General features: G+C 36.3%; 6 protein-coding genes across 7 annotated transcripts; 5 read left to right on the forward strand and 1 right to left on the reverse strand.

Moving 5' to 3' along the window:
• Positions 1–21869: 21869 nt before the first annotated feature.
• LOC113704340 (probable xyloglucan galactosyltransferase GT19) lies at positions 21870–23833 on the reverse strand. The gene has a single exon (XM_027226191.2). The coding sequence runs from the start codon at positions 23669–23671 to the stop codon at positions 22337–22339; it is 1335 nt and encodes a 444-aa protein (XP_027081992.2). The 5' UTR covers positions 23672–23833; the 3' UTR covers positions 21870–22336.
• A 1075-nt stretch (positions 23834–24908) lies between these two features.
• On the forward strand, positions 24909–26413 carry LOC140013292 (protein INAPERTURATE POLLEN1-like). The gene is made up of 2 exons (XM_072062513.1): positions 24909–25128; positions 25247–26413. Exons 1-2 carry the CDS (start codon positions 25071–25073, stop codon positions 26104–26106), a joined length of 918 nt encoding a protein of 305 aa, XP_071918614.1. The 5' UTR covers positions 24909–25070; the 3' UTR covers positions 26107–26413.
• Positions 26414–42001: 15588 nt separating this feature from the next.
• On the forward strand, positions 42002–48315 carry LOC140013676 (probable trehalose-phosphate phosphatase F). Its single transcript, XM_072063354.1, has 14 exons — positions 42002–42211; positions 42358–42388; positions 45290–45402; positions 45505–45966; positions 46053–46193; positions 46286–46357; positions 46540–46662; positions 46764–46820; positions 46914–47015; positions 47111–47188; positions 47300–47369; positions 47461–47531; positions 47753–47845; positions 47935–48315. The coding sequence occupies exons 4-14, from the start codon at positions 45679–45681 to the stop codon at positions 47986–47988; spliced, it is 1149 nt and encodes a 382-aa protein (XP_071919455.1). The 5' UTR covers positions 42002–42211; positions 42358–42388; positions 45290–45402; positions 45505–45678; the 3' UTR covers positions 47989–48315.
• A 2392-nt stretch (positions 48316–50707) lies between these two features.
• Positions 50708–56262, forward strand: LOC140013675 (uncharacterized). 2 transcript variants are annotated; one of them, XM_072063352.1, is made up of 13 exons: positions 50708–50851; positions 50955–51069; positions 51180–51258; positions 51399–51474; positions 51965–52048; positions 52133–52237; positions 53069–53149; positions 53263–53327; positions 54383–54452; positions 54527–54604; positions 54979–55076; positions 55179–55314; positions 55813–56262. In XM_072063352.1, the coding sequence occupies exons 1-13, from the start codon at positions 50786–50788 to the stop codon at positions 55957–55959; spliced, it is 1200 nt and encodes a 399-aa protein (XP_071919453.1). In that variant the 5' UTR covers positions 50708–50785; the 3' UTR covers positions 55960–56262. The 2 variants fall into 2 exon arrangements, with proteins under 2 accessions (XP_071919453.1, XP_071919454.1); XM_072063353.1 differs by lacking the exon at positions 50708–50851 and having other exon boundaries at positions 51167–51258.
• A 3300-nt stretch (positions 56263–59562) lies between these two features.
• Positions 59563–60455, forward strand: LOC140013591 (acid beta-fructofuranosidase-like). Its single transcript, XM_072062936.1, has 3 exons — positions 59563–59983; positions 60295–60303; positions 60397–60455. The coding sequence occupies exons 1-3, from the start codon at positions 59563–59565 to the stop codon at positions 60453–60455; spliced, it is 489 nt and encodes a 162-aa protein (XP_071919037.1).
• Positions 60456–61611: 1156 nt separating this feature from the next.
• On the forward strand, positions 61612–64068 carry LOC140013294 (acid beta-fructofuranosidase 2, vacuolar-like). Its single transcript, XM_072062516.1, has 5 exons — positions 61612–62463; positions 62752–62913; positions 63017–63252; positions 63381–63468; positions 63624–64068. The coding sequence occupies exons 1-5, from the start codon at positions 61738–61740 to the stop codon at positions 63894–63896; spliced, it is 1485 nt and encodes a 494-aa protein (XP_071918617.1). The 5' UTR covers positions 61612–61737; the 3' UTR covers positions 63897–64068.
• The last annotated feature ends 3159 nt before the right edge of the window (positions 64069–67227 follow it).

Below are 67227 nucleotides of genomic sequence, written 5' to 3' on the forward strand. Positions count from 1 at the left end.
CACCACGCGCGCAGACGGCAGAACTACATGCCGGAAAATTTACCTCTAGCATCCAGACTCAAAGGAAAAAAACTCACAAACTATTCAAATTATGCATCTATGGTTTGACTTTAACATGTCGACAGAAATTGATCCATTAATCCTCTCCATGATGCGTCTGAAATTGCAAAACAAAGGAGTAAGCAAAGCGTCCTGCAATTTTCCTTCCTGAAATTTGGCATCTAATCAGTTTGCTGGTCAATTTATGGAAAGCTAGATGACATAGACTTTATATTCAGATTCACAAGGTCAATTTCTCACATTATTTCCATTACTCCATTAGAAATAATTGCTCCTTACCGGCTGTGAATCTAAAACTGGTCAAATTGTTGCTCAAACTTAGAGGTGGCAATATGGATAAATGGTTCATAATTGGTTTTGACTTAATAGATGGTGGATAAAATTTATCCAATCCATTTAGATCCATTTAATAAATGGATCTAAATGGATGGATTTAAATGGATTAAATAAAAACCAATTATCCATTTATAATCCATTTAAATATTTTTGTTACTTTTTGTTTGTATTACCATTTCTTGTAAATTCAAGCCACAAAATACCACGGATGTAAATTCAAGCAAAATGAACATTCATTTCACTAAAAAACTATCTGAAATTATTATTATTATTATTATTATATATGTATATATATATATTACATATTACAGAGTAGCCATATATTGCAAACTAGCCCAAACAATAGAAGTTCTGCATAGACCGTACGTAGGGTATTTACAAAAATACCAACACTAGCTTGTATTCGTACTCACACAACACTTGCAATGTCTACTACTAAAGCCACGGATGACTTTTGAGCTCAACATCTAGTAATCAGGTGCATGGGTGTACCAAGCAGGGAGGCTGAACCGCAAATTCTGAAGCGCCAGGCTTGCACTCTAATCCTCCACAAGGAATCGTTGGGAAAAAGTAATGGGTTTGCTTCAAAGATCAACCGAATCTCACTTGTTTCCTGACCTCTTCAGCAGTAAACCCCAACATTCAGTTTCAGCTTTTTCACGTCCCAATTGCAATTTTAGGATGGCTCCTTTTTTAGTCATTTCCTTTCCCTCTCTTTTATTTGGTTTTTAAGTAAATGGATATATATGGTTTTAGTGGATAATCCATATAAATCCATTTAATTTAATGATTTTACTTTGATCAACCATTTAAAACCAATACTATAAATGGATAATCCATTATCCATTTAATTATGAATTATATGGATGGATAAATGGATTTCAATCCAAATTGCCGCTTCTACTCAAACTGATTGTTACGTCGTTACAAGCACATTAGGGCAGGAAATGTAAAGCAAAATTGAAACAAAGACTAATAAAACCCCATTTGGACTATAAACCACAAAGCGAACACCAACCAGATTAAAAGTAGCAACAAACTGCCCAGAACAGAGTTGGTGGACGTAAATATATCAATTAAGGATTTTTTTTCTAATTAGATATTTGCTAGCACACTTAAATTATTTTTAATTTATCATGTCAATACATATATACCATCACAATTATTACACGTCCTATATTTATGCACATTTTTAAAAAAAAATTAATTACACTTTTCAAAAAATAAACAGCTAACATCCTTCTTAATAAGTGGAGTATTTTATTAGACACCAAAGCGGTTAAATAAATATGTGTATCCTCCACCACAAATTTGGCTTTTCGTCCTTCGTGTGACTCCATAAGTCAATAATTTGCGCTACACACGAAGCATTTAATTGGGCTTTGGTCATAGTTTACTAACTTGACAGAAGACATTCTATTGAAAGTGTTCGAGGCTGTTGGAAAAGATTCCTGGCTCCACAAGTGACTAATTAGCTCTTTCAAAGAAAGAAAAAAGAAAAAAAAAAAAAAAAAAAAAAAAAAGAAGAGAGAAAGAGAGAGAGACCTGTGCCGTATATAGGCGCGTGTTTTGACTTCATCAACCGACTTACAGGCTATAGAAGCAGCGAGCCCGGACCAACCAGCAATTGCTTGGCTGCTTAGTGCTTTCAGGGGTACTATAAAGCATCAAGACATTTAACTCTGCCATATTTCGCCAACCCACCACTCAACCTCTCTCAGTCCCTCTGCTGGTCTCCTCCCTCAGGCAAGTAAATTTTTTCCGAAGACCTTTTGATACAATACATTTGTCCTCCACAGACTCCATTTCAAATCTGTCCCTTGGCGAAATTCCTGACTCCCAGTATTATTGCCCATTTTGCAGGTTTAGCCACTGTCTCAGTTTCCATACCCAGGTATTTCCATGATTGCTTTGATCGGGTACCTTATTTTCCTAATCCAAGTTCTTCATTTCTTTAATGATTTTCTCAAGTTTGTATTGCATGGGGACTTCAATTCATTTTGCTTGCTTTCTTCATTACGTGATCGTTTTAAAAATTTTCTTGTGCCTTCCACTCTGAACACATACATATACATATATATACACATAGACAGAGAGAGAGAGAGAGAGAGAGAGAGAGAGAGATGGAACATCCACTGGCAATTGCCAAGGTCAGATATTCTCACTTGGCAATGCCTAGTGCTGATCATCAGTTTTCACCATCTCCAACCAAAAATGAAACAAAAGATGAACAAAAGTCACTTGTCTTTGATGCATCTTTTCTCCAAAACCAATCCCATATACCCCAGGAGTTCATATGGCCGGACCATGAAAAGCCTTGTCCTGAACCTCCTCCCATGCTTCATGTGCCTTGTATAGATTTGAATGGCTTCCTCTCAGCGGACCCTCTCGCTGTCTCCACCACAACTCAGCTACTAAGGCAGGCATGTCTTGAATGGCTTCCTCTCTTCGGAGGACAATTGGCCTCCATTCCACAGACTAAGAATATAGACGGCGTGTGCGCACTCTCTTCTCCCCAAGGCCTCCAACCGACCTACTATACAAGTCGCAACCAACTACCAACAGAAAGAAATTTTTTTTTTTTTAAATGAAGAAAGAAAAGATAAGAAGAGAAATGAAACTGTAGTAGGTTGATTAAATTCCTTTGAAAAGCCTTTTCCTCCCTTTCTTCCTTTTGTCTATATAAGCATCACTGGGGGAGCTCTGATGCTCTAACTCCAAGCAATTCAAGATCTCTATACTCTCTCCCTCAGCCCAGTAATTTTCCAATATATTTTCATACAATACATTTCTGATTTCTCCGCCATCAATCCTTACTCCTAACTTCAATTTTTCTCGTGCATTTGCAGGTTTTCGTACTCCGTTGCTGAATTCACTTCCACGCTTGCTTTGTCCAGGTAATCTCGTATTCCTCATCCAAGTTTCAACCAATATTTTTTCAAGTTTGCCTTAAAAGTGCTCCTCTCAGTTGGAGATGGACAAAAGGCCATGTCTTGCCTCTCCCAACAAACACTATACCTGTATTAGGCTTCCGGGCACCATGGGTAACTAAAAAGGGCCAAATGGTGTACCTGTATTGCCTCTCTTCATTTTTTTTAATGATTTCTCAAATTTGTATTGGTTGTGAGCTTCAATTCATTTGGTACAACTTGGAGACTGCAAGACTTAAGAATTGTTTTTCTTCTTCTTACATTTTATGTTGCTCTTACAAGTTCTTCTGTCCTTCAACCGTTTCATCAAGTTGTCTCAAAACTACTGCTCCTCCCGGTTGGTATCTAGTAAGGGACCTAGTAGACAGTGAGTGCACATATGATAACGGCAATGTTTGGCTCCCCCAACACCCCCCCTCCTCTTCTTCATTTCTTGAATGATTGCCGCAAGTTTGTATTGCTTGGGACCTTCAATTCATTTTGTCCTCATTGAGGCCTGCAAAAAGGATTGCTTTTCTTCTTCTTACCTTTTATTTTGAGCTTAAATGTTCTTCTGTCCTTCAATCATTTCATCAAGTTTCTCTCAAAAGTACTGCTTCCTCCGGGCTGGTTTCCAGGAAACCATTTTTGATCTAAGACTAATCAAACACTACCTCAAAATCTCTAAATTTTCCTCCCCATATTTTTCGATCACCTTGAGTCATTACGCATTCAATTTAATCAAGATCTTCTTATGTATCAAGACATAATTTAGACCGCAGGAGTAAGCGGCTATACTGACTTGATCTCATTATCCGCTCTTTGCTCAAAGGTGGGAAGACCCGTCTGGCTGAGGCGTAAAAATAGTTGATGACTGAGCCTAACATAGTATAGTATCAAAAAGAGTAGGATAACAGCGGCCTGAAATTTCCATGTTTCTGGGATTTGCCTGATATTTCCATGTCTTTGGTATTTCCTGAGACACAAAACTTTTGGTATCCTTATTCTTCGGCTTATACGTCAATTTTTGCTTATACGTTAATCAGTTGTCATCGTTATGCATTATGAGGTGCTTAGCTGCTGAAATATTTCTGAAATTATGTGGTCATTTTGTATAGAAAGAAAGCTAAAAAAGCCCTAGTTTTGATGCCATGACAATGAATCTTAAACTTTCAATTTTGCTGTAGGATGGTTTCTCATAGAAGGCCAACGGAGGGTCCTCGGAGCTCTGTTGTTCTTCAATACCGAAAAGCGGTACCCTATGAGGGTAGAACAACATTCAAGGCAAAAGAGATAGATATCGGTAAGTTCAGCAATTATGTAGAGCTGGAGCTGTATCTGATCAAAAAATGTGGTGGGGGGCACCGCGTGTACCCCGGCGGCGCCGACCGCCCAGTCATAACCTACACCAAATATCAGGAAGATGACAATGAGCGTCAGCTGAGGACCGAGCCATGGAGGAGGTTTGCTGCATCCGTCTCTTATATACTCATCAAAAGAGAAAAGTGTTGAAGGACTTCATGATTTCCATATCTCAAGGCTTCCAATTTTGGCACTGAGATCATAGAAACACTGTTTTGATTTGTGTTCATTATTACAAGTGATCGTGTGGAACTCTTTTGTCAAAGTCTGAATTTGATCTCAGTTGCTGAGGACTTGTCCTTTCTCTTTTCGTTGGTTTGAAAATCCATGGATATGGTAATCTTATTTTTATAAATATATTTTGTTTTTTGGTATGATCTTATTCATATTTTGACCACCTTTTGAAGCCCAAGGCAAGGACTAAGCAGTTATAGGGTCGGAAAAGGCAAAATCTTGGAGTTGTATTGGAGACTAGAAACAAGCATGTTGATGATGATGAAGATAACGAAAGTGGTGAGAAAAAGAATGACGTCACTGCCTAGGAGTAGTAACTAATACCCGATCAATGTGCCTAACGGGATATCCATTTGATATATTAACCGAGTATCTTTGTTCAAGTACTCCAGTATATCTAAGTATAATAACTAGGCATTTCAGACCGCTGGCCTCGTTTAATCAAAACTCAAATCATATTCATCGTTATTACTGTCGAATTCTTGCCAAACACTACTGCTTCTGGTCCACGGTGGTCCCTCTAAAGTTCAAGTAGGTCAAGTCAACCCCTGAAAGTATTTCATGGTTATACTATTTGAAAAGAATACGGTCTGGAAGGCAATAACCTAACTGTTGGACTTCAAACGCAAAATTATGATAGTAGTAAAAGATAAGACTTTGTGTACAAACTTTCTTGGTGGTTTTAATAAAGTCTCTTATCATTTTGCCCCAAAAAAGAGAAAAGTTTATACATTTGATAGGTCAAATGATAGACTGCATGTGATTACAAAAATTCTTATGGTGTGTAGTGTAGAAAATGGTGGACTACATTTTATCAAAAGAATTGCTGCTGTACTGTAGTTTCCAATCTGAAGTACAAGCAAAAATATTTAGACCAGAAGCAACACGTGGATGGCAATGTTTGCTTGATGTTATTGTTTTCAACCATCGACATTCCTCGTCCCGCATGCAATGTCGTGCGATCTTGAATTTTTAATGCCAAGTTACACGTGCACTCTCGCCCTCGTGTATGCATTTTCTATTTAAAGTTTCTTTTTTGTTGGGTTGGGGGGGGGGGGGTGGGTGGGTTTATTGAGTAAACAATCCTTGTGGTTCTGTATCATTCGTGGTGATGGAAGAAAATAGCACATTGTATTAATTACGGAGTCTCAATTTTCAAGTCATATTCAGAAACAGGCCGCTTAAAAAACCATCCGAAGTTGCAAGGAAGGTGGGGATGTTCTTCTTCTTCATTTCGACAAATGCTATTGAACGTTCCTACCTACTTTTGGCACACAAAATCCTAAAAGCAGTTAAAATGTATTCGGGTTTCCTAGATTGGGGGAATGATGTCATGATAAATTGATAATGAGGTCAGGATTGAATTGGGAATCCGCATATCAGGATGGCGGGATTTAATTTTGTAAAGCAGTCGCCACGCGCTTTCTCTTGCTTAACGCTCTAACAGTATTGGAAACTTCTGGATTTACATTTTGGTCCCTCGGAATTCTCAGTTATTCCATTTGGATCGGTCACTTCTTTTCCGGTTTTCCCATCCCTCCCTCGACCGAAACATTAATCCAACAATATTCATTTTTTTTCCAAGTCAAAATGTAAGCCACTACTTCCAGAAGAAAAGAACCGTGGGAGACTCGTCCTCCTTGCTTTCTAGCTCTGACTCTTTGGTCTTTAGATTGTGGACGTATTTAAATTGCTTCCCGTTTAAGGTAGCGGTGACAACATATTAGTAATTAGAATCACAGATTTGGAAAGTAAATTCCATTTGGTTATTCTGTTTGGGCTCATTAGATACTTAAATTTGACTTAACCAACCATGCATGCATACATATTAAAAATTATTACTTTCCTTTGCATTTATTAATAATCATTTATACACTTTTCTTAATTAATCTCGCACCTAAATTTCACCCAAAGTAACGTGTACATATACATACCAACATTATTGCCCTCCCTTATGTTTAAAATACACTCACCTTCTCTAATTAATCTTACCTTTCTATAAATATAAATATCCATTTTTTTGGACTATTTTTACGCTTTCACTGGGCAACCGCATTCTTCATAACACCACGGACATTTAGACACCAAAAGATTTCCTCCGTGGCAGAATTTCGGATTGAGCCTTCTTTTTTGTTTTTCTTTTGTGACAAATATTGGAGTCTGGAGATCTATAACCAGTAGACCAATTCGATTTCCAATGTTAGAAGCCCACTACCGGTCCAAACAACAAACCCACATGATTCTGCCGCTAAGCATGAATTTCTTGAATTGGTCCTGTTCTCTACAAAGCCCAAGAGCAACAGCCTTTGGAAAATCCACGTGCCACGCGCCCCTGCCGGGTTACCTGCTGCGAGCCCGAATCTTAACTCCTTTTTTTTTTTTTTTCCTTTCTTTATTTGTTACCTTCTTTTGGAATTCCGTACCTATAACTAGGACTGCAAACGAATCGAGCCGCTAGCGAATCAAGCTTGAGTCGAACTCGAGCTCAAGATATTAAGCTCGTTAGCTCGCGAACTCGAGTATATATATATATATAATATTTTTTATTTTAAGTATATATATATATTTATTTTAAGTATATATATATTTTTATTTTCTTATTTTAATAGTAAAATTACATATATATTCTTAATATTTTATTATTTATTAAGAAAAAAATATTATTTTATTTATTTTTTTAAAAATAAAATAATTATTTTTTATTTTTTTTGAGCTCGAGCTCAAGCTTTAAATTGCCGGCTCGTCGAGCTCAAACTCGAGTTCGAGTTTGATAAAATTTAGTCGAGACTCGGCTCGATTAACCTAAAATTCGACTCGACTCGTTTGCAGTCCTACCAATAACCCTGCTACTGGCTTCCAGCATTGTGAAGGAAAAAATTCAATGGACTTTTACTCGGCAGAAATCTCTAGTATGTGGTCTGGGCTGCCGTCATAGGATAGGTTGATTTGCAACAACCAACCAAGATGAAAATGCTTCTTTCCGTTGCCAAGAGCCCAAGAATGAGACCCATACCATTGCTAATATATTGCAAGCTCTCCTCCGATAATTGTGACAAGCAATCCACAGCTGGATGGTGCAATTTGACCACTCAGGGTCGTTAACGTTTTGATCGATTTGGACTAAGCTTCATAACAGACGCACACCTCAGGACTCAAAATTCTTGACCGTCGGATCCTCCCGATGTGAACATCTGAATACGAAAGTCTAAGAGTGTGTTTGAATTACATTTTTCATGAATTTTTCATTGAAAAATTACTGTAGCGATTTGATGTATGTGAGGTAAAAAAATGATAGGAAAATGTGTTCACGGAAAACAAGGCCATTTTTTGGTGAAAAATGGCTATCCAAACAAGCCCTAATAAATAATCTCCATATATACTTTTATCATCTGTGGATACGCGTATGCAAAATCTTTTTTTTCCTTCAATCTTTTTAATAAATAACACAAGATTTCTGTGATCATAAACACATTGATCTTCATGTCAATTCCATTCTCTTATAAATTCCTCAATCTCTTCCCACAATTGATTTCATTGATTTTGGGAAGGTTTGTTATATCGATGGATAAACGAATGACGCACATCCGCCAAGGATTATTTGATAAAATTGGTAGCCATCATTTTGGTTGAATACTGCATCAATCATGTTGTATATGTGATTTTTATAGGCAGGAAAAAATTAAACTAGCTAGTCTATTGTAATTATTAATTAGTTCGGGGGATTTCAGTAATGTAACTCTGATTTTTTTCTTTTCTTTTTAACCATTCCTTTTTTACACCCAATAATAAGTAAACTTATCCGTTATAAGTAGCATTGAACTATTTAGCAAACCTTTTTTTCTTATTTTTTGGTTAAAAAGAAGTGAACAATGATTATAAGATAATTAACTGGATCTTCAGAAAGTATAGACTCATTAAATAACCGGATCCTAACGATAGATCCTCTTCCTATTTCTGGTGGAAACAAACTTGAAGTCATTAATTTGTCTCTTAGGTTCACTAAATTTCATTAGCCTTGTTGAAGAACATCTTTTCTTGGCACATAAATAAAGGCAAGGCTTTGTTTGGACCATTTTCAGCTCATGAATGTCTTAACATTGTTTAACCTTGCGGTTGCGGAGAGCCTCTCACTGTAAGGTCTATTTTTCCATATCAATAAATAATTTAAATAATAAAAAAAAAAGGAAGGAGTGGAGGCTTCATACCCTGTACCCTTCTTATACATGAGCAGTATACTTGAGGCTAAGGTAGAGTTTCAAATAAAGTCAAGGTTTTAGCCTACTGAAATAAATCAGGTGGTATACGCATGCTTTGGCATCTTCATACTTAAAACTGACTGACGCTGAAATATATGCTTGAGCCAGAATTCTACAAAAAAAAAAAATACTCCCTTCATCCCACTTTGATAGTCCTGTTTTTTTTTCACACAGTTTAAAAAAAAAGTAGTTAACTTTGTTGAAAAAGTAAATTTAGATTACTATTTTTCTAAAATACCCTTACATTAAATATGGTACAACTTTATGGGAACTTGAATTGATGGTAAAAAAAGAATAAACTCTCATTAAATGGGGTAGGTTTATAGTAATAACTACTTACATTGAATAAAGGTATTTTAGAAAAAATAAAATACAACTACATTCTTCAATTGGAAAGTGGACTACAATTTGGGACAGATAAAAAAGGAATACAGGACTATTAAAGTGGGACGGAGGGAGTAATTTGTACCAAACCCACTTTTGCTTTGACTCTCCTAAGAAATTAGAAATAAATGGTAACTCTAAACTTTATGTTTTGGTAAAAGCAAGAATAGAAATCACAGATCATTGAAATGGTCCCACAAAATCTGGTTTTCTTCCTTGTGTGAATGCGAATTGTGACTATCCGTGACACAGCAAATAGTGGAGTGAAGTGGAGTGAAGCAACTTACGCTAGCTGGTCCAGTTTGGATTTGAAGGGGTCAAGATTTAAGACCCTAAGAGAAAAAGTAGCATGTCGTGAAGATTGACCAAGTGGTATACTTAAAGTTGTGGGACTCATGTGTGAATGGTTAAATTTAATCTATCTCTGATTACGTCTTTAGTCTTATCTTATGTTGAAAAAAAATTATTAAGAAAAGAAAAAAAGGGTTATGCTACGCGTGCAATATTCCTATTTCTACTCTGGTTGTAAAAATGTTGAGATTCAAAACAGAGCATACAAAACCAATTCGATCTTTTGGAAGGCGTTGACATGTAACAATTTTACCGTATCAAAAACAAGTCACCGAAACCATGCAATTAATAATACAATTTGTGAAAAACTACTATTCGTTCTCTGAGCTTACGGCAGGCATGAATTGATAGCAGTTTAGAGAATAACAAAGATATGTCACTGTGTCATTACAATAAAGTATGCAAATTCTAATATGGAAAAGGTGACGCTGACTTTGGTTTAATTAGTACTAGTAAGTTTTGTGGTATCGTGGACAACAAGATTCAAATAGGAATGGTTTTGTCGGTAAACTTGTGGTGTGGGAGAGTGGAGCACAGTAGAAAAGTTTACTTACTTCAGTTGGTACACCAATAGAAACCAGAGCAAATAGAATTATTTTCTCAGTTTGTACTACTAATAATAATGAGTTTTGCGAGATGAGAAATAATAATTTCCAGTTGCTTCACAGTTTTAGATCAAATATTCGTTCCAATATTAATGTCTTCAAATTGGTAATTTTAACTATTCGTTCCACTTTTAATGTCATAGGAATAACCACGAGATGACTAGAATAGGACATTTTGCAGAAGGATATCGTATGAATTAAACGTTTGATACTTATGTTTCATTGATTGCTTCTTCTTTTTAAAAAAAAAAAAAAAAATCAAGGGAGGGTGAAATTAAAAAGCAAGGAGTGAGATTGAGAATTTGAACACAGGATTTATTAAATTAAGGCATCCTTTACTACTAATCTTTTTTTTTTTTTTGGTCAAATCCTTAACTACTAATTCGGCACCTTAACTTTTGATGATAGCAGTAAAAGGACATTAAGGGTCGGTCGAACCGAGGAAGGTGTTAGTTATACTGCTTAATCAGTGACAGCACTTGGTTACATCCTTTGAATTGTACCCTCTTGGTTATACCACCTATAGTTTTCTATCACAAGTGATAGATACATGTCACTTACAATACATTTTGTTGACCGGAATTAGAATTTACAGAAGAGAATAGTTGTGTTTCGTCATGTATCATCTCCTCACAATGGTCCAAATTTATCTGAGAAACTGATTAGTTTTCTAAAAGAATGGGAAATTGAGAAAAAGGTTTTTGCCATCACTCTATATAATACAAGATACAATGATAGAGTAACTAGATTGTTGCAAAATTATTTCCTGTTTGATGGTTCTTTCATTTGTGAAAGGGAATTTTTTCACGTTCGTTGTAGTCCACATGTGTTGAATTTAACTGTAAAGATTGAATTGGATGTGATTGGCAAAACAATTTATAAAATTAAAGAAAGTGTAAAGTATACGAAAGGATTTGAAAATAAGATCATAAAATTTGCCGAACCGGTGAAGCAACTCTCATTGGAGACACATAAAAAATTGATAGATGCATGGAAACCAATTCTTTGGAAGGCATTCTCAGGTCACAATTTACCTATGTGAAAATGAGTCACCGAAACCAGGGTTTCCTTTCAATTAATAATTCAAGTTGTGTAAAAGTATTCGTTCGGTTCTCTGAGATCATGGAAATGCAACCAAGAATTAATAATGTTCTAGCTGTTACATTCTCTGACGTTTTATACCTTTTGATTTGCTCTTTACTTCAAATTTTTTATTTTGGGGGCTGTAGAACAAGTAGTAATTTATCCCATGATACTTGCAGTGACAATTTTAAATCAGCAAATTCTTTGTGCACGCGAGAGAAGTGGTCTATTCTATTGAACACAAAATTCTAAAAATGTGGGAATTAAAGGCGATGCAGACGTTTCGGACAAGTGAGTTTTTGTGTTATCGTGGGCAATAATCGAATTCAAATTGGAATGGCTAATTAATTAGTTGGTAATTAAACTTGTGGTGCTGCAAATTAAGTGGAGGCCGGCCGGTAATAAAAATGACGATGTTATCGCCTCCATTTAGTTCTGGTATGCAGTGACACGACAAGCCTACCTGTATTATTATTATTGTAACAAAAACAAAAGATACTTTTGTGTGATTTTTGTCTGAAACCAGAGAGGAATATATTTTATAATTGATGGGGATAGAACGGATGATGTGCATAGTGAGTGTGTGTGTGTATTTCTTTTAGTACTTCTTCTTCGTGCACCTTAGCTTTAATTTGATGAGAAGAACAAGAGGACAATATATATCAAAGGTGGAAGCCAGGAAGGTGTTAAACTTAATTATATTACTACTTAATTGTTGACATGAATTGGTTAAAGAAGAAGATCCAAGGTGGAAGCCCGTGAGCATGTCGTTGAAAATTTGATTTTGGTCTTGGTCAATATACATATATATACATATACATATATATATATATATATATATATATATATATATATACACATACATATACATGACACGAACAGAAAGGAACAGCTTTTTTTGTATCCCTTGTTGGCTTTGCAACTTAAATTTTAATTTTAAACATTTTATCTTCTAAATTCTTCATTTAGACATTTTTTTTTTTTTTTGCATTCTCAATCCTTAAATTTGTCTCATTTTAAGTCCATGAATAGTAATAATGTAAGCAACATTGACGGAATGAATTATAATAAAAATCAACAATAACGTGCTTAAAGTGGTCAAAGGAAGCAAAGAATTCGCGATTAGAATAAAATGATACATTGTCATTAATTTGAATCGTCTTTTATCTCGTTTATTTTGTTAACAACATTAGTTATTAATTGGGACAAACTTTTAAGTAGCTTGTTCCGGCTACTATCCCTCTGCTCATTTTTAGCATATTATCATTGATTTGTGTGATCCTTTACTCCTTCATTTTGATAATGTTGTTATTAATTAGAATAAATTTGAGTGTTTAGGATGCAGAGTTTAAAATTTTCACAATTTAAAATGCAAAGTGTTCAAGATCAAAATTTAGAATGCAAAGTGAAATAAGTTTGAGGGTACAAAGTAGAGTTACTCCATAGTAAGAGGGACAAGCGAAAATTTTGCAGCGGTGGTACCTACTAAGTACCACGTAACGACCATGCATGTACTTGGTGGTTGGTTCTTTTACTTCATATTTTACCAGGCCCAAACCAGATGCTTCTTTTACTTCATATTTTACCAGGCGAATTTCTAATACCAGCATTATGCCTTGCTAAACTTAAATGACCAACAACAGAGAGAGAGAGAGAGAGAGAGAGAGATCCTAATTTACCAAATCATGCCAATTTAATTAGAAAAATCCTAATTCAGTTAGTCGAATGGTTTATAAAACTTGGCAAAGAATCAAGTTGAAACTAAAAAAACTTTGGAGGCAATTTATGTCAATGATCCGGACTCTCAACAAAACAAAGAAGAATATTGAGGGTAGTGCAGGCAGTGACCCGCCATGCATGCAGGAGTACCTCTATTACTCCCATAATCTTGTCTTCATATATAATACTACCACAAAGCCAAACCATTCAGCAATTGGATTTGTCTTGTCTGTATCAGTTAAGCTCGCACTTGCATCTCAAATTAATAGTAGTTAGAAGATATGGATAACAACAATAGTTGGGATCGATGATGTTTAAATATATTTGAACCTTGCTTAATTTCGTCCAACATGGATATTTTTCTCCTCTTTTGGGTTAAATGAAACCTTTTTTTTTTTTTTTCTCTCTCTCTTTTCGTGCTGCCAGATATAAACTTTGCCGTTTTGTTCACATTCCTGGAAGAAACAAAAGAGCTAGCACTTAAATAACATCAACTTTGTATGTCAAAGCCCTCGATATGCCATATATAGTTTCATCCCACCAAAGTTAGGGGCCACTTTCTTAGTTGAGTATTTTCTTTCTTTTTTTTTTTTTGGATGGAAATCCCAGTAGACAATAATGAAACAAAGCTACAGACTACAGTGTATATTCTACCATTCTTCTTGAAAAGGCATACTAGCTAGAGAAAAGCCAAGTTTCTTGTTTTAATTAAAGCAAACAGGTGACTTTAATTAGGGTTTTGATTGCTGCGAATTTCCATCCACTAGCTGCCTGCATTCGCAGGATAGTAGAATTTTTACATGTACTGTAACAAACTGCATAAATGGCGTCCGTCAGATTTGTCCCACGATCGAGACAGCCTTGCGAGCTGAGGTATTTGGGAAAAAAATTTTCTGTTTGTGAAAAATCTAGCTAGCTCAAATTCAAAATAGATAAATGAATGAAGACATGGAGGATAATCAGAATAAACTGCTGAGTGCTGACTCTATATATCCTCTCTTCATGCCTAAACACATCCGGCAATGGCAATTGAGGACTGGCTTCCCATATGTTCCATTGAGAATTAGAAGAAACTAAGGATATATTATTGGCAAAAATTTTCTGCTAAAATTGTTTGTTATTCGTTACACGTAAATTAGAGTAGTGAATCTAAACCAACATGAAAACAACAATAATAGAACCCCCCATATTCCAATCTATGACAACCTTAAGAAAAGCAATATAAATTCTAAAGCAAGGATCAACTAGATTAAGAGTAGCATATTAAAAAATGATTACGTCTCATTCACCTGACGTTTCATTTCACGTTTCTCCAAGAATTAAAAATACCTTAACAACAAAAGCAATTCAAGACCTATTGTCGATATAAGCATCACTGGGGGAGCTCTGATGCTCTAACTCCAAGCAATTCAAGACCTCTATACTCTCTCCGTCAACCCAGTAAGTTCCCAATATCTTTTCATACAATACATTTCTGATTTCTCCGCCATCAATCCTTATTCCTAACTTCGATTTTTCTCGTGCATTTGCAGGGTTTCGTACTCCGTTACTGAATTCACTTCCACGCTTGCTTTGTCCAGGTAATCTCGTATTCCTCATCCAAGTTTCAACCAATATTTTTTCAAGTTTGTCTTAAAAGTGCTCCTCTCAGTTGGAGATGGACAAAAGGTTGCCTCTCCCAACAAACACTATACCTGTATTAGGCTTCTGGGCATGACCACCATGGTTAACTACAAAAGGGAGGAATGAGGATAAGCAAAAGGCCGTGTCTTCCCCTTCCAGCAAACACTATACCTTCAGGCTTCTGGGCATGACCACCATAGCTAGCAACAAAAGTGCAGATGAACAAACTTTCCCTTCCAACAAGCACAATACCCTTAGGCATGTCTTCCCCTTCCAGCAAACACTATAACTTAGGCCATGTTTGTTGCCTCTCCCAACAAACACTATACCCTTCTGGGCATGACCCCTGTCATTTCTTCCCCTTCCACCAAACACTATACGTTTAGGCTTCTGGGCATGACCACCATAGCTAGCAACAAAAGTGCAGATGAACAAACTTTCCCTCCCAGCAAGCACAAAACCCTTATTAGGCTTCTGGGTATAGACATAATCAACATGAGCAGCAATGGTTCTCCTAATCAAGCAATTTTCCTCAATTTTGCAAGTGCTTCCCATCCTCTTCTGACCCTTCAGAAATCTCCATCACCATTAGGCATGTCTTCCCCTTCCAGCAAACACTATAACTTAGGCCATGTTTGTTGCCTCTCCCAACAAACACTATACCCTTCTGGGCATGACCCCTGTCATTTCTTCCCTTCCACCAAACACTATACGTTTAGGCTTCTGGGCATGACCACCATAGCTAGCAACAAAAGTGCAGATGAACAAACTTTCCCTCCCAGCAAGCACAAAACCCTTATTAGGCTTCTGGGTATAGACATAATCAACATGAGCAGCAATGGTTCTCCTAATCAAGCAATTTTCCTCAATTTTGCAAGTGCTTCCCATCCTCTTCTGACCCTTCAGAAATCTCCATCACCAGTTCACCAATTAGCACATTCTATTTAGGTGGCATCTTCTTAACTATCAAGAAGAAGTTTATGCTAAATGACTAAGTGCCAGTGCACAACTCAATGGCTGTACTAACTTGATCTCATCATAATAGTTTGAGATGGACAAACTAGTTGATGACCAAGCCTAACAAAGTTATGATACATAGGCGGACTAGGATAACAAAGGGCTTAAATTTCCATGGCAAAATTTAAAGTTTATCAATCTCCTTTTAGTCTTTCTTATTCTTCCAGCTTAAAGTTATACACTTCAATGGGTCTTATTAGGACTTTCAAATAAAGTTGTCATCATTATGCACTATGAGGCCCTTAGAGGACAGGAAATTCTCCAAATATGTCACCATTCGGTAGACATAGAAACCTGAAAAAAAAAACCAGTTTTGATGCTTCTATTTGAATGTCTGTTTGTTGAGTAATGAAATCACGGTGATTTGGCTATTTCCTGCTTGATGGATGTAAAAGTGAGGAAAATTGAAAATCCAAATCTAACTGTGAGTGACTTTATGCTTCTGGGAAGAATTTGCCCCGGAGTAGTCTCTTGTTCTCACATACATGGTTGTTTGGGATCTCCTAAGTCTAAGAAGAAGAAGAAAGAAACTTTAAGGGGCACACATCTGAGAGTAGACGTGGAAATCAAATCTGCATAAAAAAATAGCTTCTTTTAAGTGCTCTTTCCATTCTTTAGGGGAAATTTCTCCTTTCAAAACACCCTCACAAGCATTAACTTCCCTTGATTCTATCTATAGTAGAAGGGAACTTAATTAAGGGATTTGTGAACAAATTACAATACCATGACCTATACTCCTGCCCTTGGATTGAATTGACAATGCAAAGGGTTTCATTAAATACTCATTTGAAGCTTTGCTTGAAAAGGTCAATATCTTGAAGTAATTGCAATATCTCCAATCCCTTATGGTGCAAGATCTTACTTGGCTAACTCCACACTATAAGGGGTCAACTTTTGGGGTAAGTCTGTGTAATCATCAATGTCTTTGTGATTGATGTGCCTAAATGGTCAAGTGCTGCTTCATACAAAAGGCGGCAAGCACGCGAGTTGGTCACTGTTGTATATTGTTGTATGCTTATACACGTCTTGAAAATGAATGGGAAGGGTACAATTGTTCGTTTAGCGATGAATCTTACACTTTCGTTTTTCTGTAGGATGGCTGATCGAAGAAGGCCAAAAAAAGGTCCTCGAAGTTATGTTGTTCTTCAATATCACAAAGCAAAACCCTTTGAACGTGGATCAACGTTCAAGGTCGAAAAGATAGATCTTAGCATGTTCAGCAATTACACACTGCTGGAGATGCATCTGATCCAAAAGTCTGGCGGGGGCCACCGTACTTACCCCGGGGGAGCAGATTACCCGGTCATCAAGTACACCAAACATAAGGAGGACGATAATGAGCGTGACCTGTTTAGCGAACCATGGGAGAGCTTCACAGCAGCTGTCTCTTATATCCTCATCAACAGGAAAAAGGCTTAAATTACTTCCTGATCAAGTCGCAAAAGATGAGGATTAAAGCATTTCTTTTGCGTTCCTATTTGAATTAAAAAGACTGTGGAATATTTAGTAAAGATTCCAATTCTGCGCTGAAAACCTAGAAGAAAGTTTGAATCAATCATTATAATTAATATCCATCTCGTTGTCAAACTTTGAATTTGATGTAAGTTAAGGCCCTTAATTTAAAGACAGGTATTCCGGCTTGTTCCCTCTTGTTCTTGGTTTGAAAATCAAATGATATGACAACCAAATTCATATTTTGATCTCAGAAAAAAGGGAAAAAAATATTCTTCGACGATCTCTTTTGCAGTCTAAGTACTAAGAATTTGTAGTCGTATGCATAGTAAAGGAACTAAAATATGCCAATAAGACACAGGTAGCCTATTTCATACTCAAAGGACGCTAGCGTTAGACACAGGTAGCCTATTGCATATCAGAAAATAGAAACAAACATGTAGTAACTAATACTCAGTCAATTAATGTGCCGGCCATGCTAACCATGCAGTTCCTTCTTTCACATTGACAGTGAAAGTTCATTTGTTTTTATGTACACTAAATGGATTTTGACTATAAGTCCTATTTCTTTTAGTATTTGTTTGGTACAAACGTCTCACTCTATCTCTTCCCTTTTATCACTGCCACTCTCACCCTCTTTATGGCAGGACATCATCTTAAGCCTCTAGGCAAGTTTTGTTACAATATTAACGGAACATATTTGTTTAAATACTTATGTCTATCAAGTTTGATTTTATACTTAGGTCGTTGCGAGGAAGTTTGAGGCCCTCAGTAACGTATCTTGAGATTTTTGACTACCCTCATTAATCAACTATATATATTGATTATTATTGCAATTTGCACTGTTCACCAAACTTTGTCTTTCTTTTGGCTTTGACACAAACACCTTTTTAATGTTTTCTTTTTTGGCTGTAATTGAACATTCTTCTCTGTAGTTCCAGTTGGTCAGCTCAGCCCAGAGTCTACTTTTTTGAAAGTGGAATCATGGTTATAAGCTGATGCTCCATGATTAAGAAAGCATATCTATTAACTATTAAGAAAGGCACATTTCTTTTATTTGACACTTCCAACTGAGATAAGTAAGACAGAACTGTGGTCATAGTATCCAGTGTGAATTGATAAAGTATTAGAACCATCAAGGGTGATGAGTCTGATGACTGATGATGATGAGAATATGAAATCAGTGCAGCTTTATAAGCGATCGATGCTAACCATGTGGGTTCACTTTGAGATATTTTGTTTCTTCTTTCACGTTCATATATAAGACGATAATACTCTATATCTTTTCTTATAAAAACGAAATGTTAATCATCTGACACCTATAAAATTAGATCGACATCGTAGATCCTCCTCCTTTTTCTTGGCACTGATTCAAGAATCTTAATTAATGAATTCCTTTATGTCATTTACTCATTAGTCTTGTAGAGGCAAGGTTTGTCATAATGGACCATATCCAACTCTTGAACGGCAATATTAACACGAAAGAATCTTTGTAACCCATCCAATTTCTAAATTTCATATATATTGGTATCTTTATACTAATATTGAGTTTTTAATGCGAGAGAGACCAGCTCCTTTTTTTTTTTTTAAGAGAGAGAGGGGGGGTGTGTGTGTGTGTGCATGGGTGCTCATGTATGCATGGGGGAGGGGTACGTAACTGATTGAGTTTTAGTGGGTGTTATAGATTAAACACTACTATTTGTGGGCTTATAATTCATTGTGGTGGAAAAATAATTCGTTGAGTACAAAGTCGCAATGCCTTATGGAAAAATAGGAGCATACATATAATTTTGTGGGGCTAGCAAATCAACTTAGAATTCATTTTCATCGAAAATTTCCATCACCAAAACCAAGATTCTTGCAGAATGGGGTTAGTATATATACCATGCATAATAAGCAGAACTATCTTTTCTCCACCCTCCCCTTTTTAGTTTTCTTGTTCTACCTTTTAAGAAGCCGGAATATTTCCCCTTCTTTTGTTGCTTATCTACCTTTGATTCTTTTGTAGCAGTCTCATGTCCACGCAAAGTGGCACATGTTAAGGTGGAGCCCTTGATCTCTATTACCCAAGAAATCAAACGAAGAATCAAATCCCACAACGCTAGCACTTTTCTCACAGCAAATTTTGTTTCTTCCAAAACCTAAACATGAGAATTCATAAATTTTCCCGAGTCCTAGAGTTTGGATCGTTCACTTTTCGCTGTAGATCGACTTTCTTGATCAAAGCAATAAGGACTTCGTAAAGTGATACAGCCAAAAGTTTACGTGGTGGACAATTGAATTATTGGGAGAATATTTGGCTCACATGAAATGTGTATATGCAAGTAATATTAGGGCTAGCTCAAAAGACATTTAGTGAAGAGGAGATTAAAAAAAAAAAAAAAAAATCTATGAGGCTCCAAGAGAACTAAGGCTCATTTTACTGACTTGTCTTCTTTGCATTGGAACATCTCCTCTCTTAAATTGTTTCTGTTTCGACTTTTAAGATGGTAGGTCGTGAAACCATATGAAATTGTCAAGTAAATTTCGTGTATTTATCTCGTTACATATGGCCTAATTAGATGTTTCATGCTAGTATCTCCAGCATCACTGAGGAGAATTTTATGTAGGCTTATGTACGTAGTCATTCATATAGTGTTTCATCGATTTGAACAAATCTCCTCAATATGGCTTCCTTCATGGCAGCATTTAGCTAGAGCTATATCAAACATATAGTTAGTCAAATACAAAATGGGTATGGTACGAGATATCATACGTACGCGTATTGTACGAAATTTTTTTTCAAGAATATGAGTAAAAGTTTGGTGTAAAGATATATATGTGTTTGGCCAAATTACGTATATTAATTTGTACGTGAATAGTACGGATATATTTGAAAATTATGAAACTAAAAGTACCGTTAAATTTATATATTTTTTCAAAGATTATGCTATTTTTATATCAACGATAACTCTTATCCATGTGTATAAGACATTAAATTTATTAAAATTGTCACTTGTATATGTACAAAATTTATAGAATTATGTCACATGTCGTTGTTACAACTAGGAAGATAAGTCATTGTCCTTACTCTAAATTAAAATTTTTAAAAAAAATTAATGTATAATTTGTGAAGTATAATAAATAAAAATTTTATTACGTATTTTATATAGTAAATTGAAAAGTATAAACCATTTTTCAGAACATTTTTAAAATATACGAAATATAAAAGTTTTTTCAATCGTATGCATGAATGTGTGTTCTGTTGAGTATAATCCGAGTATTTACTAACTAGAATATCAAACCCCATTTTGAGGTAAAAGATTTTTTTATTTTTTTTAAACCAGTGGTGCGAATTCAACTTCCAAATGTTTAAAGCCCTCTTTCCAGTCATCCCCAGACCAAACACTAAGCCCATAATCCCGCATCTAAGCTCGTAGCTTTTTCAATGTTTATCACAAGGCCCAACAATAGTTGCAGACCCTGGTCGTTTCTGATAAGCCCCTTGTCACCCTCACCTGCCCGGTTACCTTGCATATGTCCAAACCCAACAAGGAGAAACTCTTTGTGTTGCCAAGAGCCCAATCATGAGACCCAAACCATTGACATTGATTGATTACGAAATTTCTTCCAAGATTTTTTTTGGATACGGGTGAGGGGGAGTCTAAGGAAGCTGTTGTGGGGACTATACAAATCCAACTAAACCAAAGGAGTGCTATAGCACAACCCTTAGATTTTTTTCGCTGCTGGTGAGATTTGAACCCTCACTGACAGCTCAAGGAGGAACTTAAGTCCCTCCTGGTGGCCACTGAACCATTGGCCCAGTGGTTGATACGGGGTGGTGCTCTCATGTTATGTTTTCCGGTGGAGCTTTGTAGTTCTCAGCCACTTCCCCATTTTGCAGAGAAAATTGCTGAATGTTTTAGCTAGTCAGCCTGTTTTCCAATTTGACCTTCATTAGCTGCAAGAGGCTGCAGCTGCACTTCATGCAAAGATCGACCTACAGCTTCATGTTTTTAATTCATCAATTATAGGTTTACAATTTTTCCCCCCCACTTCACTTTGGTGCAAGTTAAAACCTCGTTGCAATTTCTTGTTAATGCCCCTACATGAATCTTTACAGGAAAACAGGATAGTTAATTTCAGGGAAGTTGACTATTTTCATCATGTGTGGAAATTAATTTGCAGCCAAAGCTATAATAGGCTCTGCAGCTCCTGGTTTCAATGCTCCAATTAGAGGATCACAAGCCACACTTTGCAGCTCCTGTTCTAAAAATTTTGGTCGAAACAATAATGAAATATTCTTGTCGTCGACAGATCACAGAAGCAGAATCTACCACGAGCCTATTTTCCCAAATATGGCGTTCAGTTTCAGACTTGACCTCTGCTCTTCAAAGTTTTCTCCTCCAGCAAACCGCTGATTGCCTTAAAAATTCGGAAGGCTAAACATGCATGCAAGAGCGCCTACCAAAACCAGTTACAAGAATGCAAAACAAGGATTAAGTCAATTGTCTCGCATAAGCTGATCTTCTTGTTTAAACATCATTCAAAGCCCTCAAATTTTTACAATCAATAATACAAAGCAGGATGCTACAAATTTTACCACTTCAGGGTTGATCCTGCTCTTCTGCTATAATAAAAGCAATAAACTTTATAGCAGACGGACACCTATGTAGTCGAAATTCTTGACCTCCAAATGTTGCTGTGAACTGTGTCGAGGATGCATCTGAGTGGAGATGTTCATAACAATCGCCATTTCTACGGTTCTACCGTATTTATCAACTAGTTTTTTATCCATCAGTGGAAATCCGTATGCAAATTCTTTTTCTTCCTTTTTTTCCTTTTTAATAATTATTACTAGTACAAAACTTCTGTAATCATGTACACCCATTGGCAAATAAATAACAAAGAAAGAGGCGAGAAAAAGGACCACAACTACAAGAAGCTAATAAAATTACACCAAGAATCAAGCTATTTCCTCTAGTCTGGACTTGATCCTCTGCAAGGTGCCTTCAATAGCAATATCAAACGCATCCTTCTTGCTCCTCAAACCGAGTGAGCTCTCATGCTTTCTATACATAACTCTAGGCATCATTTCCAAGACCTTTTCTCTCATTCTCCTAACTTCAGCTCTTGGTATACTCATCAGCACATCCAAAACCCTCAACCCTTTAAATACTACCTCTTCCTTTGGTATAAAAACAGAGAACTCCTCATATTTCTCCTCAGGCAAATGCCATTGGTACTGCTTTTTGGAAGACAAATCCTCAAAAAACACAGGTATACAACCAGCAAGAATCCCATCAAAAGTGGACCTCCTAGTTGGTGTATCACCTGGAGGCTGCAAACAAAAAGTAGCCTGCAACATTGGCTTCATAACCCTTAACGGGTCATGCTCACAAACCCCATTTGAACAATCGACAAAATCACATAATTTAGTGTACCTTGTACCATTCACACTCATGCTAGTACTATTTTCACATTCAAGCCTAATACTCCTCCTAACATTGGGATTTGCCGAAATTCCACCCCCACCAGCAAACAACATTAAACTAGGTCTCCTAGTCCTCCTCAACCTGTTAACCCAAGACTCAAAAAATGCCAAATTTGGAGGATGAAATGAGGTGGGGTACGGAATTGCCCTTTCTTGCCAGGGGTATGCCCTGGCCTCAAATGTCAATACTGTGACATTATAAAATTCGGGCAATTCAAGAAATGATGTACCAAAAATTGGTGGATCAGCAGATAAAGGTTGGATAAGGTCCCACGCCGGCCTAGCCATGACCAAAAAATGGTCGTGACCAAAGTTTTTATTCCATATATTTGGTGAATCTTGATGTACTAGGTACTGATACAAATCTAGGCCATGTAGAATGCTGGAATTGACCTCTGGGCCATAAAGGTATTTCAAGCTATCAATGCCTCCATAGTATGGGAGGTAGATGGCATTGGCTTGATTTGGATCAGAGGTAAGGCAAGGGTACTCTAACATGCGACGGTGGAAAATGAGTTCAAGCATGAAAGGATCTGTTCTGTACCAGCTGTGGGAGCTGTTGTGAGTTTTTTGGCCTAAGCCATGGTTGGAGAGGTAAGGGCAGAAGTTGTCGAAAAGAGGGTATTCGGAGCAGTTTTTTAAGAGGTCAACATTAAATTGGGGTGGGAGGTGGCGGATGTGGATCCATTTGTCGGTGCAGTCTGATTCAGGATCTGTGTCTTGGGATTGAGAGATGGTGGTGGAGCTTAGGAGGAAGAGGAGGAGAATGAGGGAAAAACTGGGAAGAGGTGGTGGTGGTGGCGGCATGATGGGCTGGGGTGGTTATGGGAAGAGACGGGTGGCGGAGAAAGAAAGTGGGCAGAGGGATAAGCAAGAAAGATTGGATCTTTGGCTCCATGGGATTTTGACCAGGGAGGACACAGTTGTGGTTACGTGTCCTTTTGTGAAGGCTGGCATAGTTTTTGGTTTGTTCTCCTTTTCAGACTGTTTGTTTACAGGCTGACGCAGGAAACTAGAAATGAGATTTTGACTTTTTCTCTCTGTTCTTGATGGCCATCTTTAAGTCATGGATTCATCATCATAAAAAAAAAAAAAAAAAAAAAAAAGTCATGGATTCGAAACAACCGCCTGAGCCAGTAAAGGTACCCGTTTTTGAAGTTAATTTGAGTTTAAATTTGAATGATATCTGTCTATCAACTACTCTCCTCAAATTATATATTTTTTTCAAAGACGATAACAGTTGTATAATCTAATCTATTCTACATTAAGGAGGAGGGGACGGACCTAAGAAGGTCCAGGAATAACTTGGAGGGGACTAAATCACCACCGGATCAAACGGGTGTACAACACACCCGTCTGAATTTTTGTGAAACAAACCACTCAAACTAGATAAATATTTGAATTTTAGCTCAGTCTACTAGCTAATATTCAATGCTAGAAATAAGCAATAGGCATTTTACATGATTACGTGCAATTTTTAGGGCACTTGCACAGAGTCTCTGTGTAATTTTTTTGTTCTTTGGGGTACTTTTCGACTAATTGAATCTCATTACTACTCTTTAACTTGTGATCAATGCTATAAGATTACAAGAATCTATAATAATGAAAGTAGAGCAAATAAATAACAATTCAAACTAACGCACAATTGGTGAAAATTGCACGCACTATAAATTAATTCACGTAAAATGGCAGAAGAAAGACTTTGTGCTAATAAGAGAATAAACCAAAAAGATAAAATGGTCTGAAGTGGTAGGCAATCAATAACTAATAAGATGATGAGTTCTACTTCGGCATATGTTGCTTTCATGCCAGAAGAAGAAAGCATTTAACTGGAACAATGCAACTATGTTTTTCTCTCATCTCAGAAAATGGGAAAGTGGCAACCAACAACTAAGAAATAAACGTCGGTGGAGCTAGGATGAGAGTAACACTACTCCTAGAATTTGGACTGGTCTGGCGATCAACCAGCACGGTGGGCTTGATCAAAGTGCTTCACATGGGCTGGGTTAGATTTACATAAGCTTCACAAGGTCAATGATATCCCACTCAAATGAATAAAATTTCAGTATTTTGGCGGCCAATTTCATATCCAGAACTGACATACTGCAAGCCTACATATATATATATTTGAGAAGTGTAAATTGCCCCTCTTTCCTTGTTCATCTAAAGAAAAACATCCCAAGAATTTCAGGCAGATTCAAGAATCATGTCCAGGAAAACTCTTCCACTGGAGCCAGGATTTAACAATATGTTGAAGGCCACCGGTATATTTCAATGTTCATCTCTACTATCATTCCTTTCCCCAGTTTTCCAAAAATCCAATCACTAATTTCGTTCATTTTCTTCCTTGCAATTCAACCAAATAAAAAAAATTTTTGGCAGCTCTGTTTGGAAGCAAGAAGGCATCATCATCAACATCAAGGCCGTTCAAGAACTACTACAATCAATGGTTCAACACCCTCAAGAACTCCCTCCTCCCTCATCTCCGCCGTGCGATGCTCTCAGCCTCCTCCCCTACTCTCCTCGCCACCCACGTAGACGCCATGCACCACCACTTCCAAGCCTACTATGAAGAGTTTGATCTCTGCTGTTCATCTTCCATCAACAGCCTTCCCGAGCTCCTTTTCCCTGAATGGCGTAACTCCCTCGAGAAGCCCTTCCTCTGGCTCGGTGATCTCCACCCTTATCTCTTCACGAACCTCCTCAGATCATTTCTCGATGATGAAGAAACAGAAAGAGGAGTAGGAAGAGGGAGTGAAGAAGATGACGACAAAACAGTGGTGGATCTGCCCCTGTTTCGGGAGTTTCTTGGTCATGATGATCATCAGCTGCAGCCATGCAGCGGTTTGATGGCATGGGACAGTCCATCCAAGAGTATTTCGATGAGGGTTGATCAGATTGAATGCGGGCTGAGGCTAATGGTGCCGCCTCTGGTGGTGCGTGCAAGAAACGCGCAATCAGCCTTGGTCGAGAGAGTGGGATTTGAATGGAGGAAATATGAAGGGAGGAAGGAGGACGCGGAGGTGGCGGTCGGAGAGGCTATGATGGCGGCGATGGAAGAGTTGGTTAACGTTTTCTTGGATGCTAATAGGCTGAGGAAAAGTGTCCTTGCTGATATCCTGAATGCTACCAATGTTTATCAGGCGGCTCAGTTTTTTGAAGGATTAGCCCGATTTCTTGTTGGGTTTCACGATCGGCAATTGCTTCGGGAATTTGAGAAACACAAGGTGGCAATGAATTAAGGAATTCATTCGATTTCGATGTCCTTCTTGAAGCGAAAAAACAATGATGTGATGGGCTACCCGAATTTCTTGCATAATTTGGACGGTCTTTCAGGGTCCTCTGTTTGTTTGCATAATTTGCCTTTCTGGGAATGGCCTCAAATCGGGTATTTGGTTTACAGTTCTTCAAGGGAAAGATTGGAAGTTGTTGTAATCTTAATTAGACAATCCAGAATTTTATTCTGCACCCCAAAAAAAAAATTATAGAATGTTGATCTCAGATTCTGTACTTCTGGCCATATTGATGAATTCAATTTCATTTTGCTCATGTAAGTTCTTCAATGGTCTTCATTAATGGTCTGATTTCTGAAATGGTGCTTAATTTAACGTGATTGGTTCATTGATAAGCGTACTGATTTCTTGCATAATTTGATGCAAAAGTTTCCATAGGTCTACTGACTGGCCCTATTCATTTCAATCCAGGTCTGCTTGTATTGGTTTTGATACAAGCGTTGAGGTTCCGTGTCTACAAGATGGATTGGTTTCATCAGGTTGATTTTGTTGATTGCAATCCTCAAATGGAATGGAAAGGGTGACAATTTGTTGTTATCTGCATATTCGAGTCTCAATTTCATTCTTTAAGGTTGCACTTGTACAGGTGACCATTTTGATGGTTTTTAGTTTCCTTCTGTCCTGAATGATAATATAAACTGGTCTCCGCGAAAAGATGTCCTTTCATTTTTCTTCGTTCTTCTTCTGCCCGAGGAAAATGTTAGGAGAACCTTTATAGTTCTGCCCTATAAAGTTTAGGAGCATCTGGTAATGGCTATCTCTTGTGGTGCCAATGAGCCAATGGTAAGTGAAGCTATCCATGAAGACACTGAGGCCTCTGTCTGTGGGAATCTTTTCTGTCAACTTGCATTGGACTTGGACCAAAACTATCCAAAACTTGCAATATACTAATCCTTCAATCCTACCCCAAAACTTTAAAATCCTTTCTTGCTTGCTAGACTCATGCACTACATCCTTCAGTGCTGCTAGCCCAAGCCTTTTGAATCCTTTATTGCTTACACTAGATGACTCTGTCTGACTCATGCACGATAGAGCTCCTTTCTTCTTTACTAGCTTTTGGATAGCAAGCCCAATCCAACTAAAGTTAGATTAACCCCTTTTTGTCAACGGGCTGTCTTCGTTAATATTTGACTGGCCATACTTATCTGAATCTACCACAAAGAATAGGAAGAAAAAGGGAACCATTTCAATTTTTGACACTAAAACAGCGGATTTCGCATTTCAAGATTAATTTCAGCATGCCTTTTCTTTTCTTCCTATTTTCCTCCTGGCTAGATAGAAAAGTTTGATCCAGATAGTTTCTGGAACTAAGGATTACTTTAGCCACAATGTCACAGGGAAAAAAAATCTGGGAAATTGATCAAGTTGCGGAACTATGGCTTTCTTTCGTAAAATGAGCTTTCCGTCGTACGGGACTTGCCTAGTGCATTTTACCCCTTCGTGTGATTCGCGGAATATTGCACGAGGCGGAGTTTACCAATAAGTACTTTTGAGTAGCTGTTGCAGGTTCTCTTGTCAACAACAAAAAAAAAAAGAGCCCTCTGGAAGTATCTGCATTTCTGAATTAAGTCCCAAACTTGATGGCATCACTTCTGTAAATTTCAAGTTGTAGACACGAATTAATTTGGAGAAGCTAATCAGATAGACCAGCATATGGTCTTGAATACTAACCTTCTATTGTTTTGCATGGGGACAAACGAGGAACTTGTACAATTGTTGCATGGAAACACAGCCACGAACATGCAAATGCAAGTTGCAAGAGGAAGAGACACAAAGTCCAGGTCCAGATCATTAAGTTCAGAAAAACACTAATATACGCTTATAGATTTAATCCCACTTGTTGTGGCTATGTCAGTGAAAATTTTCTATGTATTTAACAGTAGTCCAGGTATGAGTAAAGATCAGATTACGAGGGATTACACTAATGGCAAATATTTGGAGTTTTGTCATGAACCTTATCCAAAACTGTCATAAATGGAAAACATCAGAGGGATGTCTGAGAAATTGTACTTTACTAACTCCCAGATTCTCTCTAGCTATAAGATTAAGTAGCATCTTTAGCTGCTTTACTCTACCAGCCGGCGGAGGTGAAACAGCTTCAAGAAACAACTCTAAAACAGCCATTATACTCTTAATTGTAGGAAAATTAGATGATTAATGCGTCTGTTATGTTTGCCAAATCTACGATATAGATGAAACTCTACTCTCCCTATTCCCTCCGGAGTAAGTAGATCAGAAGGAATGGAAAGCACAGTGTTAGTATAGGAAAAGACGAGATTGGTGAGTGACATATTCATTGGGCAAATTTAACAGTTGATGGCGGGGTGCCTTTGTTACATCACCTAGTATTAGTATTAGAAAGAGGAAGAGAGAATGATTAGCATGATGAGCAGTTCATTTGAATAAGAGAACGAAAGCAGGGACATTATATTAGATCGTACAAACACAGTAAAATTACTAGTCCCCTTAATTTGTACCAAGATAAGATGATACTCAAATTTAAAGGGCTTATAGCCTTTTTTATTTTTTTCCAAAAGCTTATAACCTTATAATATCCTTAACTTCTCCAAGAATATCCTGTTACCCTCAAAAATCAATCTCAACTGAGACAAAGAACCTAATCCGTCCCACACCTCTTCTTTCATTTTTTTGTCTTATGATCCAAGTAAACGTACACACGAAGTTTAGACCAGAAAATCAAAGCAACTTGGATCAATGAGTTCTAGTCATGAGATGCACGTTTAGGGTTTTAATATCGAGTTAATGAAGTTCATGGTTTGAAAACAAGCAACAAAAGGCTGTCATTTTATTGCTTTTTGAGTTGCTTTTGCCTGCAAGCAAAGGCATCCACAAATTGTGATTTTTCATCGCCCATGATTTTATATGAAAAGGGACCTGTGGGACTTTTCTATGGCTCCTAAAGTATGCATAGAACTTTTCAAACTAGTATAACTTTACCTTAACAAGAAATATAGTGGAACATCAAGTTAGGCAACACAAGTCCACCTCATTCGTGCCAAAAAACTAACTTTGCTTTGTAATTATTGACTCAGTAGTGACACTAGCTACTGTCCTGAAGCTTTTGGTGTTTTCCATGTCAGTATGATTTAGATAGCATTAACTTGAGGGTTCTTGAGATTTTGAGCAAGAAGATAGGGAAGTTAAAGAGTTGCAGATTAAAAAAAATCCCTTGAATTAATTCTATTATTGCAACTTGCAAACATAAACTATCAGAACTGTGTAGAACTGAAACAGCGTCAGCTGAATGATCCCTTATCCTTTGGTCCTACAAATATTGCAACCTGCAAAATAAATATCAGGATTGAACGAGATACTAATCCGGAATACCTGCATAAGAATCTCTTCAGGTGATGAGAAGATTTAAAATCAGGACTGCTTCCTTCATTCTGTATTCCATTGATGTCTGCATCTCTGAAATAGATTATATAATTTGGCCGATCTTAGATGTGCTATTACAGGACTAGGTGACACTACGGTTAGGAAAGCCAGATTAATTGTGTTTTTCTTACAACTTGCCAACGTTAATTTAGTTTATTTGCTTATGATCAAATAGTCTTATTGATAGGTGCTGCAAATCTTCTTCCCTAGATAATATATTAACCAGGTTGTTATATGAACACATTGGAATCCCTAGATCCATGCAGTTGAATGTGGTATTATTAATCGGAACCTTTTAAAGCTGATTATCATACATAGCTTTGAGATGTGAATTAATGTAAGGACTTATATTAGCTTATTATATTGGACCAGCTCTGCGAGGTGACTAATTAACAACTATTATTCCCGTCTTTTTCTCCCCTCCATCTTCATGATCATGAACCAAGAACATGTTACACGAGAGCTTTATTTAAATCCTTACCCCATTTTTAGTCACATGAGCGTTGGACAAGTGCATTACAAAAGAAATAGCATCAAGAGTTTATTAGAAAACCTCTGTCAAATCCAAGCTATAAACAACATGTCGGCTTTCGACATCTTAAATTTTTTTGGAGCAATACTAAGTGGTGGTTTTCATTAGTTGATCACCACAAGTTCAAAAAGAAAATTTCAGTTCCTTTGGGACAGGAAAGAGACTTTATAAAGGAACACGAAGTTTGATTTTCAGGCTGTGGCCCTGAACCACTTTAAAGTCCTTGTGGTTCAGGTAATTGGATGTCCTCAAGCTTAAAGTTAAACGATTGCTGGACCACCATCAACATGGTCCTCTTTCTTAAATAATGTTATTCAACCACATTAGGTTATTTTTCCCAAAAAACCCAAAAAAACAAGAAAGCTAAATTCTTAGTTCTCAAAAGAAAGACAAAAGGGGTGCAAATCATGCATCTACTGTTGAAGATTACTTGTCTGAAGGACCATCTAACTGATTACAATCTCTTCACGGAAGTTCTGTCTATATTAGTGCTTGATGTCCTAACTTCTGCACAGAAAGCAATATATATATATATATATATATATATATATATATACACTTATTAATTCAATCATGATTGTATGCTACCACTTACAATTCTCAACTGATTAAGTGTATTAAGACCCATGTTACACTTGCTAATGCAACACTTCACAATTCTCATCTATATCTATATCTAATGCAAAAGGTGAACTGCAGTGAATGGGTGAATTTGTCAATACATTTGTTTGAATTTGACTTTTTTAATATTGATTGTTAGTTTTAACAGAAAAATTAATGGTGATACTTTAATCTAAATTATGAGAAAGCTAATATATAGACTTTTAAATTATAGGGGATTGCGTGATAAAAACACTAAATCACAGGAGAGTAAAGGATAATTTACCTTATATAATAATATAACGAAAATATAAAAGTGTGTTAAATGTTTCTTGCTTTCTAGATCTACCTATATTGCCTTTGATTAAAATGTGATCTACATATATTACCCCTTACTTAAACTATTAGCCATCCTATCACAGCACTAATACTAATAGTACGATGGTATAGGTTTACTAATGTCCTATTAAAATAACACTAATCTCCTATGGACACATTACAATATTAGTTCTCACAAATAACGATCCTTATATAGAAGTGCTTTCATATATTCAACAAAAAAAAATACAAAATAAAATGTAAGCCTTATTAATTGTTAAACCATGATGAATTTCTTTTCACTGGCTGCCAACCACAAATTGTTTGTGTCCTTCCTCGCCTCCTTACCAGGGACGTGAGCCTTTTAAGTGCACCCTTGATCTAATTCACTTAGAAGATTGGTCAATTTTTCTATATAAATCAAACGTTGACTGTTAATTAAAACCATTGATCTCAAATGATTAATCTAAACGTCGGACAGATTAAGTGTCAGACTTCGCTCGTGTGGCATTGGATCTGACTCTTACCTGGTGACACATTTGGCAAGCTTTCGCTGTCTGCAACTTGTGTGCCTGACTGGAATTAACATCCAAGGAAAAACTTGACTGCTCTCGTATAGGGGTGGCAATTCCTGACACGACCCGAAAATATGACACGAATCTAACACGAAATTAATGGGTTTGGGTTGAGGTTTTGGGAGTTCGGGTCGAACCCGATGAACCCGAAAAGAAAACAGGTCAATTTCGGGTCAACCCGTGGTGACCTGATATGACCCGATGTGACCCGTTTACGAATTAAAACTAATTTAATAAACATAAAAATTATTTTATCTAACTAAACTAAATCATTCTTTTTTTTCAAAGGCATTAATTACTTAATCCTAAATGAATTTATTTAACTTGTGTGAAGTTAAAATTATTATATTTGGACAAATAATATATTATGTTATTTTTTACTTTTATGTTGTTTTAATTTAAATTATATTTGGTTTGGAATAAAACACTTTTATGGTGTTTAATTTATTTTAGATTTGGTTTGAAATTATTTATTTAAATTTTTATTACTTGATGATGTAATTAAGTTTGTGAAAAAATTGATTTTATTAGAAATTACAGTGATAAATTAATAAATTAAAATTAAGTTTCGGGTCATTTCGGGTCCACCCGCCAACCTGCCAACCCGAAATTTTCGGGTTCGTGTCAGGTACCCTGACCCATTTCGGGTTGGCGGGTCAGGTTCGGGTCAGCAGGTTCTTTGTTATACTTAAACCTCAACCCGACCCGCCAACCCGAACCTGACCCGTTTGCCACCCCTACTCTCATATATAATAGATCCACGAAAAAGGAATTTTCAACTCTTATAATTTATGTTGACTTGAAAAAGTAATTAACCCATTGTTGCAGCTGTAGCCTATTTGGTTCGTCAGAAGCTTCATCAACCCACACTTTCCAGACTTGACACAAATGTGTGGCGAATCAAAGCAAAAGTCCAAATACCAGAATTGCTGGGCACCGCCCAATCTATTAGTTGGTTCAAGAGTTTCAAGGCCATCAGAGCTGATAGCTGCTTCTTCTCGAAGTTCAACAAAAGATGAATAATACCAAGTATAGCTTTCTCGTTAAGAAATGACATTTTGCTTGTAAGAACTTCCTAATGAGATCATGGCTGATGCCTGGGAGTTGTTGGTTGGTTCACTAGATTCTAACTCTAGTCCAGTTTCGTGGATGTCTACTTTTTTTTTTTCGGGTCTGGAGGCTAATCCCCCAGGTTGGACAGAGTTTCGCCCCAAAGATATCCAACAACGGTAACACGTAGGGATCAAATCTGGGATCTTACTGTAACTACAGACGATCAGTTCCAGCCGAGCTGCCCACGGGGGCTCGTGGATGTCTACTTTTCCCCCTTAAATTCGTGGCATTAACACATGCTAAGGGGCTTTAACGACTTGGAAACTTCTAAGTCATCATGGAATTAACAAGTCTTTGCATTTCTTTTAACATGTCATTATGCATGGAATCCGTGTTACTAAATTCATAAATAAACTTGGTAAAATTAACTGATCAATTACGTAAACGGACCAGTCAATGTTTCACAAAGAAAATCTAACATCAGACTACATTTTACTAATCATTTCATTGTCATGAAAAGAACTTTAGCAATACATTACAAGAATTTCTCTCAATAAAGTCGAAGTCGCAATTTCTAAGGCATTTCGAGGTTTGTCCGCATTGAAGGATACATACAAGCACAGTTGATCAACGACATATCTGTCACTCCATGTGTATGTGCGAGTTATGTTACTATCAAACTCAATCGTTGGGATTTTAGAGTTATGCTTGAGGGATCATATCTGACCCTACTGAAAGCATTTACCGTTTGACAAGTCTATATTGCATGACAACGTACAAATAAATTCGATATTTGAATATTTCAAATTAGTACCAAGATTCGAGTTGAATTTCTTATGCTCATTCTTAATTAGCACAAGTAGTTGAAATGCCATTGTCTTTTGAATTTTAATCGAATTTGTAATTGCTCCTCAAAATTTTTATTGTCTTTTTATACGTGTTGCTTTGTCATCTATGATTCTGTCTAAGTCCTAATCAAGAATCATACATATATCACTTCCCTCAAAAAAAAAAAAAAAAAAACGGAGAGAATGTTACGGTGCTAGCATGAATTGTGAGATTACATGCAGTTCATACACTAATTCGACATTTCTCGTGTGAAGCTTCACTAACTGTTAGATCTTGAATTCAAATGGTTTCACCCGTTGCTACTACGTTTCTAATTGAATGACTAGCCTAAGGCTTGGTCATTGAATTATAGACATGATGAATCCAACAATTTCGTGTTTTCCAAGTGACAGAACATTCAACTCAGTAAATTCTTATGTGAGAAGGAGGAGTTCAATTACACTGTATGTGTGTGAAAAATATAAATGCAAATGAATTGAATCGAGTCAAATTTTGATTTAATCGATTGAATCGAACTCAATTTTACCAAATTTCCACTCATAAAAGTTCCTAGTTCCCACGACCAATACAAATGTGAAGTGTACGCGCAAAATAATGAAAAGATTCTTAGAATCTTGATAATCACGAGAAGGATACTAATCATGTTCGTGCTTTGACGGAAATCACTTGTGAACTCTTTACCTCGAACTCCTCCATTTTCTGCGCGTTCTGAGGACTCGGACGTTTTCAAGTCAAGACTTGGCGGTTAAAGTCGCCGCCACGTCATCTCCGAGTCAGGACTCACTCGTCCTGTGTACTTTACCCGGTCCCACAACAGCAGTTAGTCCACATCCTAAGTGTGGCCACGTCAGTAAGTCAACGTCGTCGTTTAGACATGATTGGCAATTTGGCAAACATTTTGGCGGGCCTGTAAAATAATTAGCTTCGTCTTTGTCTCACGCGGTCGTGACAGCGAAACCTCGTGGATCCGAGGTGGCAGCACTGCCCATGTGTACTCGTAGACTTGAAGAATGCATGCTATACTTCGTACACCTGCACTTCTAGTTACTTGGAAATTAACTAGTACTACTATCTTAGCGAGAATATTTCATATTTATTAAAGTACAAATTACCTTTTTACCTCGGATGGTTTGGTGTTTTATCATACAATCACCTATAGTTTACAAACATATGTATAATTCTCTCATGATTTAGATTAAAGTGTCGCCTTAATTTTTCTGTTAAAACTAACAATCAGTAATAAAATGTCAAAGTAAAATTAATAAATTCACCCTTTCATTACTTTTTTTCCTATTTTTATTTTTTCTTTTCTTTCTTTCTTTTTTTTCGGAAGGGAAGAGATGATTTTGAAAGCCTATACTTTGGCTTACAAATTCTTAATTTTCTCCAAATAAAAAGAGATGGAAGGAAATAAAAAATAAATAGATAAGAAATAAAAAAGATGGAAGGCAATAACACAAATAAATAAGAAACAAAAAATACCTAATCTTTTTTTTACTACAAATATCATTATAGGTTGTTCAAACAAATCTTTAATGGTATTTTTTGTTTCTTATTTATCTATTTTTATTTCAATTTCTTCTTTTTAATGTTTGGAGAGAAAAAAAGAAGTAATGAAAGGGTAAATTTATCAATTATTAGTTTGACTTGAACTTTTTACTATAGACCATTAGTTTTAACAAAAAACTAACGACGCCACTTTATACCAAATCATGAGGGAATTATATACAGATTTTTAACCCATAGCGGGGTTATGTGATAAAACATCAAATAACATGAGGGTAAAAGGTAATTTACCCTTTATTAAAGAATCTATTTAATAAGTGTCCATTAAATACTCGTAAAGATATAGTTCAATTGTTCATATTTTAAAAATATAAAATTAAATAAGAAAAGTTTATAAATGTAAGGGAAGGTAATAATTAGGTGTGTGTATGGTAAATTATGTGTGATTTAGGTGTTATAACAACTAACAAGAGTCTATTAGGCACTTGTTAAAAAAACTTTTTTAAATTAAAACCTTAGAAAAACCCTTTTAAGTTAAAACCTCAAGAGTTGTTCAAGTAATCATCAGCCACCAAAAGATGGCATTTTATTGTGGTAAGACTAGAAGTTTGATTTTAACCGTCATCAAAAATCTAGGTAACATACGCAAAGCAAGTTACTAATTCATTTCCACGAGTCTTACGGACTGGTTTGTGAAGATTCCCTAATAGTTCAAATGGCTGGAAAAGTTCAATCAATTACAGAATAATTCAATCAACTTTTAAGAAAAGAAAAAAAAAATCACTTGAAGGAGATTTGCCTGTGTCATGTTTTATGTTCATCCAAATTAGGTTCTGTTGGTTTTTCATGTGAAAATGAAACATGTTATTTTCTTGCCACATCTATGCTAACGGAAAATGATAAAATAATCGTATTTTTTTTTCATGGTTTGTTTTCTTGTCATCTCAATTATGCAAGTCTGCTAAATAATACGACAATTTGTTCATAATTGAACCCGAAATAGTCGCTGGCCTCAATCTTGATAGCAGTATGCTGTTCTTACTTCCATTATTGATCAAGGTACCCATCTATATGGATCAACAATTTTCAGGCATTAATGACAACTCGTAGTTTGCACATTAAAACTTACACAACGCGCGTAAGAATTTAGAATGCTAGTGTGTGGGTTTAGGCTTTTTTTTTTTTTTTTTACTTGAAATAAATGCTTGCAGTCAATTACTACACCCAAATGCTTTTCCATGAAAGTACAGTTTTTTTTTTTTTTAATCAAGAACAAGAATATCATAAGTACAGTTACGACTCCCAGCCTTTTCTTCATCAAATCAGCTTCCTCCAAGCTGTTCAAATAAATCAGAATCAGCAACTAAAAGCTTTTACACCTTTTGGGTCATAAAATTCAGAATTAATATCAAACCGACACATCGGACACGGTGCAAATAGTCATTCTTGAATTAGCTGTAGGAAATCATTTTGGTGAAATCAATTTTAAAATGTGTATGCAAATTCCGTAAGCATGATAAAAGCGTTTCTTCAATTGACGCTGCGTTTTTCTTTTCCTCACAAGATTTAAAGTATTCTCAGATGCCAAATCTCAAAGGCTTTAGGGTTTTCGATCTTCTCTTAAAACATTTTCTTCATGATTTCCATGAGAAAACAAAGAAACTTTATTTCCATTTTATGCTCCACAGTTCTCTCGTATATGCTCTAGCAATTATTATGTTCGACGCCACATGCAAATCGTGTCAATAATTGATCGCACTTATACAATATGGAAAAGAGAAACGATAAAGAAGAGGAACATTAATCTTCAACTGCAGGGACAAGTCAAATCAAAGAAATAAATTAAGCAAACAGGAAAAGAAATAGTGTGAAGAAAATGAAGGCATAAATTGATGGAAACTGAAAAGCATCTCAGTTAAGAACTTATTTAGTATTAGCTGAATGTTTGGTTGGCAAACCTTTTCTTTTGTACAGCTAGCAGATCAAATATGAAGCAAAAACAACGTCTACCAACCACCAACCAAGTCATATTTCAAACCAAAAGGAAAACGACATTAACTAATAGGGGTTTATATCTACATGTCTGACTTAATTGCAAAACCTTAGCTCTAGCTGTTAGTTGATATGAACTGCAAATGCAGTACTAATTGCTTATTTGCGGTCCACTTTAGCTTAATATGCACGGTACTATTTCTTAAGGCTTAGATTCTCAAAGTTAGATCTTGGTAATTTATTCATGACTAAAGTTGTAACTGGTCAAATTCTTACTCCCTCCGTCCCGTTTTGATAGTCCTGTATTCCTTTTTTATCTGTCCCAAATAGGGCTGCAAACGAATCGAGTCGCTCGCGAGCCGCTCGCGAGCCGCTCGAGTCAAGCTCGAGTCGAGCTCGATGTTAATCGAACTCGAGTCGAGCTCGAGCCAGCTCGAGTCAAACTCGAGCTCGAGCTCGAGCTCAGAATATTAAGCTCGTTAGCTCGCGAGCCGGCTCGCGAGCTTGGGTATATATATATATTTTTTTTATTTTTATTTTTATTTAATAATAAAATTACATATATTATATATATATTTTTTATTTTTTATTTTCATAGTAAAATTACGTATATGTCCTTAATATTTTATTATTTATTAAGAAAAAAATATTATTTTATTTATTTATTTTTTAATAAAATATTTATTTTTTATTTTTTTTCGAGCTCGAGCTCGAGCTCGAGCTCGGCTCGATTTGATTCGAGTCGAGCTCGAGCTCGAAATTTGCCGGCTCGTCGAGCTCGAGCTTGGTAAAATTTAGTCGAGGCTCGGCTCGATTAGCTCAAAACTCGACTCGGCTCGGCTCGTTTGCAGCCCTAGTCCCAAATTGTAATCCACTTTCCGATTGAAGAATATAGTTGTATTTTAATTTTTCTAAAATACCCTTATTCAATGCAAGTAGTTGTTACTATAAACCTACCCCATTTAATGAGAGTTGATTCTTTTTTTACCATCAATTCAAGTTCCCATAAAGTTGTACCATATTTAATGTGAGGGTATTTTAGGAAAATAGCAATCTAAATTTACTTTTCCAACAAAGTTAACTACTTTTTCTTAAACTGTGTGAAAAAAGAAACAGGACTATCAAAGTGGAACAGAGGGAGTATTAATTAAACATCTGTTTTTGCATTTAGTTATTCACTCACCCTAACCGTGTATGTTATCTAAACTTATGTAATTGGTTTACAAAATTCTAGTTCATCACATCTATGTTTTTGCATACGTCTTTTTTTTTTTTTATATCTATTGTTACCGTTCTGTATCTACTCCTACTCCTTATTTAGCCTATACTAAGGGGGTGACCCAACAAGGTCACAGGGAATCGACGGAAACTGAACTATTATCGATCTAAGCAAAACCACACTAAGTGACAACTTTTTGATGAAATACAAGATTTGAACCCTTGACCTTCAACCTCAAAGTAAATGCAGTGGCCAACTCCAACAAAGGAAGTTGGTTTTTTGCACACGTCTATTCATCAATGCCTTTTTGACTTCTGCTGGCTAGATGATTAATAAATTTACTCAACATTTCATTAAATAATATCTTATATAACACGGGTTTCTCTTACGGTGTATTTAACAAGATGATTAACTTTTGGACTTTCACATGCACCTCTCCTCATTCCACATTGTTCAAGCTAGCGTTCCCTTTAGTTAGTCAAAAGCGAAATGGTGAAGAAGTTAAAAAAAAATCTGAAACCGTCCTGTTTTTGGTGTTATTTAGCAGTGGTCCATACCCTGATATGCAGGCATGATGTAAAATGTCTTGGCAGGCGCCATTTAAAACTTCTCTCGTTTCCCATTTTATACCAAATGATTCTTGTAACTACCACCACCTTCTTCTTCTTCTTACATATTTGTTTACCCCATGGGAACCTTAATTTAGGCAACGGCGGATTGACTGGTTCCACCAACCACTGAACTTTCTTCCATTCACATGGCTAGGCTATAAGTTCTAGTTTTTTTCACCTAACATAACATGTTCCTGGCCCCTGGGAATATACCATAACATGTTCCTAGCCCTAGGAAAAAACTCTGAACTGAAGTGAAGGCCATTCCGACACTAAGATCATCTTCCCGCGGCCCCTTTTTCTTTTGTCCGATAGAGTATAGTGTTACTATTCAGTATTCACAATAATGGGATGAATACAATTAAATTACGAACAATTGAGCAATACATAAGTAGCTCATATAATAAAACCACGCAAATGATGGGAACAATAAATTACATATATGTTTACAACTCATACAAGAAACCCTAGCACACACAATGGAAGAAAACCTCATATATATGGTACGTAATTTGAACTCCTAACATTGGCAGGAGTGCGCAAAGGTGACTCTTGGCCAACTAGGCTAACTGGCTAGTTTCTTAAGTGCTCTTCATTCCCCAGCTTTTTAGAAGGAAAAAAGAAATACCACGCATTCTTTTTTATCCTTCAAAGAAGAAAAGAAGAAAGAAAGAGTTTCAATCGATTGATTTGGTAACAAAAAACCATGCAACTTTGCCACTGCAACCCTCAACTCTTTTTTTTTGTCGACAACGGTAGATATTCTATAATCTAATTTAGCCTAATCTAGAGATAAAGGGTAAGGGAAGATGATCAATTAAGACCAGTCACAAATTGTGACAAATTTGAGGGAGATCGAAATAGAACCCTGACCTCCAGCATCATCAAAGAAGGTGACGGCCATTGGACCAAATGGTGGCGCAACCCTCAACTCAACAAAAGCTTTTCTTCTCATTGGTCTGTAGGTGCAGGTTAGTTAGTAGACCTTGTACGCGATTATCATAATATATAAGAAGATTCATACGTGATTCCCTAAAAAGAAACCGCCCATGTTTTCCTTTTTACGGCCTAGTTACCTTTCTTCGGAGACCTGGCCCTAGCATTAGATTATGTGCGAGTATCATTCATCAATGGCAGTCTTTAAGTCTTTAATTAATCTACCCTTTCGGTGGAAAAAAGTATTAAAGCTCATACGAGTTGCTTTTTTTTGCTCTGAAACTTTTATAGAAAAATTTATTAGAAGGATGTGATATACGTGAAGTGAAAATGTAATTCAGAAATGTATTTATCAAAAATGTAAAATTTTTTTGAGAAAAAATGATTGTCCAAACAAGATGACACTTGGAAGGAAACAAGGCATCACCTCGGTCACGTGATTGGCACACGTGAATCAAGAGAGCCATTGTAGAAAAAGTAAGAGAATCACTGATTTTACGTGACAGCCCTTACCCAAAAAACACCGAAAAGAAGGAAAAGAAAAATTAAAAAAAAAAATGCAGGACTAGGCCTGGGTCATCACATTCACACGTGTGGTTGCCACGTGAGATGTCTAGGGTACATGTGAAGAAGTGCCACGTCATCCAGAGAGTGGGCCACAACTATTATGAATACTCTACGCCTATGGATAGACGTATACGCTTTCACAAATCCGTAACCGACGAATCTACTCTTCATTCTTTAATTATATATCATACGTGTATCAACCAAAAAAAAAAATTTTTTTACCTCAATTTGATCTTGCTTGTCAACGTTTTCTTTCACATCAATACCCTGAGTAGATCAATTAATTGCAAATAAAAAATATTCACACAACCAACGACCATTTACTTTTCTGTTCTTTTACTGGCTGTAGATGTGAAAGCTTTGAAAAATTGGGCAAGAGACATTAACGGACAACTGTAAAATAATTGGCAATGAATTTACGGTCCGGATTCAGCTATTAGTACACATTTTAAAAGTATACTATTGAGATCACGACACGTAATTGAGATCACGACACGTAATTTTGATGTAACTGACACGCACAACTTTACATGAATAGTAACAGTTATAACATAACGAACGTGAATAATTTCACATGAACAATAGCTAATTATAATGTAACTGTTACAATATAACTGACGTGTACAACTTTATATGAATAGTAGCTAATTATGATGTAATCGTTACAAAACTGTTCAAAAAGTGTTACACAATTTACAAGCGGCTGTAATCAAAGTCAAAAAAGATTGAAGAATGAGACCCGGAGCGATTAAAAAAACCAAATTTCCTCCCACAAAACAAAGAAAGAAAAACCACAAAAAAAAATATCTTTGTTTTCTGCTATTATTCTCTAGTAGTGAATAATTTTGATTACCTACAAAAAATTAGAGATGAAACACGATAATAACGAACCATTCTAATTGATACCAAATTGAATTGCTCTTCTAAACAGAATAATTTGCTATAAGTAAGCATTCTGCTTGAATTCCTCACTTCCATTAGAAGGTAGATTTACAAAATTCTCACTTCTTTGTTGAAGCTTGACTTCCATTGGGAGTAAGTAGTGGAGCTATTGCTTCATAATTTCATTTTTCCTTCAATTTGTAAGACTTGCTAATTCAACCTAAATGTTTCACGCAAATTTGTAAGCACTTGAAGATTTTCAAGGGATCTAAATGTATCGTTTGAATAATAAGAATCATGTAGTATTAGGGAAAAATGTTAAATTTAATTTAACTAAAATTTTTAGTTATAGATATTCGACAAATTAGTTGATGACACAAAATGTGCGTGAGATTGTTTGTTATCTTTCCCTCTTTTGTAAGGATTACGAATTGAAATTAAAGTCATTATACTATCAACTTTTTCTAAGAATCAAATAAAGCCCCTACTGTCTTCTTTGGTCTTATACTCTCATTTTCCTATCCAATAATTAAAAAAAGATAGAAAAAGTAAAGGAAAAGAAGAACCTTACTTACAACATTATTGTCCTGCTTGCAAAAAGTAAATTTTAATTCAACGGTGTGAAAAGTGAATAATGAGTTTTTTAGTTCGAGGGGTGCGAGTAATTAGGGGAAGAAAGGAAGGTGAAATTGGTCAAGGAGAGAGGAAGTGGGGAAAGGAGGGACCGTGTGTTTTGTTTCCTGAATCAACAACCGGAGCAGAAGATTACCTTGTTTGGCACGTCTTTTTGAGTTTTCTTGGGGGCCATCAAACGCTATAAATACCCCAGCCTTTTCGCTTCCATTCTCCTTCCTCTTTCTCTCCTTCTCTCTCAATATCTATCTCCCTACCGCTCCCTCTCCCTCTCTCTCCTCTTCTCTTATTTTCTGTTACACAATTCACGACTCTCCCTTCTTCTACCCCTAGGGTTTTGCTTGTCCCTCTACCTGCCTGCCTGCCCTCCCTTTTATTCAAGGTACTACATTCATTTCCCTCCTCTCCTGTTACTTTTTTTTTTCCAACAAAAGTTGGACTTTTTTTTTAAATTTTTTGTGATCATTTTGAATCAAACCCATATTTCACATCCTGGTGGCTCCCTCTTCTTGCTAATTTCCAATAAAGATTTCAACTTTGTTGGACCCTCTTTGAACAGGTAAAGGATAAAACTTTTTGCTTCATCTTTTCTTTCTCTCTTTCATTATCATTTTTTTTATAATGAAAGCATGATTGTATTTTTGGTTACATGAGATAATGCTGTTTGATCAAGCCCAAAAATTTCAGCTTTCTTGGGTTTTCCCCATTTTCTTGGTCATGTTTATTATTCTTACGACAATGACAAATGCAAAGTTGCAAACTTTTTGGCTTTTTCTTGCTGGGATTGTTTTCAAAAACCTTAATTTTCTACGAGATTGGTATGAGAAGTTTCCTGGGTTGCATACTTTTATGAGTCATATGCCTATATGGACGTGCGGATTAGTGTTTGATACTTTATGGTTTTGTTTTGCGTTTATATTGATGGTGACAGCACATTTGTTTAGTTGATGCCTGTTGTTTGTATCGTAGATATGATATTTTGTCGGTTGCTCTATGATGTTGAAAGATTGATTATGTGTCTAAGAGTTATCTGTGCTGAAACAGAAACAATTTTTAACGTCTTTTGCTGTTATAATCCAGCTGCTTCTTTATCTAGTTATTAAGCCTAATAATAGCATTCAGATTTCATATTTAACCGTCTCTTAAGAGGGTTCAAACGGTGCTTGGAAGTTTATTAGCCCAATATCGTTTTCATGTAGCACTGCATTTGCTGAATTGGGAAAGCTTTTCCTGCTTTGTCGGATACCAGTAAATCGTGTTATATTGTTTTAAACTTGGTGGATAGATTAGAATTGCACATGGTCTGTTTCGTACCATTTATATTGATTTTTTTTTTTAAAATGAGCAACTTTCTTTGCACCCAAAAAAAAAGGACCATGGTTTTGCCCAGAGTCCTTCCTGTTATCAGGATTTGTCTGGTCTAAGTGATTTTTCATTTGAGAAATTTGATGTGAACAGTTGAGTGCTGTGTCGTTACTAATTAAACCAGTGACCAGTCTAAGTATTCTTTTAGTCTCTTGACAAGAGCCTCCAAGTGGCTTCAAGCTTTAGGCCAATCTTACTGTCTACAATCTATGATTTCTTTCTCTCTCTCTCTCATGCGAGGATGGTGAGGTTGTAAGTTGTAGAGTCAGTTTTGATGGTTGAGTTGTCACATCCTTTGAGCTACAGGTGGCAATGCTCGAAATTATTGTGGGTTCTTAAGGAAAAAAAGGATCTTTTTTAACTTTTGTTTTTGAGGCACTGTATCAACATGTTTTAATTAGGATGTTGGATCTGCAAGAGAAATGCATTTACTTTCAAAGCAACGATGGAAAGTTGACTAAAATTTGGAAGAAAAGAAATGGTAGTAATATGTTTTATTGTTGGATCAGTGAGTATATTCGTGAATAAGAAATTCTAGTTTGTGATTATTCATAGGATGCTCACGCCGTTTTGGCAAAAGTACATGGTACTTGTGTTTCTAAAAGTAGTCTATTCAAGATTGAATTTGGCAAGTGAAAAATAGTTTAAGAATACTCACCAATCCCGGATGAAAAGAACAGACAAATAGAAGGAGAAGGCTTTGTCCTGTAGTTTTGTAAAGTCAGTTGCAACTTTACATGTTTATTGCTTTTCTTTATCTGGAGGATTAACAGTCTTCAACAAATTTTTCCTTTTTTTTTTTTCATTTAATGGAGAGGAAAGGGAGCAGTAGATAATGATTTGGACTTTTTCCCAGAAGCAAAAGGATGAGCGCAGACTTTAAAAACAAGCATATGAAGATGTTTGAATCGCCCATGAATAGTTTGAATTGTGACCATGTCTGTAAAAGATTGTTTATTAGAGTTTATTTTTCCAGGGTGATAGGTAAAAATGATTGATTGAATTTTAAAAAGAGTTACTACCAGTTAATAAATTCTGATAGGTAATCGTACCAGTTTCATCACCTTAAAGATTGTCAAAATGGGCCTTTTTTTTGGGACTTCATTGGGTTTGATGTGAAATTAAGGCAAAACATCTCTTCTGATGGTTTATCTTCCTTTATGTTTCCAACAGTGCAACTTTTTCTTTCTTGTCTTGTTGTGTTTGTTTTAAGGTGAAAGATTATCTTCTCTATGGCTGTTTCTAAATGAAGCTCTAACTTTAAAAAAAATGGCATATACATCGGTATAATGGTTAATCACTTTTGCCCTTTTCTTTCTCCAGTAGTCTTTTCTTTTCTTAAGTTTTTTTGGGGCCCCGGTGGTGGGGGGGGGGAATGGTTGAGGGTGAATGAAGTATTAACTTGATGGTTGTGGTTGAATATTATATATTTATGGCTGTCTCTGATGGTCACCTTCTTACTGCTGAGCATCTGTACTCAGATTTGAGCTGGTATATTTGTATATTAAATTTTTTGAGGTGCAACCACAAGCTGACTATATTCATGGTACTAATTAGTAGTAGAACATTTTTCCTTTCAGTTTACAATGGGCAGACTGATTTTCCTTCTTCCTCCTAGAAAATTCCTCATTGCTCCTTTTTGTTTGGTGAGTGTGTGTGTGATATGTTGTTTAGTTTGGTGTTATTTCTGGAGAGAACTACCTGAAAAGCTTTGTGCTTCATCTTGCCTGATGTACTGTCGAATTATGTTTTTAGTCCATTCACTTAGCTGCTTGAGACATGCTGGTGTTTGGACACTGGTTTTCCTGTTTGCATACTGGTACATCTTGTCACCTTCGACGCTTCTGTATAGTGCACATACAGTCCTTACCCTATTTTGTGATGATATTACATAAGAAAATTGTTATGTTCTCTGGCAGCAATTCAAACTTGTACTATCTTTTTCATATTTTTGGTAGTCCTTAAGATAGCAGTTGAATTTTATATTTTTTGGTTTCCAGTAGTTTTCACTCTGTCATGGTGCTGCCCTGCTTTGCTGTTTTTTGTATAAGTAATCACATGAATTGCTAGACTAAGCATATTGATCATGTTCCAGGTAAAGGAGGTCAATTTGTTGGTTTTCAACGCTAACAGCAATTTTGTATCTCAAAGTTGTGGATCAAAATGCTTTATTTCCGGATGTAAATGCATTTTAGCCCTGGAAATGAGGTATTATACTTCTTGGTATATGTTTCACTGGAATTAGCTTATAAGTTTGCAATTGTGGAACTGAATGCTTTAGCTTGCTCTTCTACTCTGATGTCTCCTCAGATTTCAGGAAGCCTGTGCTTGATGGACTGCTTACAAAGTAGCAGTGACAAGAAGACATTGAAGCGGTGGTTTTTCATTGATAAGAGAGTTGGATAAAAGGTTACTAATTTTGGTGGTTTAGGATAGTACACTTAATTTCTAGCTGCAAAACCTTGACAGTTTTCTGAATTGACGATGGACTTGAAGTCTTCAAAAGCTTCTCCTGTTCTTACTGATCCTGTTCCCATAGACAAGTCTAGATTGGGTATCCGAGGTGTCTTGCCTTATGCTCAATCAGGACCATCATTCTCAACTAGTGTGCTAGCCATCCCGAGAAGGAAGCCAGGAAAGCTTGATGATGTTCGTTCTAATGGTTGGCTAGATGCCATGAAATCTTCTTCCCCCCCTCGGAAAAAGATTATGAAGGATGTTAATGTGGAGGTTGTTTTGGATGATGGTGATGCAGCTTATGATTCCTGGATGGTATGTTAGAGTAATACACAACAAACACATTGATTATCAGTGTATTGCTTACATCACCATACTTATCTTTGCCTTTTCTTTTGTAGAGCAAGTATCCATCAGCGCTCAAGTCCTTTGGAAAAATTATGAATGCTGCAAAGAATAGGAGGATAGTCATATTTTTAGATTATGATGGAACCCTTTCTCCAATTGTGGATGACCCTGATCGTGCTTTTATGTCTGCTGATGTAAGTAACCATTTTACCAATCTTTGAAGGTTGATAGTGCCCTTCATGCATCTCTTTCCATGTTGTGATGGTGACAACCTCATATGTTTCAGATGCGTTCAGCTGTTAAAAGTGTTGCAAAGTATTTCCCTACAGCCATTATCAGTGGAAGAAGCCGTGACAAGGTAGGTAGAGGAATTGCTAGTTCTCTCTCTCTCTGTTTCTTTTCTTTTTTTATTTTTATTTTTTTGAGGGGGTGGGGGGAGGGGATTGAGGGGCAGTTCTTTTTCTGTTATTTGATTTGGCTATTTTACACATATGCCTGTGGACTGATTGATACCTTTCTTGTCTCCCACCTAATTTCCAGGTTTATGAATTGATAGGACTAACAGAACTTTATTATGCTGGTAGTCATGGCATGGACATCATGCTCCCAGACAGAGATACAGAGCCCAACCACTCTGGCTGTATTAAATCGACTGACCTGCTGGTACTAAGCAAACGCCTTCTAAACGTCCCAAGCAATCCCATTTCTGGTTTAGTATAAATGTTTGTCATATCTTTTGACCAAACATTTTCAATTTGTTTCAGGACAAGGAGGTTAATCTCTTCCAGCCTGCAAGTGAATTTCTACCCATGATTGATGAGGTGCATAATTGTTTGCCACTAACACATGTTCATTGCACAGTGTACTTGGTTTATTATGATGGTCAAGTAATTCTTTGATCTTTCTTTTTCCAGGTTTTTAGAACCCTTGTCGAGAATACTAAAGATATTAAAGGTGCAAAAGTTGAGAACCACAAGTTCTGCACCTCTGTACATTACCGCAACGTAGATGAGAAGGTTAGTGTTCCAAACTAGCTGCTTGTTTGATCAAGAACTCTCTAAGCGCATCTTCCTGATTGCCTTACAAGTATTTTCTTGCATTTTGGTTCCAGAGTTGGCCTATCATTGCACAACGAGTGCATGATATCCTCAACAGTTACCCTAGATTACGACTAACTCATGGACGGAAGGTATGGTAGCTACAATTTGGTACTTCAAAGGTGGCAAGTATGCCATGTTTCTTTATAGTTGGCAAATGTGATTTTTAATCTCAGAATTTCTATTTTATTCTCATGCTCAAGGTTTTAGAGGTTCGTCCAGTGATTGACTGGGATAAAGGGAAAGCAGTTGAGTTTCTTCTTGAATCTTTGGGTTAGTAGCTCCATCCTGATAGATTTGAGGCCTTCTCATGTCAGCAATTTTGAGTATTCCTTACCTGTTTTCTGAACCAAACATTTTGCAGGGCTTAGTAATAGTCCTGATGTGCTTTCCATCTATATTGGGGATGATAGAACGGATGAAGATGCTTTCAAGGTAAATGCAACATAAATAATTTTTTTCGCTATCTTTTTTCGAGAACCTCCTAAAGTTCCAACTAAAAAGATAAAATGATTTTTCATTATCTCAATTTCAATTGAAGTAATGAGCCTCCCAATATTGGGAGGCTCGCTAACTCAATTAGTTTGTGCTCTTGAAAACTATAGTGATCAATTTGACCGCCTGAACTCGTCAAAGCAACTAATTGCCTACTGTAGGTTTTGCGATCTGAAAGCCGAGGATATGGAATCATAGTATCTGCAGTTCCTAAAGAAACCAACGCTTTCTTTTCACTCAGGGATCCTTCAGAGGTTTGGATTTGGTTTTATCCTGTAATTTCTAATTTCAGTCTCATTATTAGAAATCCAAATCCAGAAACTTAGCTTTGCGAGTCGTGCAGGTGAAAAAGTTCCTCGAGGCTCTTGTGAGAATGAAGGAACAGGGTGATCTATGAATAAAGATCTACATTAGAATGGATTCATGAAGTAGGTTATTCAAAGTCTCTGTCAAGCATCTTAAGAGAAGCTACAGGAACAAGGATTTTATTTAGGTTCTCAGTAATCATTATTTGAATCATTGATTGTCTTGGAATTTTGCCATGCATCTTGTAAAGCTTGAAGTTTTCCTATTTCGATATTGGTTCTGTTCAGAAACAAAGGGGCCATGCCCCTCCAAAGAGTTATTTCTGCTTTGTTTCTTTGGTTGTGAAATCTTATCCTGTTGATTAAAGTGGAAGCTTAGGCGGATGTTCGGAATCAATACCTAAAGATTTTGTTATTCTTTTCTTGGCTTTTCCATTTGGCTTTAGTGAAGTAGCCAATTTCTACTCTGAGATGGTGACTCGAGGTTTCTGTCATGATGAATTCTAGAAACGAAACAAATTAAGCGATGATTTTATGGCAATATACAAATGCTCGGCGGAGGTTGCTAGGAATCCCTTGGCTGCATGCCATTGATGGAGTCAAATGCGTGCATTTGAGTACTGACGACACGTTGATGTTTGCAGACACAGATAACCCGCTCTGCGCATTTTCTCGTGGACATTTCTCCCCCTTGGTGCAATGCTACGGTTTCTGGTTGCCCTACATTAACCTATCTATGGGAGTTTAGGACATCAAAGAGAAGAATTAGCCCTGGTTTGAACTCGAAATGTACAAATGCAATTTTAAGAAACACTCGGTATGTTAGATAAAAAAAAGTAATTGATAAATATGTTTAGAAAATATTTCAAAAACTTTCCAAGAAAATGCGCAATTCAAACGGGGCCTAAAACTTTTTTTTTTTTTCCTTCAATTTTTTGCTTTGTATGATAAGTGGACTTAATTTTTTTTTTTCTTCAAGTTAGTTTGCCCCACTCTCATTCCCCCTAAATTTTGATTATATTCCCTCTAATTTCACAATTGTCCCCCCAAAATTGTTGAAATCTTTTCTAATTGTTCTCTCCATTTTCACAGTGGCGAAACTTGGACTAAAATATATTACATGATGCTTTCTATTAAATGTAAATTGTTTTTGTTGTAAATAAATGCATTTATTAATATTTAACATTTCTTACATATCCATTTCATATGAATTACAAGTCAATCAAACATCTATATGATAATTCGATTGTGTACAAATTATTTGTCAATTGTATATGTTCATAAGAACATACATCCTGTATTCTTATGCATAATTTTGTATCATTGGATGAGTTAAAAAATAATGAATCTCAAGTTGCATGTTTACTATAACAAATATTTAGTTATTCCAAAAATCTACAAATCGACACCATATAATTCTAAACTAATATTATTGCACCCCTTAAATAAAAATCCTGAGTCCACCATTGGCTATACTAACACATGGTTTATCTTTTTCCAAGAAGTTTGTAAAAATAAGAAAAATTTGGTCTTGCTTTTTTTCTTCCTCAATCGAATGTCCAAAAAACTTTTTATATGCTTATTTTTTTCCTTTATATTCAACTAAATCAAGATGGTTTTTTCTACTTTCCTTTCTTTCCGAATAGACATCCTTCTCTTCTCCTCCCTCCTTCTCCCCCTCATTTCCTTCATTCCAAATGGTGACAAAATGGTAGATACTAGTACACTAGAAAGAAAGAAAAGGAAAAATAAAAACATCCATTACACCACAAAATAGCGGCTCTATTTGAGAGCCTTGTTTTTTGCCTAGTTTTTAATAGACAAGTTTTTTTTAACAATTTTTTGTCTACAGTAAACCTGTTAAAATATCCTGAGATTTTTTTTAAATACATACTCAAAATATTCAAAAATACACAAAGTTTTTTCTTTTTTTCCCTTCTCATTCTTCTTCCTCTTCCTCCTTCTCTGCCTTAATCTGTCATCGCCAGCCAGTACTTCGTTGGTGCTGTCGGCGACTTCTCATTTTTTTTCTTTCTCTCTCTCTCCTCCCTTCTTCCCTCACTACCCTCTCCCTCTCTCTTGCTGGTTGCACAACTAAAGTCATGACTAGTTGGTTGCGTGATCGGATTTGACCAAATGGGGAAGAGATAGAAGGGAAAGGGATGGTGGGGGGAAGAGAGGGAGGAGAAGGAGGGGGAAAAGAAAGAAGTTAAAGAGAGGGTGGGAAGAAAAGGGAACAGAGAGAGAGGAGAAGGAAGGGGAGAAAGGGAGGAGGGAAGGAAAAAAAAGTAGAGAAGGAGATGATAGCACTAGTTGTGGCACTGACAAAGAAGAGAGTGGAGCGACGAGAGGAAAGAAGGAGGCAAAGAAAAAAAAGGAAAAAAAAAAAAGAAAACATTTATACATTCTTTAGATATCCAAATACACAAAATTTTTTCTATAAATTTAAACTACAGTAAAATTCTATACAGGCTCGCAAAAAAAATACATCATTCAAACGGACATAACTCTTCAAAAAAGTGACAGGATCTTCAGTTCATATGTGGCAATCCCAAATCTTATTTTAGCTCTATCCAATTCCGATTCATATTAAAACCAACTTGTCTTAGTCAAGTTCGCTGTCAAAATAGATTTAAAATCCTCTTTGGGCTCTAGTCTACTTCCACTCATACTTGCCAGCACTGCCAGATTACAAAAACCAGTAACAGATGTACTTTTCACTTGAAAATTTGTACCCGTCTTCTGGCAATATCATTTTCTAAATGCTCTCCTCGAATGACGTCATCGCCATTTCTACATATATAAACCCCACACTCATCCTGAGCCACTCTACGCACAGCTCCCTCCCCCTCTCTCTCTCTCTCACACACACCCTCTCACTGCGTGAAAATGTCGACAGCAGCAGCGTCAGTAGCTGCCTTGTATTCTCCGCTCGCCTCCTCCTCATCTCTCCAGGTCTGCATTTACCTTCCTTTGTAATTCAATTTCTTGAATTTTGTTCACTGTATAGTTATAAACCAATGATCTAATCGATGGCAATTTATCAAAAATTGAACAGGATAATAAATTGAAATTCGCAGTGCAATCTGTAAAACCACCTCTAATATTCAAGCCGAGTCGATCTTTTTCTCTAATCCGAGCTTCCACCGGTTTTTCATCTTCTCTTGACACGGGTATAATATGAAGTTTTATTTATTTATCTTTATTTTTTAAAATTTTTTTTGAGAAATGACGTTTTTCGTTTTTTGTAATCATGATTAATATATGGAGATAATGCGATTAGGTTTGAGCACTGAGTTGGATGCTGTGACAAGTTACAGTGAGATTGTTCCTGATACTGTAATTTTCGATGATTTCGAAAGGTTTTGATTCCCCCACCCATTTTCCTTTGTTTATTCTGCTGTACCTTGATTGTACCCTGATTTTTTTGTTGTTGATTGAAAACTTTCAGCTGGAAATGAATTATAGACGATTCAAAAAGAAGTTTTTATACCTTTTGCAGGTTCCCTCCAACAGCTGCTACTGTTAGCTCGTCTCTAATCTTAGGTATCTGCAGCCTTCCTGATACCAAATTCAGGGTAATAATTCCTATCTATCGATCATAATCAAGCCTTGTGCTGAATATTTTAGTTTTATAGATGGTAATATGTAGATTACACGAACGTTCATACAAATTCTGTTTATGGCAAGGAAATAGGATTCTCAAAGATAAGAAGAAAATATAAAAGCTTCTCTTAGCTATCTAGTAGCTTGCAAAAGAAAAAGGTAAAATGAACTTATATCTCTGAAGATACGGCTAATATGTGTCTATTGGAGTTTGTTTAGTTACAAGATTGACTTATCTTCTTTCCTGCAGCAAATGGTAAGGACATAGTTTACTTCTTAAATGAAGATGTTAAGGCTGTTCTGAATTGATAAACTTATAGTTGGTAGTCTATCAAATTAAGTAATTTAGGATTGATTTAGAACTTGCAATTGTTGGTTGCTTTGCATTGTTCTCTTCTTACTAACATAATATTTGTTTATCTATTTAGCCGCCTTATATTTCTGTAGCTTTTTTTGGTGTAGAGCGCTGTGGATACTGCTTTGGCAGACTCGGAGTGTTATGGATTAGAGAACTCAGATCTTCGGATGTCTTGTTTCTTTAACAAGGTTGGTTCTTTTTTCATCATGTCTATTTGGTTCCTATGATTGGTTGATTTGAATTCTTCTGACAATTACATGTCGGAATTGCAGGCTTTGGTAAATATAGGTAGCGATCTTGCAAAGTTAGTGCCTGGTCGAGTTTCTACAGAAGTTGATGCTCGTCTTGCATATGACACTCATGGCATTGTTCGTAAGGTGAAATCTCTTAAAATTCCTTCATTTTTCCCCTTCTTTTTACGCAAAACATTCTATAAAATTACTTACAGTTCTTTGGGAAGTTGAATGTTGCATTATGGTCTGTCTTTGCAACTTTGTCCTGTCTTTTTCACTTGCATACTCTGAGATTCACTTGAATTGTTCTATATATCGGTCATTTTATATCCTTCTACTATTTAATTAAGTGTAATCTGAAACTTCTAAGATAGATCTGATGTATGAATTTGCAATTGTCTTATAAATTTGAACTTGACTTGAATAATATACTTTTGTTGCCTCTGCCTGTTCTTATTTGTTTATGCAGTGTGAAAATCGAGGTAGTTCTATATGACTGGAACAACATGTAGGAGTTTAACTTTATAGAATTGTGACCCTAGTTGGACTAGAGGTGTCTGGAAAAGCTCTCTTGCCATCTCCATGACTCAAAGTTATGCCTTGTAGTCTGAGCTGAGAACCACTTGCATGCTGTGTTGTGTTTGAAAAGAGATGCTGCCTTGCAGCTGTCGGATCCATCCATAATTTCTCACCATTAGCAGCAAATTGTTGTTGATATCATTAATGTGTTTGTTATAGGTGATTACCTTAGTAGACCTGTTTTAACTAAGCTCATGGTTGCTGCACCAAGTACGATCCATATACTCTGGCAATTCCTCTTAACTTAAAGGCTGTTGTCCATCTTTCAAATGGAGTTGGCCTACTTCTCTTATTGAAAGTGGCAGAGTTAAACAATTTTCATATAATATAATGAATAGTTCCAAGAAGATATAACCCATTATGCTGACAAAAATCTTTTCTCTGGCATGAGTTCAGGTGCATGAGCTTTTAAAATTGTATGATGATTTTCAAGTCCCTCCAGAGCGGTTGTTATTCAAAATCCCTTCTACTTGGCAGGTAAATAGGAAGGACACAGTGTGGCCATTAGTTACAGACAGTTCATCTGTTTTAGGCTTTCATCCTGTTTGACTTTATGCTTGATTTCATTTTCCCTAATTTTTATCTCCTAGGGGATTGAGGCTTCAAGCCTGCTAGAATCTGAGGGTATACAGACACATTTGACATTTGTTTACAGGTATGAGATGGCAACTTCTTTTCTTCAAAAATACCACTATATGCAATTATTTATGTATTTCTGTCAAATGGCAACAATAGTAGATTTTCCCCGATGATTGCACTCTTTGGTAGTTTTGACTTGGTTATTGGCTGAATTATGTTATTATATGTCCTTATTGTTATCATGCTTTTACTTTCAGAATAGTTCTCTTGGCTGCTGTTCGTTTATCTCTCTTGTGCTGTGAATTTTTATCTGTGCTTTCACCAAAAAATGAAAATTTTCATCTACGTGGGCAAGATAAAATTTCAGCACTTCAAAGATGTGAACTTTGCATTTTGTTGCTTCTTGTGATCCAAAATTCAGCTACATTATCATTGCAGATGTAGCTTTCACCTTGCAGCTACTAGGATCCAGTTCTCTCTTTAAACATTCAATGTGCTTCTGCTATATTTCTGCATCTTTCAGTGATGTTCAATTCCAATGTTATGCGTGTTCTTGAATGATTGATAAACTTGTATTCTTAAATTATACAATAGCAGAAGCAAATACGCAAGAAAATGCAAAGTTCGCATACTTAAGCTAAATGTACAGTATTTACTGACCTTTAGTATGCTGTTTTCTTCTCAATACAGTAGCATCATCATATGATTTGAAATGACTGTTTGCACATAAATTATGGTAATGGGTGCAGTAAAACCTTCTACGTGCACAGGAGATGACATCACATATTCAACTTGCATAACATAGCATCATTCTTTCTAAGTTTCCCAATTATGAATTTGCCACCCTATTCAACCATACATAACTAGATTCTCAATCTTGCCAAAGAAAATCTGTATAAGTTGCAAGAGGATTGCTCTAAAGCCTCACTCTTAGATTGATGTAATGTGCATGTCAATATTGTCTTATAATCTAGTATGAAATTCTCCTTTCCTAATCACAAAATAAAATTTTTGTGTGATGAACTTGTTGTTTGATATCATTTGTGCCTTCCTAATCATGTTTGATTTATTGGCTTTCTCTTATTCTTCTGTCACTTTTTCTCTCATTAATCACTTAGTCATGCATTTCAGCTTTTGCCAAGCAGCAGCTGCAGCCCAAGCTGGTGCATCTGTTATTCAGATATTTGTTGGTCGCCTTAGGGTAATTACTTTCCTCATGCATTATCATTGTATGAAAATTTCTACACACAGTAGTTACAAGCTTTATTTTTTCAGGACTGGGCTCGGAACCATAGTGGTGACCCTGAAGTAGAAAGTGCACTTAGAAGAGGAGAAGATCCTGGGTTGGCTTTGGTTAGTTTTAATTGATGGTTATTTTCGTTGGTAGACTTGTCAAAAAAAAAAGTGTTCCGGGTATGAGTACTTTCTTTTTTACAACTGTTTGCCCTTCCACTAGAAAGGGAGAAAAGAAACTTCCTGCAGATGAACATGTCTTCTGAAGTGTCAACCCCTTCTTCTGCCTCGACTACAAAATGTCGAGTATACTTCCAAAATAGTTACAGCTGTTTTAAATTATTTTCGGGTAAATTTGAACTTTCAAAGAAATGAAGTTATATTTGGACAATTTGAACCCTTACCCTTTCTGAACTATGAAAAGTTTGAGTTATAGTATATTAACACGAGTGCTTTTCACATTTTGAGCTTATGTACATCTTTTGTCATTATAGGTGACAAAGGCTTATAATTACATTCATAAAAATGGTTATAAGTCAAAATTGATGGCAGCAGCAATTCGAAACAAACAGGATGTTTTCAACCTTTTAGGGTAAATATGAATCTGTTTACATTTGGGATGTGGAGCTTCTTTACAAGGCTGATCCAATTTTTAGTTCTCTGGAGCTCAAGTTCTCTTTTCTGCATTTTCCAGGGTTGATTATGTTGTCACCCCCTTGAAGATATTGCAATCTCTGAAGGATTCAGTGACTCCTCCTGATGAGAAATACTCTCTTGTGCGAAGGCTTTCCCCACAATCTGCTGCCGCCTACAATTTTAGCCAGGAGGAGGTATATTTTTAATGCATCATCTGTCTATTTTTTGCTTAGTGATTCAATAGAGAGTAGAATTCCATGATAGCCGATTAGTTAACTTCTGATTAATGTTACAAAGAGGGTAAGGTAAATTATAACAACTCACGTAGTATGGGAGCTCACCGGTAAAACAGCTAGCTCCATGGGATATGCCCGCATCAGCCAAAGAAGGTTTCTTGTTTGTGATACTAAAGTAACAATATTAGGACCGTGTAGCAAGACTTTATCTGAAAGGTTTCATATCATACCTTTTTTTTAGGACATTTACAAAAGAAGCTCATCTTCTGAAGTGATTTTTTTACATGATATCCACAGAACTTGCTATAAAATTTTCAACAAATTTCCAAAGAAATTCTTCCTTCCGTTTATCTTTCTCAATCAAGTCCTTCCAGCTTACCTGCAACTTAATCATTATATGTTAACGTATACTGGGTGAATTAGCAACTTTCATGGATATCTTGCATTGATTTCTAGCTAGTAAAGTGGGACCAGAATGGCTTTGCCTTGGCAATGGGGCCTGCTGCTGTGGAGCTTCTCACTGCTGGGATGGACAGCTATGTTAATCAAGCGAAGCGGGTTGAAGAATTGTTCGGGAAGATCTGGCCTCCTCCCAATGTCTGAATTGGGGTTACAACTAAACCTGTCCTTTGCTTCAAATAATGAGAACCGCATGCCAAATTTTAGCATATTCTGTAATTGAGGACGGACATCTGAGGCTCGGGCTTTTTTTTTTTTTCCAATTCAATTTTGGTTTTTCTTGCTTTGCCTGAGCTCCAGTTTTATTATGAACTCTCAGCATTTGCGTCTTCTACGTCTAAGAAGAATGACTTCGTAGTCAGTCATGTCTTGTGTCGTGTTCCTATCTGACGCTGATGAATATGCCCGAATTACAAGGAGCTGACAATTGTCGGAATTGGTGTCTAACTTGCTTTTGCCCCTTGGTACTTTTCAACAGGAGTAGGTACTCGAGGGTTATGTGATACTGATGATTGACAACCAAAAAAAGCCGCTAATATATAATTCTTCATTCTGCACTCGTTGTCTGTGGCTTGATGGCCAGCTTCAAGACTAGTCATTGAAATATGATGTGCCTCTAGCTACTTTAGCGAAACTACGGGCAACCGTCCCTCCTGATGCCAAAATTCTCAGACACGCCTATGGTGGCCTACTCTAAGAATCCTCTAACGGGCCTCATCAACCAAAGGACCCAACACGAACGCCGCATTCAGCTGCATCTCTCTAAATTGCAAAGCCCCTCATATTGCATTTTCACTGCGAGTACAATTGCGCAATAGCTGCCATCTGGGGCCGAACAAACAATAAAGAATTTTCCTTTGTGACAGCACGAACAAGAATTTAGAGTTGCAAGAAGATACAGTGTCACGAATATTCAGCAAAATTCCAAGGTATAATTGTAGGATTAATGTTCTCTTTTAGGGAAATTACATAGACCATAAATGTCAAAAATGTTCTGCACGACCGGATTTAGTTGTCCTCTAGTTTTAATACTACTAACATTTGCCAGACTTGATATTTCATTACTATTTGTTTAATTAATACAAAATGAGTTACACTGAATTGTACTACGCCATAAGTTTTTTTTCTTTGTTTCTTTTTTTAACAACGCAAATGTAATTTATGACTCAAAAAATCGACTTATGTTACTTCTCTTAAGAAGGAGAACTTGTATTAGAATCTGAAAAACCGAGGACGCATTTACGGCGGTGATCCGATTTGATAGATTAATGGCATGTGGGAGACATGTGAAACAATCACATTATTGGGTCAAATAATTGAGGATTTTGTCTGTGTTTTTTCCATAAGGTTTTCGTCTTAAATCACTACACTAATATGATAAGACAAATGGAGCAGCAGACAAATTAAGATTCGTCTAGCTGACTAATATTAGGAGAAAAATGCTGCATGTGGCCGAGCACATGCTCTTCCAGCATTTTGCCATCCCATCCCACCCCATGATGGATGTCCAATTTTCTACCAATTTTCAAGCCGAAGAAGAAGAAGAATTAGAATCACTTGATTCATTCAAGTACCTGGGATTTAATACAAAGTTCCTGCGGTATTAGTTTCTGGTTTCTACCCAAATGCAGTCCTGATTTACTTAAATTTACTGTAGCATGCGGGTGAGTCTAATTATAGTTGTGGAATTTTAGGATTCTTAAGGTCTAATTATATTTTTTAATGTTTTTTGGAATTTGAGATTTAATTAAGTTGCATGTTTTTTGCCTGCATGAAGATTTTACCTATATAATATATATATATCGTTGATTACACTACCCTTACTTAATTTCCAATCTTGCATGGGGATCTATCCCAACACGCAGGGAAATTTTGGTCTAATACATCTAGTTTTATGATAATAATTGAGGTTATAGCCACCTTCAAATGCAGGTTTGTCTAATGATTTTTTTTTCTTTCTGTTTTTGGGCCGGGGGGGGGGGGGGGGGTTCTCATATGTTGGTTTTTTGTGAAGGAAAGATAAATCAATGATAAGAAAAAAAAAAAAAAAGTCTAAAATGCAAGGAAGTTGATATGTGAGTGTATATTTAAAAGGTAAGACTAATTAGAAAGTCGAGAAGGTGAACAACACCGTGCTGTCACCACGTCACCACCTACTGGGACAAATCTACTCCAAAAATTATGCTTAATAGACATGAAAATCAAAATATTATAGCAGGACCAATACAAACGTCACTTCAAGATTTCATTTCCTTTCCTATTTTAACTCCGCAGTTCCTCATACCAAAATAGGCAGAAAAACCCAATTGCGATTAGTATGCTCTCCCCTTGTCCCCTAAATTAAACTCTTGAACAATTAAATTCTTACCAAATTGCCGCCCATGGAAACAAAAATGGAAAGCAACATTGCTAAAGCAATTATTCGTCTGCAGAATGTATTTTACTCACATGCTAGGATTACGCTCATTCAATCAACTCCATATATGTTTTGATTTCCTTAAGAATCATTATGCATTAATTATTCATCTTTTCTCTCTCTAATTGAGTATTGTTTGTTAGGGTCTTTCACTCTTCCCCTTATTGTTCTCATCTCTCTCTCTCTCTCTCTCTCACACACACACACACATGCACATATTAATTGATTTATTACTTTATAATTAAATAATGTAGTTTTGCCATAATCTTTTCTTGTATTTTTTTGATTCTATGTGCTCTTGCTTTTTTATTCTATTCGGAAGCTTTATTTATTTGCAAATGTAACTTGATTTAATTCCAACAAATTTCACTTTAAAACGATTGCTATTATGATGTTATTATAACTCAATACTTTAGTATAAAATATTTTTGATATGCAACATATATTTTCCCTTTGAATTCTACTTATTTATCATGCTTTTAAGTAGTTAATATTATTAAAAACTTTACCATCTTTTCCTCTTTTATACTCATCATATAAGTCTTGACTTTGATCGAGTGTTCATAGTATCATATAAGCCTTGGTTTCTTTCAAGTATTTATATTCTCTAATAATTAGATGAAAGTAAGTTTAAATTACATCACGTTGTATATTCCATGAATGTTGAAGGGAAAGTAAGACCATTATCTAAGATCATTTTCATTTTAAACTATTATTTATTTTGAATTAAATTATATTTTGTTTGAAAAAAAATATAAGAGAACGCAGAATTAGTCTATGAGAAATTATTAAAGCCAAATCTGAAATATTTACTATTAAAGCCGAAACCAATTTAGTAAATTGTGAAAATAATTGATGAATTAAAGAGATAGAGATAGAGAAAAAGGACAGTAAATGAGTAGGGAAAAATATTAATTATAGAGAGAAAATAGGAGAAAATAATACTCAATGGATCTAAAAATTTTTTATATATAATTATATAAATATAAAGTTGATTGATTGAAAGTAATCTTGACATTGAGGAAAATTTGCTGTGGCAATCCTGGCAGGCCAAAAACAACTCCCTCTTTTGTGTCCTCTTCCTCTTATTTCCAGCCATGCGGGAACGGGAAAACCAGCAAACCTTAACAACATGTGCCCCTTGTACAAACTCAACAATCATAAATTCCGCTGAACTCCAAAACTGACACACAAGCCACATCTGTCAAACTCATGAACGTATATTATTCTTTACTTTTCCTATATCCACAACGCTTCTCTTATATATGTATTTCACCCTTTCTTACGTGAATTCTGATGAGGTCATGTAACATTCTGAACAAGAGAGAAGAATGGCATCTTCCGGCTGGCATGAACCATCAAATCCCGCCCCATCCCCTTATGCTCCGCTGTTAGGTGATGACGATCAGAGGACGGGAGTAAAGGCGAAATGCCGACGGCCCACGAAATTCATTCTCTTATTAGTAGCTGGGCTGTTGGCCGGTGGTCTTTTGGTGGCATTGGTGGATAGAGATGGATATGCAAAAAAACTGTCATCATCCATGCCTAATGATGAGGCGACATCTACCTCATCAGGGCTGGAGTCAACGCCGCGGCCGGCGGTAGCCCGTGGGGTGGCGGAAGGAGTGTCGGCCAAGTCAAATGGTCCATTCTTGTTTGCTGGGGAAGGGACTCCATTTTCATGGACTAATCAAATGCTTGCTTGGCAAAGAACTGCATTCCATTTTCAGCCGAGGAAGAATTGGATGAATGGTAACAAATTCAGTTGTTGTTTGTTATAGTGTTGATTAAAGATGTGCTTCTCTTTTATATATGTATACATATATTTTTGTTTATCTTTTGGGTGAGATTGGATTGCGGATTCATCAATGCAAATTGCTCGTAATTAATATATTTTCTGGATAATGTTTCCATCCATTTCTCTAGTTGGATTGAGCTTCCTTGTTTACATTCAAATTTGATTATCTCTAATTCTTTTTTTTTCCCCTTTTATCTCCTCCTTTGTTCTCTTGCCGGATGTTTGGCTGGCATTGCCTGGACTGGGGGAATCTTTACTTCTACAGATCCTAATGGTAAGCACAAAAGTCAATAACCATGCCTGTTCTAAGTTCTAACAACACCACCACCCTTTCTTTGAGAATTTTTTTTTTTTTTTGTCGTTTTAGCTGTTGGAAATGAGTTGAGAAATACAGACCGATCAATTGATTTGAAACGCAACGCGTAAATGTGTTCCTGTTTGGTTTAAGTAATCTGATTTCAGTGTGATAGTTCCATGTATTAAGAAATTTTATCATTCCCACAGAAAGCTAGTAGTTCGATGGATCTTCTCTCGATTAAGAAGCTACTAGATAAGTTTAAAGTATCCTACTACATCTACTCTTCTAAATTTTAATCTAGATATCTTGATTTTCTCGTGGTTTTTTGTATTGAATTTGGATATAGAAATGGGATAACATGTAAAACTAGAAAAAACTTTCTTCGTGGATGCTTTCTGTTAATACAATCTAGTCAAGTCCCTAATTCCCGGAAATGTTGAAGATGGTCATTTTAAAGGAGGTAGACATTATAGGAAGCAACTAACACCACATAATTGATTTTGTGTATTCTCAACTGCCTTCTTTGAAGTGCTTTTAGCAATCTTTTATGTTCTCAGCCCTTTTTTACTTTCCAGATTTGACTTTTTTAAAGATTACAAAAAAAAACAAAAACAAAAAAGAGAGACAGAGAGAACAAAAAGAGATATGGTTTTAGATCCTGATTTTGAACCTTTATAGAAGAATAGTAAATTTTATATACAATGTATAAGAAAGATTATCTTTCACGAAGTTTCGAGGCAACTGTAGCATTTTTTGTGATGTGATATATGTGAGATAAAAAGATGATTAAGAATATAAAAAAGTACATTAGAAAATGTGTTTATGATGCAAGCGAAAATTCGTATCAATACACCTTAAAATTAAATCATCCGGCAGTTATTTGAATAACTTTTCGGTGATAATGTATTGCAGCCCTATATCCACTAAAAGTTCAAATGGGTGATTACTAAGGAATAAAAACATTAGGATGTAAATTGACCATATTCCAAACAAGTCATTCTTGCATCATCAACTTTATCTAGAGCTTATCTTTTATCCCTTTTTTTTTTTTCCTGTTGTTTTCTAAGGATTAAGTTTTTATCTGCTGCCTGTGTAATGGAATTTTTTTTTTTTTTTTCTAAACCTGAACAACTTGTTCATGACTTTGAAAAAAAGGAGAACAAATATCACCATCAAGTTTTTCTCCCCAAGAAAGAAAAAAAGTGTGGTATACCATTAAAGACCATTGAGAATTTTTACTTTCTTTAGATTCATCTAAAATCTTACTCCCATTTCATAGGTCCTTTATTGTACAAGGGATGGTACCATTTGTTCTATCAGTACAACCCAGATGGTGCAGTGTGGGGCAACATTGTGTGGGGCCACGCAGTGTCAACGGACCTGATTCACTGGCGCCATCTGCCAATAGCCATGGTGGCCGATCAATGGTACGATCAAAATGGCGTATGGACCGGGTCTGCAACCATCCTTCCCGACGGTCAACTCGTCATGCTGTACACCGGCTCGACCAACGCAACTGTGCAGGTGCAAAATCTGGCGTACCCTGCCGACCCGTCTGATCCTCTCCTCATCGAGTGGGTCAAGTACCCCGGAAACCCGGTTCTCGTCCCACCACCCGGAATCCATTTTAAGGATTTCCGTGACCCCACAACAGCCTGGTACACCTCAGAGGGCAAGTGGCGAATTACCATTGGTTCAAAAGTGAACAAGACTGGAATTTCACTTGTCTATGACACGGTGGATTTCAAATCCTATGAGCTCCTGGATGGGGTCCTCCATGGAGTCCCGGGTACGGGCATGTGGGAATGTGTGGATTTTTACCCGGTTTCAAGAACGGATGAAAATGGGCTGGACACATCCGACGATGGTTCAGGTGTGAAACACGTCGTGAAGGCTAGCTTGGATGATGACAGAAATGATTACTACGCATTAGGCGCATATGATGGAGTTCGTGGGAAATGGATTCCCGATGATCCCACGTTAGATGTTGGCATTGGATTAAGATATGATTATGGTAATTTCTATGCATCTAAGACGTTTTATGATCAAGAGAAGAGGAGAAGAGTGCTTTGGGGATGGATTACTGAGACTGATAGCGAAGCTGCTGACATTGCTAAAGGCTGGGCATCCCTTCAGGTGTGTGTGCAGTGCATTCTTTGTTTGGTCAAGGCACTATTTGGAAGGAAAAAAACAGATTAAATTTCTTAACAAGTGAACTGATTAAATTTCTTTTAGTACAATCAATCAACCAACCAATCTTGAGTAAGTTCTCATCGAGACGAGCTCAGAGTGGGATTTCAAAAGCTAATGATTTTGCGGCTCTAAATTTGAAATTTATGCAGTCATTAGGAGATGTAAATGGAGCTGAATAAAAACGTTTTGGTACAATTTTATTCATGATGGTGTGCTGTATACGTTGAACAGGCCATTCCAAGGACAGTATTGTATGATAAGAAAACTGGTACAAACCTGCTGCAATGGCCAGTGGAGGAGGTTGAGAAGTTGAGACTAAATGGCAAGAGTTTCGACGGTGTGGAGGTTAAACCAGGTTCAGTGATACCACTTGATGTGGGCTCTGCAGCACAGGTTAGTAGCAGTACTTGTTTTTCTTGAAATTTGTTATTGATACTTCCGACAAGGACATGATTTTGCTGACGCAGACCATTTTCTATGTCGTTGGTTTTTATAGTTGGATATTGTTGCTGAGTTTGAGATCGATAAAGAGGCTAAGGAGATGGTTAACGGAACCGATGCAGAGTATGTTTGCAGCACAAGCGGCGGTGCTGCTGAGAGGGGCGCATTGGGTCCGTTTGGTTTGTTAGTTCTCGCAGATAATGATCAGTCTGAGCAGACTCCTGTTTACTTCTACATTGCCAAGGGAACAGATGGAAATTTCAAGACATCCTTCTGTTCTGATCTTTCAAGGTTTTCTTTTTTTTTTTTTTTTTTTGCCTTTCAGTTTGCCCTGTTTGATCCAATTTTCCATCGCAAGAATTGCACAGTTAGTGAAAATTGGATTGCATTTTTGACTCGTTCAATGCACAATTTTTAAGGTCATCTAAAGCAACGGATGTCAGGAAGGGCGTCTACGGCAGCACCGTTCCGGTCTTGGAAGGAGAAAAACTGTCTATGAGGATATTGGTAAGTTATATTATCCTGTCAAGCTTGGATTTGGCCCAAGCTTGGCCAGTCCAAACGATGAAGAATGTATGCTACAGTGGGCCAAACAAGCCCGATTTATCCATTTAATAGTTGTACGGAAGACTAATATGGATGATGGGCTTTTGATGACGCAGGTTGATCACTCCATTGTGGAGAGCTTTGGGCAAGGTGGAAGGACATGTATTACATCACGGGTATATCCAACAAATTCTGTGTATGAACATGCGCGGCTTTTCTTGTTCAACAATGCCACCGACGCCAAGGTTAAGGCCTCGATCAGGGCGTGGCAGATGAACTCCGCAAACATGTATCCCTCCAATGACAGCATGAACAAATTCAACTTTGTTGTTCTTAAAAGTTGTTCCGCCATCTTCATTGTAGCCATATTGTTTGGTTTCTTTTTTTAATTTTAAGCTATGTTTTGTTTTCTAGATGGCCGTTAAATCCCACTTTCTTGATTATTCCCGCTTGGACAATTTTAAGGGCTTGTTTGGAATTTGAATTTTTTTGGGAGTTTATCTAAAACTTTACTGTAGTGCACGGTAGAAGTTTTCGAAACAATTTTGTAGAAGTTTTTGTAAGGTGAAAAATTTTGTAATAGTTTTTGTAAGGTGAAATTTTTTTTTTCCTTTTCTCTTTCTCTTTCTTTTTCTTTCTTTCCTTTTTCTTTTCTTCTTCTTCTTCTTCTTCCCCCTCCCCCTTCCCCGCCACCAATGCCATCTCCCGCCACCACCAGCAGCAACTCCACCAATGCCATCTCCCGCCACCAATCCTAATAATTGTGATTTTTTTTCTTCGTAATGAACTAACAGACGACAAACTATAAACCAAAAAAAGCTAGACAAAAATATTTACGCGTACATAGTCAATTTGTATAAGAACGGCAAAGTTGTGTATGTTCTATTTCTTAAAAAGCAAGTAACACACTAAATTACTCTGGTGGTACTTTTTTTTTTTCTTTTACTTTCTTGAGAGGATCAACCGATGGGAAATCCACCTATCTCCTTGATAATAACTAATAACCTTAGTTACTAACCTTCAATTCATTGTCTAGTGCAACTGTTTAATTGTTGAAACCCAAGATTAAAGTTGAAAAGATACATTTATGCAGAAAACGAAGCCTCAGTGCTTTGAGAATGCTTGTGCAACTAAACGTCCCTAGCCCTATCATCATAGTTACAAGTCACAACATCTACTTATCTTCAAAAAAGTATCTTGAATAAAGTTATTTGGGCAGTTTAATATACTAATCAAAAGGTTGCGTTTATTTAAGTTGTTGTTTTAGAAAGTTTTCTTGCAAAGATGGGAAGGATGATCATTGGGCCAAAGCTTTTGTCTACAAAAGAATCCTTGTGTAATCCATGATTCCAAGCAAACACTGAAGTGCTTCACAATACAACCCTTTTTTTTTATGAGTTAATTAGAAAAAAAACTAGGGTTTGTTTGGATAGAGAATTATTAGTCAAAATTTATTTACTTACATCATTATTACAATTTCCAACGCACCTTTTTTATCTTTCCAATTACCTTTTTATCTCACATACATCACATCACAAAAAGTGCTACAGTAAAAATATCTCAAATAATTTACATCCAAACAGAGCCATATGAGTACGTATCCCACTCATTTTCATTTTGTGTGGCTTTTATCTTTTGATGGCCAAGAACAAAGAAACAATAACTAGCACACAAGCCATCATCATTGTGGGATATACGGTCCGGCCACATTCGCGGTTATTACTCATCATTAGTCATGATGAACAGAAAAAGAAAAGAAGAAGAACATTATTGTCTGGTTAAACCTTAACATGACGGCAACACTGAAAGTCTAACACCCACCCTTCATTTTGCTCTTCAGCTACAGGCTTGTACATGTTAGGAACTATATTTTGATTATAGTAATTGTGTTTGTTACACTGTGATTAGATCCAAATTAGAAGAAGGAAAGCAATCGACTAATCAAGCATGCATGTGGATTTTGACATATAATCTGATAACGTCTTTAATCAAATACCAAAACCAAATGCCATAAAAGAGATTCCCAAAAAAAAAAAAGGAAAATTGTACTAATTAATGTACGATTTTGGAAGTGGTTGGTGATTCAATGAGTTGGCATTGCGTGGCTTATGATCTTTGGCTTGGCCTTGGATCAACGTTGATGTTTATGGATTTGGTTTTGAAGATTGTCACGTGTTTTGATGGAAATTGATCAACAACAGGCTTCTCTTAAATGTATGTTACATCATTTGAGATTTTATGAACACAAGAAATACCAGCAGCGGCCAGCCCAGAATCTTGTTTGATTCTTCCAAGAAACCTCTTTGGTTGAGTCGGTGTTGGTTTCACATTTCACGACACATTATTCAGCAACCACCTATAATTTGGACGGTGTGCTATTTTATACTTTTTTCATCACTTTGTCTCTTTCATTCAAAAATGTAAGTAATAAATTGATTGAGTCCATAAAAATAGCCACTAAATCATGTGCGAGTTTTAAGCATTCAACAATTTTGCTTTGGGAAAAAAGCACTTGCAAAGTCTAAAAAAATTATTACATTTTTCATGAACGCATTTTTCGATTATCTTTTTTTTTTATCACATATATCAAATTACTACAGTATATTTTCATACAAAAGTTCCAGAAAGTAGCAATTCAAACGGGCTCTAATTTTTTGTAAAAATTATTTTACTTGCACCATTAAAAAACCGTATCTTAACTGTCATTTTACATTCTCAATCATTTTTTTTATTTTACACTATCATACAAGTCAAATCACAAAAAATATTTCAATGTTTATATGAAATTTTATGGGAAGTAAAATCAAGGTAGCTCATTAATTCATTAACAATAATAACAAAATTTGAATTGAAAATATCAAATCACACCATATCACTTAAGTTCATACTAGCTAGTGGAAGAAATCATTGGGCGCGATGCTGCCATTATCAAATGACATCAATCATTTGGGTCTGATTTTTAATACTTGCAAATTAGACTTAGTATAGGCCAATATGATTTCTTACCTGCATACGAGTATATTTAATTTCTTACCTTCCGGTGCCCAAGAAATTATTAACATCATTGAAAGACAATAACAGCAGTTTGTACTCGTTGGCTTGAAAAGTAAATGCATTAAATTGATGGTTTAACAGTCATTAACTCGTAATTACTACTTAACTAAAACCAAAAGATAGGTCATAACTTGTTTGGACATGAGATTATTTATTCAAGTTTGTTTGCTTACATCATCATTATAATTTCTAATACATCATTATATCTTCATAATTATTTTTTTATCTCACATACATTACATCACAAAAAATATTACAGTAATTATTTCAAATAATATTTCAAATAATCTCCTATCCAAACAGCAATTCATTATTATTTGGGGGGTAACTTTCGAGGCATCGGCAGGGGTCAAATCTGTTGAAATTGTCTCAGAAAAATCACAGATGCCGCTGACTTTGACTGCCAATGATGCGCAGGTGACCAAAGCCATAGGCAGTTAAAGACCACGTTAGACTAAACCGCAGGTAATCACTAGTATTAGTAATTAACTACTGAGTTTTATAATCATATTAAAGAATTTTGCAGAAGAGACAAAACCCATATTTGATTGTTTAGTTAATTTGATGGGGTTGCCGGATTGGGTTTTTCCGGTACCGCTGTAGAAAACAGAAAACATCATCGTCAAAGTCGAGCAAGGCCAACTATTCCATCCAGGGAGCCCATTA

Source organism: Coffea arabica, chromosome 8c (genome assembly GCF_036785885.1).
Source record: "Coffea arabica cultivar ET-39 chromosome 8c, Coffea Arabica ET-39 HiFi, whole genome shotgun sequence".
In the NCBI taxonomy this organism is placed as follows: domain Eukaryota; kingdom Viridiplantae; phylum Streptophyta; class Magnoliopsida; order Gentianales; family Rubiaceae; genus Coffea; species Coffea arabica.

What these genes read in the sequence shown, in the direction of transcription:
- LOC140013294 (XM_072062516.1), top strand. Translation starts at nt 61,738, where the DNA reads ATGGTGGCCGATCAATGGTACGATCAAAATGGCGTATGGACCGGGTCT. An exon ending in ATGTGGGCTCTGCAGCACAG is followed by an intron (nt 62,914 to 63,016) that starts GTTAGTAGCAGT and finishes TGGTTTTTATAG; the next exon opens with TTGGATATTGTTGCTGAGTT. An exon ending in AACTGTCTATGAGGATATTG is followed by an intron (nt 63,469 to 63,623) that starts GTAAGTTATATT and finishes TTGATGACGCAG; the next exon opens with GTTGATCACTCCATTGTGGA.
- LOC140013292 (XM_072062513.1), top strand. Translation starts at nt 25,071, where the DNA reads ATGTCCAGGAAAACTCTTCCACTGGAGCCAGGATTTAACAATATGTTG. An exon ending in CAATATGTTGAAGGCCACCG is followed by an intron (nt 25,129 to 25,246) that starts GTATATTTCAAT and finishes AATTTTTGGCAG; the next exon opens with CTCTGTTTGGAAGCAAGAAG.
- LOC140013676 (XM_072063354.1), top strand. Translation starts at nt 45,679, where the DNA reads ATGGACTTGAAGTCTTCAAAAGCTTCTCCTGTTCTTACTGATCCTGTT. An exon ending in GTGGAAGAAGCCGTGACAAG is followed by an intron (nt 46,358 to 46,539) that starts GTAGGTAGAGGA and finishes CCTAATTTCCAG; the next exon opens with GTTTATGAATTGATAGGACT. An exon ending in CACTCAGGGATCCTTCAGAG is followed by an intron (nt 47,846 to 47,934) that starts GTTTGGATTTGG and finishes CGAGTCGTGCAG; the next exon opens with GTGAAAAAGTTCCTCGAGGC.
- LOC113704340 (XM_027226191.2), bottom strand. Translation starts at nt 23,671, where the DNA reads ATGCCGCCACCACCACCACCTCTTCCCAGTTTTTCCCTCATTCTCCTC.
- LOC140013675 (XM_072063352.1), top strand. Translation starts at nt 50,786, where the DNA reads ATGTCGACAGCAGCAGCGTCAGTAGCTGCCTTGTATTCTCCGCTCGCC. An exon ending in CCTCCTCCTCATCTCTCCAG is followed by an intron (nt 50,852 to 50,954) that starts GTCTGCATTTAC and finishes AAAATTGAACAG; the next exon opens with GATAATAAATTGAAATTCGC. An exon ending in TTCCTGATACCAAATTCAGG is followed by an intron (nt 51,475 to 51,964) that starts GTAATAATTCCT and finishes TTTTTGGTGTAG; the next exon opens with AGCGCTGTGGATACTGCTTT.
- LOC140013591 (XM_072062936.1), top strand. Translation starts at nt 59,563, where the DNA reads ATGGCATCTTCCGGCTGGCATGAACCATCAAATCCCGCCCCATCCCCT.